The sequence below is a fragment of the Pinus tabuliformis genome, chromosome 4_1 (genome assembly GCF_031772625.1).
Source record: "Pinus tabuliformis cultivar Carrire ecotype Pingquan chromosome 4_1, CPIR1, whole genome shotgun sequence".
In the NCBI taxonomy this organism is placed as follows: domain Eukaryota; kingdom Viridiplantae; phylum Streptophyta; class Pinopsida; order Pinales; family Pinaceae; genus Pinus; species Pinus tabuliformis.
The window spans coordinates 252,829,880-252,901,968 of NC_142303.1; the positions used below are offsets into that span (position 1 = coordinate 252,829,880).

General features: G+C 37.5%; 1 protein-coding gene and 3 pseudogenes across 3 annotated transcripts; 3 read left to right on the forward strand and 1 right to left on the reverse strand.

Annotated features, from left to right (window-relative positions):
• Window positions 1-11,276: 11,276 nt before the first annotated feature.
• LOC149175221 (uncharacterized) lies at window positions 11,277-12,887 on the reverse strand. Of its 3 annotated transcripts, none has more exons than XR_016258535.1 (4): window positions 12,679-12,887; window positions 12,470-12,577; window positions 11,669-11,704; window positions 11,277-11,517 (listed from the first exon to the last, which is right to left on the reverse strand). XR_016258535.1 is itself a non-coding variant. In XM_089422793.1 (4 exons), exons 1-4 carry the CDS (start codon window positions 12,801-12,803, stop codon window positions 11,395-11,397), a joined length of 324 nt encoding a protein of 107 aa, XP_089278919.1. In that variant the 5' UTR covers window positions 12,804-12,887; the 3' UTR covers window positions 11,277-11,394. The 3 variants fall into 3 exon arrangements, 2 of the variants coding, with proteins under 2 accessions (XP_089278919.1, XP_089278920.1); XM_089422793.1 differs by having other exon boundaries at window positions 12,747-12,887; XM_089422794.1 differs by lacking the exons at window positions 11,277-11,517; window positions 11,669-11,704 and adding an exon at window positions 11,775-12,302 and having other exon boundaries at window positions 12,747-12,887.
• Window positions 12,888-35,376: 22,489 nt separating this feature from the next.
• Window positions 35,377-36,034, forward strand: LOC149175222 (uncharacterized; annotated as a pseudogene).
• A 57-nt stretch (window positions 36,035-36,091) lies between these two features.
• On the forward strand, window positions 36,092-37,054 carry LOC149175223 (uncharacterized; annotated as a pseudogene).
• A 4-nt stretch (window positions 37,055-37,058) lies between these two features.
• LOC149175224 (uncharacterized) lies at window positions 37,059-38,023 on the forward strand (annotated as a pseudogene).
• The last annotated feature ends 34,066 nt before the right edge of the window (window positions 38,024-72,089 follow it).

Consider the following 72,089-nt stretch of genomic DNA (forward strand, 5'->3'; position numbering starts at 1 on the left):
AAAAAGTCCAAAGCTTCAAAGAGACTAAAATTTGATGAACCTGGTGAGGAATTTATTTTCAAACCACGAAGGCCGGTTACAAGGAAACAAGTCAGGGAAGCTGAGAAGCTGCATAAAGGAGAGAAAGTTTTAAAGATGCCCAGAACAGAGGTAGTTGAAGAGCTGTCTAGAACAGAGGAGGCAAAACAAATCAAGCAAAAAGGCAAGAACAGAACAGTCATTATTTCCCAAGGGGGAAATATCATAGCCATAAAGAACCAGATGGAGGCAGCAAAAGATGAAATTGCCAAAGCAAAGAATGTCACTAGGGAGCGTGCAGTCAGGTATGCCAACTATCGAAGAGCTGTGTTAAAAGGTAGTAAACACCTAGTGGGTCAAGTAGATTCAGTGGCTGATGTATATACATGGACAGTTCCAGCTCTTAAACAAGCTAAACTCATCAGAAAAATGAACATGCGTTTAAGAGCTGAAAACAAAGCTTTAAGGAGAGAGGTTGCAGATTTAAAAGCACAGCTAGGTTAACTGGCTGCTCATTAATGATGAGAAAGGTCATATTCTAAATTTTGTCAAGTTTTGTTTAAGTTCCATTATTTTGAAGGCATGTAGACCCTGCTATACATATCCAAGGTAAAAAGGAGTTTTGCAATCAGGTGGCAGAGCAGTAAAAATCTTAAGGAAAATGGAAATTGTTTAATAGGTGTTGTTTTTAAAAACGCAGGCAAACAGTTTGAAAGAAGAATTGGAAATTTGCAAAAGGGAACACCTCAGTGACATGAAAGGGATCAAAGGAAGCTGCTACAGCCATTCAATATATGCCAGTTGTACCTTTAACAAAAGGTGAAATCTTTTAACCTAAGTTTAAGATTTTTGGTTATAAAGCCACTTTATCCTCGGTGATTAGGGTTTTGAGGGAGCTGCATACGAGAAGTTGTTTTGGCACACCTGTCCATCAGAGAAGCTTCCAGCACATTTGGGAATATGGTGATGCTCGTTATTTTTGGGGTATTAAAGAGCTGGGAACATGCTGCTTAATTTTTGAAGAATGGTGGGAGACAAGGACCGGAAAAACAGGGGTTTTATCCTTATGATTAATGAACCATCAGCGCATTCAGCATCCAAGGCTAGCTTGTTCATTGCATCCTTCTCTCAGCTATCTCGGCCAAACTTTAAGGAGACAGGTGTCAAGGATCAAGAAAGAATCATGCTACGAGGAGAATAAAATCAGAGTTTTAGTTTAGTTAGGACTCTTTGTAATTACAGCTCAGCACTTAATGTATTTAATGAGTTAGTTAAATGGTAGATAGGGGTAATTAGTAGCAGTCATCGAGCTCCCCTCATGCTGGAGGAGGAAGCTCAAATTAGTTAAGGGTGTACCTCTATATATAGATCAAACTTTGATGTAATGAGGGTTGGATGTTTTTGAGAAACAGAGTTTATTTTGGCTTATGTAAGAACTTGTTTTCAGTAATACAAATGACTGCTTCTTCTTCTCAGGATTCATACATTGTTTCAGATGCTCAAGATATATGTGTTTTGTTTTATCCTTTATGTTTTACAGCTTTATAGATACACAATCACTCAGAATTCACTCTGCTGCTCTGATTTCCTGTGTGTATTTGTAAGTTGAGGTTTATTTGAGAGGTGTCTTGAGTATTTAAACATTACATGCCCTGACTTCCATGAATGAGTGGTTTTATAGTTTGCTGAAATAATGATTAACTCCATGAGCCCAATGGAAATCTTTGTAAGGTCTGTCCAGCCAATTCATATGTTAAATTTACTTTGCAAGAGTTAGCCATCTCATCAATATTTAAAATCAGTAACCCCTTTGAGAGAGCCCTCTCAGGCTAAGGAGGCTAAGCCTTAGTCAAAAGTCTGGTTTGAAATAGTTACACAGAGTCTGACTGATTAGCAGCCTTCAGTGCTTGATTTTGTGATAACACGAACAATCCCTGACAACCCTGTCAAATAGTAACATAGATAAACACATATATATTTAATCATTAGCATAAAACAATCATCATCCTGTCAAACAATGACATACATACATACACACCTACATGTATAAACATCAACATAATCATGATCATGACATAATTACTAGATATCAAGGTCAAGGTTATAAGAACTTCCTTTATTCATACACAACATTGAGAATAAGCATTCCCAACATAACCAAGGTAACTAACACCTCATATCCATTTACTTTACCTTTTCTAGTTACCTTTCTCATGACTGTATTTCCGCCGTCCATTTACCGCAATGGACCCAACCAATCCAACTGATTGTCATAGGCTTACATTCTATTGTTCTTACTCATGCACTGATCTTCATTTGTGTCTTACATTAACTGTTGAGTACCACACAACTCTCCCTAAGATCCATTAACCTTTCTCTTTCCCAAATAATTCCCAAGACACTCAAAACATAAAAGGAAAGATAAGAAGCAACCAAGAAGGAAACCATGAAACCAATAATGACACCACAACCCAAGTGGCATGGTCATGCACTAAACATAACAAAACTACAAATCAAGTGCAAGTAAATCACAAAATACCAAAGGTACAAGACTAGCAACAAACACCATGACTCAATCCCCATGGTTCCCAAGGAAAGTTCAAACTCAGCCTTCTTTAAAATTTCATGGCAACCTCTCTTGCCATGCAACTTCCTACATCATGTTGTCATTAACACATAATTACTAGTGCATAAATAAACATAAAAATACACCAGTTACCTCATCTTGTCGTGCCAAGCACACTGCTTGAAACTGAATATATCCACGCCATCTCTCAAGGGGCTCCAATTCCCTTGACAGATCCACCTACAACTAGAGACTGGCCAATATACCTGTCAAGTACATGTTCATGACTATAGCACATATCCACATAATGTCAGACAAAGTCAAGGTTAAGAAGACTTCCTGTATGCAAAGCACTCATTTGTTTGGAATTAGGGTTTCCAAACATAGCCAAGGAATTCTTTCCCAATTCCTTTCTCTTACATTTTTACCTTGTTGCAATCGAGGCTTACTGTGTACTTTCACATCACCCAATTGTTATTTATATAAACACATCAGCTATTACCTTGTCATGCTAACACCAAGCATGTTTCTGCTAACTACTCACACATGTCAACCACATGTTCCAAATATCAAGAGAATCATATCTATCAATTTGAAATAAACCTTTACCAAGACTAACAATCATGCCATAATCCACAGTCAATTCATAGTCATTACACATAATACTACAACTATCACCTATTATACTCAAGTACATATCAATTGGCTCAACATATATGTGTTAGTACCATCCTCTTAAAACAATATCATTTGAACACATACTCATATTATGCAATCCATCAAACATTCCACCAACTTGCAAACGTACCATGTTAAATAAATCAACTAGACATCAAACACTCAAACACAAAATAGATGTCATAATCAAACAATCAAGCACAAAGTAGATGGCATAAAAAAGTTCATACCTTAATGTATCTCAGGGGAGGCAATCTTGTCTACACAATCAATCTAGTTAGCATGATATAACTTCATGAGATACTAACTCAAACATAAATAAAATCATGATATCCACAATAGTCACTAACTAACATGTCTGCATCATAAACTCATAAACAATTATCATTCATGCATAGCAATCACATATGCAAAATCATCACAAATATGTCGGCTCATACCTGAGTATCGTAACCATAACCATTTGCATATTATAATCCAATTTAGCATGATACATATAACATCAAGATATTAATGTTATAACCCTAATCGTCAAGTTAACTAACGTATAACAACAATGAGTTAACATATAACATGCTCATCAATAATATATGACCTAATCGTCAAACTAGCTATCAGATTTAACAATAACAAGTTAACCTATAGCATACTCATCAACAACATATAACATGATCATTAATTTATCTAACATAAAACAAAAATTCTTGACTATCTGACACATGGGCATATAACTACATTGATCAACTAACATCTATTATGAATGTAACCATAACATCAAAAGAAATCTACATAAACCTAATGTATATAAACCTAATGCATATAAATATCCTTAACTTACATACATGCATGCCAAACATACCATACTTGTATGGCGGTTTTTCCTTACCCCAAAGTCTAATTATGCAACCTCACTTTGATAGTTTGCATCTCCTTCTCTATCTTAGCCAACACATTAGCATCATAAAAACCAATAGCATCATGATGACCTAAATTGCATACAATGACTTCACAAGGCATATTTGACATACTATTCATGCATAACTATAACCAAGACCATACATGCATAACAACTTCATATATACATAGAACACACGAGTACAAAACCATATACACACCATTCTAGCTAGAGTCCATTCATCAATTTATGACCATACCAACTACACAAATCATGACCTCATGCACGACAATAACAACCTCCTCGCGTGCACTTGATAATATGTGATAACTGTCATGCATAGCAATGCATAATCAACCATACACATATGAAGACATACTCCAGGACCACACCTTCAACCTTCACATGGCGACATCACTACAACCATGATCAACACCATGCAAATGTAACAATCACATGGACTACATGCATAAGGGACACATATGTAACCAATATGAAAAAATGATCAAAACACATCCCAAGGAGAGTGAAACCACACTCTAATACCACTCTATAACACCCTCCTCCCTCATCTAAAAGCAACCGATCAGTCGGGGTAAACATGTGATGAGAGGCCACTATGATATGATTCGACCTCATAAGTCACAGTAAGGAAGTGGAACCCATGGGAACACACCTTACAAACATCCAACAAGTCAGCCACTCAGACAGCCTGTCCCTGGATCCCAATGTTGTTTTAGGTCTCTTGGGCCATAGTTTTTCTCATGCTATGGGCAAGGGATTAGCCAACAACCTAAAGTCACTCTCACAGGCTTGCCTGCCAGTGACCAGACACCGAAACTGTCAGTGTTATGCTAGCGACTCCTAGATTTGATCCAATTTTTCAGACCCAGAGCCCCGGTCACTACCCAAAATTGAAAAATCTCTCTAAATCAGTAAAATAACATGGAAATGGCAGTAGTAAAAAAATACTTGTTCAAGACCTTAATTGGACCCTCACTAGCCATGACAGACATTTTGTCAAACAGTTAGTAAATATGCAACCTATAGGTGTAAATAACAAATCTGAATATAGGCATTTCATACTTATCTGAGATTCATTATGAAGTATTGTCTCGTTATCACATTAGCTTCCATTTCATCCATTAGGTTATATATACATTGATCATTCAATAACAAGTAAGAACATTATGAGAGCCACTCATAACTGTTGTCATAAAACATGTAAATAACCAACATAATAGGGACAAAATTATCCATGAAATCACAACCATATAAATGGCATATAATCCATCATAATACTCATAGGAATACTAGGAGAAATAACCTTTCATTAATGATGTAAAATCCAAACCCGGGATGGGACTTCCATGTTCCAGTTGGCCGTAGAATGGCTTAGCCAAATCTCTCTTTATTCATTCACCCCCATGCCATATTCCAAGCATGAATGTGGGATCTCATAGAACACATCAATCAAAACTCATCCAGGGCTTTTACAGGCCATCCACCTCAACCCATCAAATAGTGATTCCACCTCGCGGTCAGACACCACAAAAACAACATCAAAGTAGTCTCTATCCCAGACTTCCAGGGCTCTAAAGTGTTTGTTCCAACCCGTATCCCAAGACTAGTAACTCAAACCATGGTTGTCACCGGCTCCAGAGTGTTTTTCCAACCAAGGCTTCCAGGACTAGTAACTCAACCCATAGCATTTCCAGGCTTCTAGAGTGTTTGTCCAATTAGGGATTCCAAGACTATTAACTCAACCCAACAAGGGCTTTCAGAGCGTTTGTCCAACCAAGGCTTCCATGACTAGTAACTCAACCCATGTTGTTATAGGGATTCCAGAGCTTTTATTCAACCAGGGCTTCTTGGACTAGTAACTCAACCCAAGCCATTATAGGGCTTCTAGAGTGTTTGTCTAACCAAGGCTTTCAGGAACTAATAACTCAACCCAAGATAAAGGAAATATGATAACCAGCCAAAACAAAACAAGGAAATAAACCCACAATCTCCATGGCTATACATAAAATGGAAAGGCTAGGCAATCCACTGTCAATCCAGGAAATCCTCCATGTCAGTGATAGATCATGACCAAGAAACCACATGCATGTGCCATGCATGCCAAAACTATTCAATAAATCCTACATGCAACTCAATACCGGCAAGAAGATATGATGTAGCTACTGATCCTTATGCCCTCTTGTGATTTCATGCTCTTCATTTTCCTTCTTGCTCCAAGAATCCAATATGCCACACCCTCCAGAAGTGCTCTAAGAAACTCTAAGTATCCCAGAGTATGAGGGAGAGAGCGAATAATGAGAGAGCTCCAAAACTGAATTGATCAAGTCTTTTCCACTGATCCTCAAAAGCTTTTTTATTAATGAGGCCTCTATTTTCTTCATTTTCCATTATTTTCCTTCAATTTCCTCCTCACATGCAACCTGTGACCTTTCACTTCTTTTTTTCCTAATTTCCATTATTTTCATAAATAAATGCCTTTTGCCTTTCCAAAACCTTATCCATTTCCTTTTTCAAGTTTCCTTAGCCATAAACAACCAAATTAACACCCACTATGATGTCCTACCCCCCATTGAGCTTGGAATACATGTTCAATCATCGTGGCCTCATATATATTTTTACATGGAATTTTCACCAGGGCTGTTACATTTTCAACAACTTATTTGAAACAAGTATTCCTATAGAGTCCAAACTGGGCTACATCAACTAATAAAATTGGAAGAACAAAGATAAGAAGCCTTTAAAAACATTCAAATAAGACAAGAAATTGTCACCCGGAATATTAATAAAGGAGCCACTAAAAAGAGTTTTTGAAAAGGACAAATCGTACAACTATGAAATAAGGTGAAAGAAAATCCATCCATGCATAAAATGTTTGATGCATTATGGATTAGACCTTATGTCAAAAACAAAATCAATGGATGCAATTCATATATGCTCACGGGAATGGATGATCAATTACTCAGCTTCCCTATGAATGGGTAGGATGTCAAACATTTCTTCACATAACATATTATTTTGTCTTCTTGTATTATAATGTACATATAACATATTCCCTGGAAATACAACCATGTAAATTTTAGACTCCATAGCCCAATGGACTAGGAAATTGGTCATGATTTGGGTTCTCAGTAACCAAAAATAAGGTTATTATCTTCAATTAGAGCCAAATTTTGACCACCAAAGTTGCATTCTCTCGAATATTTTTATACATAGTCAATTTTAATGTCTGTGGAAGAAATTTCACATCCCTGATCCACACACCCCCTCCTTTTGCACATCCATTTTTGTTGCGCAGCCCACTCTGGCGCATTCCCCCACTCTGCACAGTTAATTACATGCATTCCACCCATCATGATCATATCATAAAATATTGTGTAATATATGTAAAGATCATTCCCTTCACGGGTACGTTCTCCTACTCCTCCAAATACAGATACCCCTCCATGAGCTTTAGCAATGTTGTTGATCAACTCCATAATGAGTACTGTTTTACCCACTCCAGCTCCTCCAAATAAACCAATTTTTCCCCACCGCGGTAAGGAGCCAAAAGATACCCCTCCATGAGCTTTAGCAATGTTGTTGATCAACTCCATAATGAGTACTGTTTTACCCACTCCAGCTCCTCCAAATAAACCAATTTTTCCCCACCGTGGTAAGGAGCCAAAAGATCTACTACTTTAATGCTTGTTTCGAAGATGGATAATTTTGTATCCAACTCTGTAAAGGCGGAAGCAGGTCTATGAATAGGAAATGTTATGCAAGCATCTACAGGACCCAAATTATGGACAGGTTCTCCAAATAGTCATCTCAAATCATTAAATTCCTAGTTTCTAAAAGTGCTAATATCAAGAATATTATAAATGACATTAAAAGTGGATCAATCTCAGAGTGAAATGGATGTGATGGCTTTAACGCTTCGATATTTCTTTCCATCACCTCCCACAAATAGCAGCCTTATTATATTAAACTTATATTTATTAGCCTGCCCCCAATGAAATTCACGCGTGAAAGGATGAAAAATAGTAATTATATCATAGAACAAGGAATTCATAGTCAAGAGTTATTAATAAAATCGACAATTAATAACATTTTGCTTAGGTACAAAGGGAAATGGATACCAAAAGATTCATTGTCAAGAGTTATTAATAAAATCGACAATTAATAACATTATGCTTAGGTACAAAGGGAAATGGATACCAAAAGAAAGCCGGAAGTAATTTGTAGTGACACTTTTGAAGCAATTTGTAGTGACACTTTTAAATCGATTTCCTGTCGGGACAAAAATTTCACTAGTTAGTTGCATACCAATGGTATGTATATTTATATTTATCAGCCAAATAGAATGTGATATCCCTTGACTTGGAGTATATAATGTAAATTGATATGGCTAAGTATGGATGTTGTTTTCATAGAATGTGATATCCCTTGACTTGGAGTATATAATGTAAATTGATATGGCTAAGTATGGATGTTGTTTTCATTTTGAGAACTTATTTGGAAACCAATATATCCATATTTTATTATTGATAAGTATTAAATGTAAATATGCAAATATGTTGTTAACGAAATAAAAGAGTCTAGAATTTAATATTGAAACTACACCTCGATAAAAGAGATAAGGTTGCATAAAAGAGATAAGGTTGCAAGATGATATTGGATATTGATTAGATATTGATTACCTTATTTATTAATTCTTATGCATCTAATCTAAATTATTATAGTTTTTATGATTATGGAAATGATTAATCCATAACTTCCCTTAAAGACAGGATGTTGTCTTTGAGAGTGGGAAGTAAAGCTCATAAATGAGATAGTAACTAGCTACCAACTATTGGGTGAGGTCGAGGTACATACCAACTACCAACTGAGTGGGTATATGGTTAATCTATTTTGTCTTTTCTTTCTAGAAATAGAAGTAATAATAATTAATATAATTAATAATAATTAATATAATTAATAATAAATAATTAATATAATTAATTACTATATTAATATAATTAATTTTATATTAACCATTATACTAATAATTAATTATTATATTAATTATTATATTAATAAAAATTAATATAATTAATTATTATATTAAATAAATAATAATAATTTAAAATAAATTATTATAATCATTTCAATTAATTTGAATAATAATATACATTATTTGATATTACAAATATTATAATAATAATAGTTGAAGTAATAATAATCAATCATTTCAATTAATATTTCTATATTAATAATAATAATAATTAAAAATAATTATAATCAATTTAATTAATTTCAATAATAATATATATAATTAATAAGTACTTATTAATAATTATTATATTGATAATAATAATTAAAGTTATAATAATCAATTAAAAAAAATATTAAAATTAAAAATTAAAATTAATTAATCAATATAATAATAATTAAAGTTATAATAATCAATTAAAAAAAAATATTAAAATTAAAAATTAAAATTAATTAATCAATTTAATCATGAGGGAGCAGACTTCTCAAAAATTGAGAGCCGACCTTCCCTTCCCTTCTTTTCCCTCTTCTTTCTATTTAAACCCTAATAGTGTGGGCTTCTTCTATCAAAGCATTCAAGTTGTCCTGATGATGGTTGTCTATATGGTTAATCTATTTTGTCTTTTCTTTCTAGAAATAGGAGTAATGCAGTGTTGAACTGGAGAAAAGGAAAGGGGAAGGACAAAAACAAAGAACTTGCATAGAAAAGGAAGTACTTTTGATGAAAAGGTATCAAAGGTTCAGTGGAGCTGGTAAGCTCCTATATTAGTTTCCATAATTAAAATATGAATTTGGTACCCCAAACGTTTATTATGTGAATTTTTTTTTACGAAATGGAATAGTATGAAGGATACTTATAAATATGTATAGTTTGACATGCACATATGTATGCTTTATATATTTAGTGCAAAATGTTTGAGTAGTTAGTCTAAAGATAATTAATGTTGGAGCTTATCTACAATAAATACATGTATAGAATTCTTTGTGGATTTGTTACAATAAATACATGTATAGAATTCTTTGTGTACAGAAAGAACAAATGAGATGTTACTAAAAAATTTTGTTGTGATTAGTACTTTTTGTTTGTATTTATATTTACAATATATACATGTGGAATCAAGTTGGTCTAGTTAATCATAGAGAGTGAGTAAAATTTAAGGAAAAGTAAGTATTTATTATATCAGTGTAGTGTAAATAGCACTATAGAATTAGTGGTATTTTTTCTCTTATTTCCAAGGAAAGAAGAGAAACAAAAGAGAATAGCACTATAGAATTAGTGGTATTTTTTCTCTTATTTCCAAGGAAAGAAGAGAAACAAAAGAGAATATATATATAAATATAAAGGTCGTATAAAGAATGTATAAAGAATATATATATATATATATATATATATATATATATATATATATAAAGGTCGTATAAAGACCTAAACAAAAGAGAATATAAATATATATAAATATAAAGGTCGTATAAAAAAAAAAAAATATATATATATATATATATATATATATATATATATATATATAAAGGTCGTATAAAGACCTGTAGTAAAGAGACCTGTAGTAAAGAGAGATATATAGATAAAGAAACACAAACTCCTAGAAGAATATCCTTACGATATTTAGAAAACTTAAAAGTTTTTATTTATACACCTAACATCTATGTTTAGCAGGAATGAATGAAACACTTGTATAGTAAGCAAAAGGTCTAAAAGACCTTAACCATTAAGAATTCAAACATAGAAATAAGAGTGAATATAATCACTGTATAAAATATAAGAAAGTATAAATTCATGAAGAATACTAATATAATCATGAAACTGAAGTATATTAGCACTAGTATTTTATTAATAAAGAGAAATTTGCTTTAATAGCAGAATGGGTCGAAATTGACCTCAATTTTTGAGCTTAACCATTAAGAATTCAAACATAGAAATAAGAGTGAATATAAGAAAGTATAAATACTTGAAGAATACTAATATAATCATGAAACTGAAGTATATTAACACTAATATTTTATTAATAAAGAGAAATTTGCTTTAATAGCAGAATGGGTCGAAATTGACCTCAATAAATTACAGTTGACAATAGTCATAAGCTGAAAATACCCTTAATTACAATAATTATTCAGGCATAGAAGAATTTTGTTCATAACCTTCCATATATGAAACGAAAAACTAACTACTTCAACTTATAAATTGAAATTAGATAGCAAATATCTTGGTAATTGCCTCAAAATCAGGATTCATGTTCAAGCATAAAATAATCCGAACATCCAACCTGGTTAAGACATTCGAATGTCTTGTAAGTTGCAAAGAAACCCCAATCTGAAATATCAAAGGAAAAAGTTTCCGAATCAACCATGACAACATTATTACCTATAAATAATAGGAAAACATATATATTAATCATACCTCAAGGTATACGTAAGTTAAACTAGTTTACAAAAGTAAGAACAATATTCCAAGAACTATTTACCTGGAGAAATTTCCATAATGGTGCACATCTAAAATCCTTGTAAATATTGAGCAAAACCACATTAGGATTTAAAATAAATCACATAGTTGTAGTCAAACCCAAAACATAAAATGAAAAGAAAACCTGATGAAAATTAACTGAAAATGAGTAAGGGTTTATAACCCTATAAAAATTCCTACAACAAAACTAGAGGATAATTGAAAGCACAAAAACATATATGTGTGTGTATAAGGTATAGAAACCCTAACTGAAATTTAATAAGAACCTCATAATAAGCCATATTATGCAGAGAATTTACTAATTGTTTGCATAATAAGATGCAAGTATCCAAGGCCCTAGTCATGAATTCAAAGTAGTTTCAGATAAGAAGAAAAACAAAGAGATACACCGAAAGTTAGGTTTTATATCTTAAAAACCCTAGTCATAGTAATGATAGGGAAAGGATAAAAGAGCAAATTTAAGGAAATAATATAGAGAGTGAGCAATTGTATGGATAAGAATTGTCTGTAAAAAAAATTCAATTCGTAGTTCAAAAGAGCTGAGAAATCTGAGAACAAAATATTCTCTATAAGTTTTGCATGCTAAGTTCAACCATGGAAGTATCCACATAAAACTTATTTTCTTAAAAATATACCTGCAATGGAAATCAGAGGGATTAAACCCTATAAAATTATTTTCTCAAGAACAAAATTAATAAGAACAACCATAGAAAATACCAAAATATTATATTCTGAAGAACAAAATTAATAAGAACAACCATACAAAATACCAAAATAGAAATATATTGTGAGTTGTTCATACCTTGCAAAAGAGTGAAAAGAACTCTGAAACATCCTCGCGGAACAAATTATGGTGGATAGTTTTGTCTGGTAACAAACCCAAAACTAAACCAAGAAATCCTAGTGGTAACTGCAAGCACAAAAACAAAAATGGTAACTCTTGAAGGAATCAACTATAAAATATATAAATTAAAACATGTAAATTCTCTGTCGGAAATAAAACACAGTTACCTCAACAAAACTCCATACGAGAATGGATTCATGACTTCATTCTTGAATAATGATTAAAGTATACTTACAAGTCGAGACTCTTCATTATATACATTGTAACGTGAAAGAGCTAGCATAGGGTTCATTGTAGAGCCTCGAAGCTCTGTTCAAAAGTAATTGAATGAGAAAATGGACAAGTCGGCATTTAGAGTAGTGCTTTTAAATAGTCAGAAAACCTTAATCCCATGCACATTGTCGATCTTCTAGGGTTTAATCACAATTGTTGATGTTATCGAATGGATGAGTCAGTGTGTCAACATTGTGGGGTGACATGTGTTCATAGAATTGTGCTCCACATCCATGGAAAAATCCAAAATCATGACATTAACAATATACCACATGGAGGTCATAAACCAAAGATAACAAACATATAATAATTAATCCTTGAGATTCAAATGTAAATATGGTAAGCCTTCAGTAAGGGTTTCATAACATATAACATATTTTGTGGTGATTATTCGATACATGTTGTTAATTAATAGTAAATAGTACAATGATAAACCATCGTTTAACCAATTACAAGGAAAAATACTTATAAACAAAGGCATATATAAAGGTTTTTTTAAGAGAAAGAATGAGTCAAAGCACGATGGTATAAAGTGGTCATAAATATAATAATATAATAATAATACAATAGGTGAGCTAGTGAACTTAGGTTCGATCCTCATATACAAAATAAGGGAATATGGAAACAGATTACCCAAATAGATATGTACCATGATGTAAATTAAATATTAGTAAAGTATTACTAGCAATTCATATAGCTTAAAGAGTATCATTTAAAATATACATATGACGTAATCAAAAAACCAAGGGTTACGCCTCGAAACCTTCTATAGAAGGAAAAATAACACCTTGGTGAATCAAGTGAAATGCTTGTCGAAAATGCACCAGAATATCTTTGTGTATAAATGGTTATTAAAGAGGTGAAGATTTAGTTATATCCAAGATATATTATTAAAAAGGCAAGACCTTGTACTCATGAAACCTATATTATTAAAAAGGCAAGACCTTGTACTCATGAAACGTATATAGAGAAATATAAGCATTTTTATCATTGTGATAAATTGTAAAGTGGTGTTTTAGGTCAAATGATAGTTATAAAGATAGAAATGTAGGAAAAATAGTAAATATTCTTAATTTAAAAAAATAGCGTGTTTAATGGGAATTATTGCATAGAAGCAGAATAAAAATATATGGCCCAGTGGGTTAGCAAATGTTGCATGTGTTCCTAACTTTTTTAACTTTAAAGAAATCGTCTACCTTTCTACACAACATCTTGATTCAATGGCAAGGACAATGAGAGTAGGAGTGAAGAGGAATCCAATTCCTCTGACCCCTAAAGCATTCAGAAAGATGTTAAAATTTTCAAAGAAAAATAATCTATTAAAGTTACTTAAAGTCGACAATTTCCTAGACTCTCAAGATGGAAAAATGAACATTATTCGAGACTTCATCTCACGAGTCTCACACATTCCCTCTGAAATTTATTTCTTGGATATTTCCTTATTTGTAAAACCTTACAAATATGTTTTTTGGCCTTTCCCAAGTAATGGGACGAGAAACTACATCTAATTTTCCAAGGTCTATACTATATGGTTTGTACTGGGAAAACCTCATCTTAAATGAGCTAGCCTTCGAGATGGTGAATTTTTCAAAGACCCACATATTTTTCATGACAACATATTTAATAAAAAATATTGTAACTTGTCATGTTTTCAAAATCTTACCCCATAAACGAAATTTTAATCTTGATGAAGAACATGTTCAATTTTGGTATTTAGTGTTATGGAGACATAAATCCCCCTTTCATTATGTGAGAGAATTTAATTACATGATAACTGGACGTGAACCTACAAAAATATTGGGACAAGAAAAATATTTCCTATGGGGAAAGCGGATCCATGAATAAAGAGAATATAATACAAAAATTTGAATCTATAGATTTCAGGACAATCTATTATTATTACCCAAATTTGTGATGGATAGACATTTTGTTGATGAACTTTGCAGGTAGTATTACCCTTGGCTACTTCTATTCGAACAAAAAAAGAGCGTATTATTTCCTTTCCATTTACTATAGGGGAGATAACTATAATAAATGCAACTCATTTTGCATAATTTGCTCACGTGTTGAATCCTTTTAATTTAAATGAAGCAAAGGTTATTCAGGTTTTTGTCCCAAAGGGATTATTTTCTAAGAACTTAACTATAGTGAGATATGACAACTTGTTCACAAGAATTTCAAAAGAAAGCAAGGAAAGTCATATTGATTCGTCAAGTGAGAAATAATTCCTAGCCATTCTGAAGAAACTGTTATTGAAACTAGCACAAATACGAGAGGGAGAAACAACAAAAGAGGAACGAAGCCCACAAACCCTCCTCCAACCTCTACACCCCAAACTTTCGTGAGTTTATCTTCTACCAAATGTTGGCATTGCTATCATTGATGGCAAAAGCGCAACAGAGGCAAAGGAGTAGTATAACAAGAAATGAAGGAGTAGCAAGCAAAGGACCAACTTGCATAAGGAGCAGCACAAGAGCACCAAGAGGAGCAACGCAAAGAAGTTGTGATCTGCTTGGATAATGTTGCAGAATTTGTTGTAATGTGAAATTGTTGATTGAGCTAAATTGTTGTGATGCAAAGGAAAGACTCCAAGGCAAAGGAAAAGATGTTGCAATGACTATTGTGATGCATTAATGATAAATATTGATATTTTATGTTGGCATTATGTTGATGCGTTTAATGGTTACATGTGGTTGAAATTAATATTGAATGGATTATTTTTTTTTTGTTCTAATAAACAAGATATGAAGAGTTTGGAAATGAATGAGTGGAAGGCAAAGAGTCAAGCCTATTCGCTTCATATTCCTATGTGGGATACAAATAGCCAGCAAACTATCTTTATAAAATATGTGATTTTTGAATGAATTGAGAAGGTTAGAGAATGGAGAATGTGAGAGAGCTGACGAAACTATTATGAATTAGTTACCTGGCACATACGGAGTTGATGTGATGCAGATTTGAAGGGAAGAACAGGCAGAAATAAAGAGGGAGACATGCAGAATTTATGACCAGGTAAACCAGCACATTGTTGTTTCTTGTTTGCAACAAGGGATGATAGTTTCCTTTCAAGTTGTGACTTGATAAATATCTAGTTGGAGCTAGTTGAGGTAGGAGCCTCATGTGGGTTGTACCCTACAGAAAACATATGGGAGTTGGAGCTTCCTTGCATGTTGTAGCTTGCAGAAAATTGAGGTAGTAGACTCTTGTAGGTTGGAGCCTATAGAAAATCACATGTAATAAGGAGTAGGAGCTTCCCTTTGCATCACAACAATATAAAATCATGGTTTTCTCCCTTTAATGGTTTTCACATATATATGGTGTCAATATGTGCCATTATTATGTGTTGATATGATGTTTTAGTTTGCTTATTAATTGTTGTTCACATATAATATGTTGGTCATCATTTGTTAAGATTCTCATGTAACGGTTCAGTTAATGATATCAATGAATTTAATTTTAATGTCCATGAATATACTAAATTTATTCACCCCTCCCCCCTCTCAGTTTAGTCAAGTTTTCATCAATTGGTATCAGAGCAGGATCCTTCTGTATAAGCCTAACAGCTTGAAGGTAGATTGGGTTGAGTCGTGGATTATCAAAGTGTACGTGTGTTGAGTGCAGCAAACTTTCATGAATGGAAAGATAAGGTAAAATATGATCTGATTTCTTACGGACCTGGTGTATGGAAACTAGTATGTGATGGCTATTGCAAAGATTCTCCCTCTTTGCAAGAACAACAATGGAATGCTAAAGAAAAATGTGTCATGTATAAAAATATTCATAATAAGGATCTTAATACAATAATAGATCTAACCTCTACAAAAGAAATATGGGTATATTGCAGCTCATGCATGAAGAGGCTAGAAACAACAATTTAGAGAAACGAAAGGGAAAGAGGAAGGAGAAAAAACCTTGTCAAAAGGAAAGTGTTTAGTTAAATGAAACCTCTACCTATGTGAATGTACCTAGCCCTCATGAAGAAAACAATTGCTGAAGAACAAGCCAAGATTAACACAGCCTTGACTGAAATAGAAAAATTTAAGAATGAAAACAAAGATATAAAGAAATTGGTGCAAATATGTAACGAGAGAGAGCATAAGTACAAGGAGGAAATTTTCAAATTGGAAACACAGATTGAATAAGAAAGGAGAATATAAGGGATGATGAATAACCAACTAAAGGAGAAAGAGGTATAATGTGAAATATTAGAGTATGGGATTATTTCATCTAAATACAGTTAGATGAAAAGAACAGGTTGTGTAAGCAACTAGAAGAGGAGGTTGCCTCCTTGAAGAACTCAGAAAATGCAGACATTAAAGATGATAATTAAGCTTTCCTAAAAAGCCCCGTAGGAGAAGGGACAAGTATCATGATTAATAAATAAGAAAAGAAAAACAAAGAGAAATATCGAAATCCAATAAATGAGATGAAGAAAGGGTTCACTATAAGAAGATCAATCTCTCCTGAAAATGAGTTGAACAAATTCGAAAGGTCTCAAAGGAGGTTCTTTGCTCCTGGGAAAAACATCACATGTTTTTCTTGCCATGAACATGGACATGTGGTAGCGGATTGTAAGAAAAAACAAACCAAGAGTAATCAACAGAATATACAGCAAATGAGAAGGCTCCCTCAAGAAATCCAATAGAGAATACATTCATTCTCCAAGTACACAAATCATTTTCATGGTTATTGCTATATAGGCAATGAATATGGACATAAAGTTGTAGAATATAAATTGTTTGTAAAGAAGAGCACAAGAGTGACGAACCTCATCATTGGGTAACTATATCCACTTTAATGCACCTCCTAGCTTAGTCAAATCAACTCTTCTCACAATTTATTACATATTTCGATTATATTTTGTTTAATGAGATGAGTCAAAGTGAGATATTATGCCTATTGGACTAATGTGCATTGATTGGAGGTTTGTGAGAGGAAATCATGGAATTTTGGCTAATTAAGGGTTGAAACTCGAATGAGACAAGGAGGAGAGATTGTAGGAGGTATATCCTCCTCATTTAATCCTCCCTCACTCGAATATTCCTCCATCAATCACACTAGCTTGGAGTACAAGCAACCAAGTCATGGAGATCAAAAAGAAGTCAATAAAGTGACAGTTAAAGGGCTAGTTTATCTCAAGTTTGGGAGCCGAGCCTCCCTATATTTAAGGAAGTCATTGGGGACTTCAGTTGTATAAATGAAGAGGCCTAGAGTCTCATTAGGATTCGAAATTTTGTTGTAAAAACACTAGGCATTTTCGAGTTCAAGACTTGTGGAAGACATTGTTATGTAATTTTTTGTTTTGATAATGAGAATGAGAAATTCCTTGATCCAACACTATCTCAGAGGGTCGAAGATCTTGCGTTAGGGCCCAACCTTAGCAACAAAATCTCATCTTATTGTATTTGTATGTTTAGATTGAATTCATAGATTAATGGTTGAATTGTTCTTATAATTATTTCACTGTAAGTAGTGTAGATTTGATTAGTTTTTTATTAGTTTGCTTCCATTTGTGCTTTACTTCAGCAGTAGTTTAGAATAGATCAAGGAACATAAAAAAGTTGTCAATAGGTGTTTTTGGCCTCACTCCTTCCTTCAGGGATCATGGTTTGAGGAAAAAACTCCTAAGCAGCCCCAAAAAGACAGAATTCTAGTTTCTGAGGGAATTTAGGGTTTTCTGTACATAGGCCAACATTTGATCGGGTTGAAAAGTAGGATTTGGTTATCATTTCTTCTACCTTCAATCTTACATTAGATCTCATCAATGTTCTATCTTATTCTGCAAGTTCTCCTCGTGTATAAAGTAGGCAGCTAGCTCATGAAGTTCTATTTTCCTTAGATAATTGAAATTCTTCTTGTTTACATGATTTTTGGGTAAATGTCAATGTTTGATGCAGTGCAGGTATTTCAGAAGTACAGAGAGATTTCATGGTCAACAACCTCATTTCAACTTCATCCATCCATGATCATTCTTTTCTTTCACTAAAACCCTCACCAATTTCATCATTTCATGAGGAAACTTCTCCAATCTTGTTGAGAAAATCCAACCATCTCCCAACCTTCGTTTTGAGTTCTGAAGTGGTCCTAGGCACTCCCTTGCCTCATTCCATCCACCAACCACCTTCCCTAAGCCTTCCATCACCTTCAACACCCATCATTTTTCTCTCGGCTATATCTTGTAGAAATATAGAGGATCTTGAAGGGTTTTCAGGACATCATGTAGAATGCATTAGGACATCCTGTAGGTTTACCTGTAGTGGCCTGTTTTGAGGCTGAATTGAGGAAAAATTCTCTAGGAAGATAGAAGAGATCCCCTAATGGTCTCCTCAACCTTATAGCCATTCACTATCATCCCTAAGCCGCCTTCCACATCACCAAAAGAGGTTAGCTTTCACACTTTCACATGAAAAAGACAAAAAGAAAAATAGAATTATTTTATTCATTTACATGCACAGCAATAGAATGTTTGATGCTTTGAATTTGCATGCTTAGGACAGTATAATTGCATACATGTTAACTTAGCATTCTTTTGAAGCATAGCCTCTTAACAATAAAATCGTGTGTTTTAGCATTTGATTTCAGTCTTTTTCCTTACTGGTAATCAAGCTTCTTTTGAATCCATAGAAGTCTAGTTTGAAAAACCTTAGTGGTCTATCGCGTGACAATGAGCACACTAACCCCGAGTTGATAAAGTAAAGTTGGTAACCCCACGAGTTGCAGCATAATACTGGTGCTCATCAAAGAGGTCACACACCATTTCAACCATACCTTAGTCAAATATGGTGTTATTTATGTAGCAACATTTGACACAAAGCCAATGACTGCATGCTTCCATATACCCTAAAGAATCCTAAATAGATGATGGAAGCAAATCAAAGCAGAACAACTCTGAATCAAAAGGAAATGCAAACAGGAGAAGGCAACCCAATAAAGTGTATAAGAGGAAGAAAACAAAGCATCCCATTACTTCAATAATATAATGAATTCATCATGGTTTCAAAGGAAGCTACTCTAAGAAGAAAGGAAATCATTTAGTCAGTATTGAAAGAGAAGCATCATCCCATGGGGAGTGGTAACATAATAACGAAAAACTGGCTGCATTATGCATTTTATAGTAGCTTTGGTTGGGATGTTGGCATTAAAAATCAAATTTGGTTTGCAAATTATCTTCTAACTTCAAAGGCCATAAAGGAGAAACCCCAAACAATTGTTCCTTGAAAATAATAGAAAATGACTTTGCTCTCAATTTCAACAAATATGCACACAATAAGGAAAGTAGCTCAGAAGTGGGAAGATGAAGGAAACAAAAAAAAATATACAAATAGAGGCAACAATTAAATCAATATCAATAATAAATCCATAAGGAGAGTGGAAATATCATGAGGACAAACTTATTGTATTATACATTTTAGAGCTGCTTTGATTGGAAAAATGAAAATAAAAGAGCAAGTTTTGTTCTCTTGTAACTTCAAGGGCCACTCGAAAGATAAAAATATGGTTCAAGATTCTACTCTGTCTGCATCTTTTTCTTCTGTGATTGTGGTATTTGTGGAGAAGAATAGCCAGCATATAGTTCAATGGGCATTGGATAACTTAGTTTTTGAGGGAGATGAATTGATGTTGATCCATGTGAGGCATCCCATTGTTGCCATCCCAACTCCCGTGAGAGGAATTCCAATTACATAGTTCAACAACGATGTTGTGACTGCTTATATGGAAAACATTGCATTAGAAACTTGTAATATGCTATTGCCCTTTCAGCATATGTGTAACAATCACAAACCATTATGCTAGACGATCATGATGTATCAAAGTGTATTAAAGGCAGAGGTGGTGTGAAGTATCCAACATTTCATGAGAAAAGGGGCACTGAAATAATGCCATGGAATCAGTGAGAGAATGTCAGATGAAAAGAATGGATAGAATCCAAAGGGACGGAGTATATTCGAATGGCAAACAGAACGTTTCAATGCGTTAATTACAGTTACGGTAAACCTGCAATCCATATATTATTGGCAGGGTGCATTAATTGTGTATCGGCAAGCGTTTAGAAACCTGTAGCAAAAGTTAATAATTTGTTGGCGACATGCATTATTTTTTAGGAAAAACAATTACTCAACATACGTTATAGATGGACATAGATGATAATTCCAAATGAAAAAAAAACTTGAATACCTTGTCAAAATGAAACGTTACTTGAAAGATAAACGGAAATGATTTTCATTATAGAGATTAAGACACGTTGAATTGTGTTGTGGGAACAGTGTAGTTTACAAGGCAATGCGAAATGTTTATATGGTGATACATTACAAAGCTCAACATTTAAATCGTGAAGCACAAGGTGAGATGTGTGTTGGAAATTTCTGGTAATTTCAAACAAATATTGAACAGAGGAAATACTCTGCTTCTGCCAGAGGATCTTTTGCACAGGGAAGCTAAAAAAAATATTTCTGAGCAAAGCAAAGTTTCTCAACCAAAATAAACTTGTATTAATTTATAAACTGTCTGGTACAATTTTCTTCCTCTCACTCAGAGGGATTCACCAAGAACTTTCACCAAAACAAAATAATCTCTCTCTCTCTTTTACAAATGATTTTCACACTGCTGTGTAAAATCTTCATTCACATTTTACTGCTGTAAAAAAGGCTTTTACATTTACTGTTGTAGAATAAGAAATTCTTACATAAGTTTACTGCTGTAAAACAATTTCATTATACGCTCATGCGTATTACAAAACCCTCCAACAAAACAAAATTACATACCCACTTCTTGTTTCACACTGCTGTGCATTTTCAATTTGCTTTCCCTAAAAAATTCACACTGCTCTGTGTAAATTTCATATGCCGTGAACAACAAAAATGACTTACATTTGTTTTGTGCTGCTGCACATTACATTTTCTTTTCAAAATTTCCCCTATTCTTCATTCGCTGCCGCGAGCCCTTTTCATTTCATTCATTACATATTACATTACACATACGAATGAGCACACACAAAAAACATATATCAAAAACCATACCAAAAACCAAAAGGATTTAATAAGGCATTGACTTGCCCATACCTCCGTGGTTTTTAAAAACTATTAAAATTAAAAATTTTACCAAACATTCTACGGACTACGTTAAATTACATTAATTGATTTACTGACAACGTCGGCGGTCAAACCAAAAACGTTCATGCAAGTTGAAGAAGATCCTGGTCCGTTGACTTGATCAGACGCAATTCGCAAGCTCAAGTCACACAACTCAAACGAAGTTTAATGTCTGGGGAATTGGTGGTTTCAGAGTTGTACACTAGACGCGTGGCAGCAACAGATTGTGTCGGAGACCTCCTTACGGATACCGCTTTTGCGTGAGGGCGGTGCGAAATGAAACAATGGTTTTGCTGGAACTGTTTGCCGCGCAGGGGAAATTACAACTTCAACACTCCCCTTTAATTTCAGCTGCTCGGCATTCAGTCATACCCAAACACTTCCTCAAAAATTCAAAGCTTTTCTGGTCCAATGGCTTTGTCAAAATGTCTGCAACTTGTTCCTGAGTCCTGCAATGTTGTAGAACAATTTCTCCATTGCTCACCAATTCTCTGATGTAGTGAAACCTTGTGTCGATGTGTTTCGTTCTCTTATGAAACACCGAATTCTTGGATAATGCAATAGCTGAGCTATTGTCACAAAAAGTCACAGTTGCTTTTGCCTGCTCTTGGCCTAAGCTCCTCAACATCCTTCTCATCCAAACTATTTGACATGCTGCTGCTGTAGCTACCACATATTCAGCCTCTGCTGTAGATAATGCTACAATGGACTGCTTCTTAGAAGCCCATGAAATGGCTCCTGAACCCATGTGAAAAACATAACCGGAAGTGCTTTTCCGATCATCTACACTTCCAGCCCAATCACTATCAGTGTGTCCAACCAAATTTGAACATTCTGAGATTGTATATAAAATGCCAAACCTTTTAGTACCTTTAACATACCTCAGAATTCTTTTTGCTGTCTGCCAATGTGCTTCCTTTGGCCTCTCCATGAATCTGGAAATTAAACTAACAGCAAACATTATGTCAGGCCTAGTTGCAGTCAAATACATTAGGCTGCCAACTATACTCTTGTACAAACTAGGATCAAAGTCCTTTCTGCTGTCCTCTTTACTGAGTTTTAATCCCATTATTGTGGGAGTGATTGCTGCCTTGCACTCTTGCATATTAAATCTGCCTAACACTTCATTTACATATTTTCCCTATGAGATAAAAATCCCATTTTCATTTTGATCTACTTCTATTCCTAAGAAGTATCTCAGCAAACCCATGTCAGTCATTTCAAATTTCTCTTTCATGACTGATTTGAAGTTTTCAATGAGGTAGTCATCATTACCTGTAAAAATAACATCATCAACATATAACACAACAATTAACAATTTACCATCATTTTATTTGATGTAGACGGTGGGTTCTCCCTCACATTTTTCGAATCCATTTTCCAGTAGATAGGAATCTATCCTACTATACCATGCTCTTGGCGCTTGCTTCAGCCCATAAAGAACTTTCTTCAATTTGCACACTTTGTGTTCCTGGCCTTTCTTTTCATAACCTAGAGGTTGTTCAATATAAACATCTTCCATTAACACTCCATTTAGGAATGCTGACTTCACGTCCATTTGGTAAACTTTCCATTTGTTTTGAACTGCTATGGATAGCACTGCTCTCACGGTTTCCATTCTTGCAACCGGTGCGAAAATTTCCTCATAATCTCTTCCATACTGCTGCTTGTATCCTTTGACAACAAGTCTTGCCTTGTGCCTTTCTATCTTGCCTTCAACATTACTCTTGGTCTTATAAACCCATTTGACTCCAATGACTTCTTTACCTTTTGGTAGCTCAACCAAATCCCATGTCTTGTTTCTCTCTATGGCATTAATCTCCTCATCCATAGCTTCTATCCATTTCTTATCCTTAATTGCATCTTCGAAATGAATAGGATCATCAACATGACAATACAAAGCAAACAAGGAATTCATACCTTCATCATAAATGTCACTTAAATTTCTGAATTTCTTACCTCTTTCATTTGGTGTGCAAGTGCTTGAAGATGCACTTGAATTTCCTCCTTGTGGTGTGCTTGGAGAAGCACTTTCATTTATCCTCAAGGGTGTTCCTTGTTGTCCTTGTGTTGGCACTGCTGTTTGGGGATGTATTTCAGCCACCTCCTCATCATCTTCATCATGAGATAAACAGTTTTTAACATTCACTATTTTCTCTATGCTTCCATCCCAAGCTTCCTCCTCAATGAACTGAACGTCTCTACTCACAAAGAATTTCTTGGTTGATGGGATATACAACCTGTAAGCTTTGGATTCCTCACTGTATCCAATGAAAATACATTTCTCCCCTTTGATGTCCAACTTCCTCCTTAGCTGATCTGGAATGTGTGCATAAGCCACACATCCAAAAACTTTCAAGTGGGTGACTCCTTGCTTTTTCCCACTCCATGCTTCTTCCAGCACTTTGTTCATCACAGCTTTTGTAGGACACCTATTCAAAATGTAAACTGCACAATGTACAGCTTCAGCCCAATAATCATTTGGCAAGTGCTTTGCCTTCAACATGCTCCTCGCCATATCCATGATGGTCCTGTTCTTCCTTTCAGCAACTCCATTTTGCTGTGGGGTGTACCTAGCTGTAAATTGCTTATGAATTCCATTTTCTCTACAAAAGCGTAGGAATTCCTTGGAGATATACTCACCTCCTCTGTCAGTTCTTAGAACTTTGATATGCAGCCCGCTTTGGTTTTCCACAAGTGCTTTGAAATTTCGAAATTTTTCAAACACTTCGCTTTTGTTCTTAAGGAAATAAGCCCAAGTCTTTCTGGTGAAATCATCAATGAATGTTAGAAAATATTGGCTGCCTGCTAGTAATGGAGTTTGCATTGTTCCACATAAATCTGAGTGGACAATCTCTAAGGGTGCCTTTGCCCTTATGTTTTTCCCTAATGGAAAACTTTCTCTGTGTTGTTTTCCCAAAATAAAACCTTCACAAAGGCTGTCCGGTTTCTCTATCAATGGTAATCCTCTTACCATTCCTTTTCTGCTCAACAAGTTAAGACCTCCAAAGTTGAGATGTCCAAATCTCAAGTGCCACAACCAATTTTCATCCTTTGGTACACTTTGGAAAGCCTCTTAGGTAACTGCTGCAATTACTTCTTTGTTTTTAAAATCTGCCCTTATTCTGAGAGGGAACATCCTGTTCCTTGTCATCTTTAATTCAAAAATGCATCTTTTGCTGGGTGCTCTATCCATGATGGCGCATACATCATTCTCAAAGAAAACATTGTACCCCTTCTGAACAAGTTGTCCAATACTCAAGAGGTTACATCTCATTCCAGGGACATAGTAGACATCTGCTATGGTTTTCTTCTCACCTTTCTTTGTAAATATTTTTACTTCTCCTTTTCCCATAACATAAATTTTGCTATCAGTCCCAAGTGTGACTTCTGATTTCACATTTTTATCTAAGGCAGAAAACAGGGCTAAGTTTCCTATCATATGGTTGCTGCAACCTGAGTCTAAAAACCATATGTCTTCACTGTTTGTTTCAGCCATGTTACAAGCTAACAACACATTATCTTGACTGATGTTTTCTCTAGTGACATTTGCATTTGGTCTATTACTCATATCATGCTACTTCTTCCTACATTCATTTGCCTAATGCCCATATTTTTTACAATAATAACATTGGACATTGGATTTTTCATACCTTTGTCCTTGAGCATGATGTTGTCCTCTTTGTTGGTTGTTGCCTTGGCCTTGGTTCCGATTTGGATCGCTGCCTCTTCCTTGAGCATTTGCTAGGTTGTTCCTTCCACCTCTGTTTTGGTTTATGCCTCTTCCTCTCTTGTTTCATCTGCCTTGACCTCTTCCCCTTCCAAAGGACATCTGGGTCTTGAAGGCTTGCTCTAGAGATGAGTTTTCATTTCTGCTCAACCTCTGCTTATGTGTTATCAGTGATGCATGAAGTTCATCAACTGAAAATTTTGAGAGATCCTTTGTCTCTTCTATGGTGGTGACAATCACATCAAACTTTGAGGGTAGGACCCTCAATATTTTCTCCACAATCCTCCTTTCTTCAAGAGTTTCTCATGAGTCCTTATCTGTGTGACCAGACCAATCACATGTGTGAAGAATGAGTCAATATTGTCTGACTCTTTCATGTTCAGATTCTCAAAATCTTTCCTCAGCAACTGTAGTTTTGCTGTCTTCACTTTCTCCATGCCTTGATAGGCTGTCTTGAGGGTTTGCCATGCTTCTTTGGATGTCTTAGCTGCTGCTATCCTTGGAAACACAACAAAAAAACACGGGCTTTTGAATCCTTCTTCCTATTACTCTTCAATAGATCCTTCTCTGCCTGAGTTAATCTATTAAACCGATTTTCATCTGCTGGTTCTTCAAAACCATCCTCAACAAGTTCCCATAGATCTTGTGAGACAAACAGGGCTCTCATGGTTATTGCCCAATAATCATAGTTTTTCCCATTAAACTGTGGGAGCTGAGTATTAAACATGCCCATGCTAATGCTTGTGCTAGCCATTCCTTGCATTCTCAGCTATGCTTCTAAATCCTTGACTGTATATTAAAAAAAACTGACTGTTTCTTCAGCAGTAACACAAAAACTGGTCTGAGAAATACCTGGATCCTTTTGCCTGAGACTTCACTTTGCTGGAGAGGATTTACTGCTGCAACAAAAGGAACCTTCCTTCAGCTTCTTTACACCTTCAAAGAGCCTGGATCTGCTCTGATACCATGTTGGAAATTTCTGGTAATTTCAAACAAATATTGAACAGAGGAAATACTCTGTTTCTGCCACAGGATCTTTTGCACAGGGAAGCTAAAAAAAATATTTCTGAGCAAAGCAAAGTTTCTCAACCAAAATAAACTTGTATTAATTTATAAACTGTCTGGTACAATTTTCTTCCTCTCACTCAGAGGGATTCACCAAGAACTTTCACCAAAACAAAATAGTTTGTGTCTCTTTTACAAATGATTTTCACACTGCTGTGTAAAATCTTCATTCACATTTTACTGCTGTAAAAAATGCTTTTACATTTACTGCTGTAGAATAAGAAATTCTTACATAAGTTTACTGCTGTAAAACAATTTCATTATACGCATGATTACAAAACCCTCCAACAAAACAAAATTACATACCCACTTCTTGTTTCGCACTAGTGTGCATTTTCAATTTGCTTTTCCTCAAAAATTCACTCTGTGTAAATTTCATATGCCGTGAACAACAAAAATGACTTAGATTTGTTTTGTGCTGGTGAACATTACATTTTCTTTTCAAAATTTCCCTTATTCTTCATTCGCTACCGCAAGCCCATTTCATTTCATTCATTACATATTACATTACTCATACGAATGAGCACACAAAAAAACATATATCAAAAACCATACCAAAAAGAAAAAGGATTTAATAAGGCATTGACTTGCCCATACCTCCGTGGTTTTTAAAAACTATTAAAATTAAAATTTTTATTAACATTCTACGGACTACGTTAAATTACATTAATTGATTTACTGACAACATCGGCGGTCAAACCAAAAATGTACCTTCATGCAAGTTGAAGAAGATCCTGGTTCGGTGAATTGATCGGACCCAATTTGCAAGCTCAAGTCGCATGACTCAAACGAAGTTTAATGTCTGGGGAATTGGTGGTTTCGGAGTTGTACACTGACGCGTGGCAACTCCTTACGGATATAGCTTTTGAGTGAGGGCGGTGCGAAATGAAACAATGGTTTTGCTGGAACTATTTGCCCTGCCGGGGAAATTACAACTTCAACAATGTGGAAAATGTAACAACAGCCTCAAATGCTCTGAGGAGAGCTATCAACCTTCTCGCTCCATCAAATACCGCTCTTCGTCATCTAGTTTCCTAATCGGTACATTCAACAAGATGCAAGAAAATGGAAGAACACGGTGAGCATTCAGAGCATATTATATTCATGCATAGCACATGTATAACCTAGACAGGATGAAGCATCAAAAGTAGAAGATGGGTGTAGTTTTGTGGACTTGTTTTAATATTGGTGTTGGTGTTCCAATATTTATAGTGGTATTCCAGCAAAAGAAAATAACTTCTGGTTGATTATGGTCATTCTGCCTACCCGCCCGTCATAGAGATCGATCTAGAACATGTAGTGACTCTATCTCTTCTCATCCTCCAAATCCATCATACAGTTGTCAAGAAGAAGACGAAGATTCCTGCCTGCCGCTAAGATGGATTAGAACCGAGCCAAAAAAGAACAATAGTTATTGTGAATGTTAGTTCAACAATAGGACAATAAATGGATAGATAAGCTCACATACCCCAGGGAGAAAGAAGTGGAAAACACGTCATGCAGGTTCGAATCGTTCGATTTGTTAGTGGCGGTAAAGCTGGTACACTGAAAGAGGAAGGAATGGCACCTATCTTGCTGTGTTCTTTCCCAATCTTGCTCTTAGTGCTCCTTGCTCGGATGCGGAGTCTGCTGGGTGGTAAACTTCACAGGAGTCATCCAAGATTTTTTATGCCAATAATGCAGCAAGGAACAAATGAATGCATGTTACATGCTCAGCATATTACATGGTTCATCATTTCTGCTCCAACTTATATCTCACGTATTTTGTCCAACTTTTATGTCACATATATCATGCCCAGCATATTACATGCTTCAGCAGTATTTCTCCAACGTATATTACTCCAGTGTTGTGCTTCAACCTATACAACTCCAGCCATTATCATTTCAACGTTGAGTTATTACTGCCCATATATCAATGTATATCGTTATTGCTGCCCATATATCATGTCATCAACATTTATTGCTACTCAAATTATATGCTCCAAATAGTGGTGTCACCCGGACCATATTTCGCCCAGACAGTATTCAACGCATTCAAATATAAGAAGAAAAAAATAGCGCTAAATATAAGTAGGCAGTGTTGAATATTTGAAGTATGCAACATTATTATGGTGGAGCATTAATTTGAAGCATTTAAAGCAGATTCTTCAAGCTAAGAACTATCATTTATATCTTGTGGATGAACGAATTATGTCATAATCTCAACCATCCATGTATCCTACCAAAGAAGTATTGTAATATTATAAGGTTTGTGTCATATTATGGCTTACGTTAATACGTGTCGAAATGCAGCGAATATGTCATCGATTTCGCAAATGCCTGTGTCGAAGACATGATATTTTATGTGCCATCAGTATGCATTGATATACTACTTAGAGGCATATTGATATGTATATATTTTGACATTATCATTATAAAGTGCATATGGTTAATGTTTTAAAACTATGATTATATTTACTATGCTCATATCAATGTATACAAAAATATATATTTAGAAGTACAATGCATTGAGAAGCAATGGCCAACCAGTGATAGGAGGCGCTGGCGTGTGGCTTACCATGGACACCTCTTCGTTGTAGGCACTAAGGGCATCCTGAAGAGGCTGTGAGGTCTATTCCAAGGAAAACTATTTTTTTTCTGTATTTTCTCATCGTTGATAAAAAAAGCAATGATAAAATTGTTGATTGGTCTTGCGGTGTGCGTTAAGCTGAGTGTCATGGCTACACATCCACCACTGAATTTCATTGTATACAGAGATATACGCACAGTCAAGTTTCCACCATATATGCCAATCTATGTAAATGGAGGAGCGTTGAGTCGGTATTAGGGTTTTGTGCCCCAGGTTCATTATAGTTTCTCAGTTCATGCGTCTCACTCGACCAGCACGCATATGTTGTTGCACCCGTCCATTACCCTCCTGTCATGAATAAAATGTGAACAGAATTTAAAATGAAGGAGATGTAGGTCACAGGTGAGCCTTGCATCTGGAGACTACACTCAGACATCACTCTCGTACACTCTATTATTCATGATTACATCATTTAATTACAACACTAGGAATTGGGAAGTTGCAACCAAACCTCTAAACTCTAATAACTAATCTTAAACTAGGGAGATAAGTTACAACTATGTAACCATTTTCTCCATTAATACAAAATAATATAATTATTTTCAACTCCCCCCTTAATGGAGAAAGGGTTGTACTCGACTCCTAGTATCCTTCTAAACAATTCAAACTTCACACGTGCAAGAAGCTTTGTAAAAATATCAGCCATATTGTCACAAGTTTTACAATATTCAACAGTAATTTCTTTTGACTGTATCTTCTCTCTGACAAAATGGAACTTAGTGTCTATATGTTTGGTGTTTTTGTAAAACATTGGATTGTATGCCAATTTAATGGTGCTCTGGTTGTCGCTTTTGATGGAAGTGGAATTCTTCTGTTCTTTTCTTGCATCATTGAGAAGCCTTCTCAACCTTCACACGTTGCTGCACACAATGCTTGATACTCAGCTTCACACGAAGACAAAGCTATAGTACTCTGCTTCTTGCTGCTCCATGCTATGACCTCGGATCCTATGCTAATGCGTAACCTGTGATGGACCTTCGATCATCCAAGTTACCTTCCCAGTCTGAACCTGAAAAACCTGCTAGAATAACATCAGATATGTGAGTGTATAAAATGCCATAGTTAACAGTACCACAAAGATACCTCAACACACTTTTCGCTGCTACCGAAAGACTTTCAAGTGGTTTTGACATGAATTGGCTCAACACACTAACAGAGTATGCTAAGTCATGTCTCGTTGTTGTAAGATATATCAAGCTACCAACCAGTTGTCTGTACATTGTAGCATCAACCTCTTTAGTGCCATCGTCAATGCTCAACTTCAGATTCTGCTGCAAAGGTGTCGCTTCTGCACTGATCCATACCAAACTTTTCTATCAGATTTCTAGCATACTTCCCTTGGGTAAGAAAAGTTTGCCCAGTATCTCTGCATACTTCTAATCTCAGACAGTAATGAAGTCTTCCAAGATCTTTCATCTCAAAAACTTGTGCCATAAGCCTTTTGATTCCTCTGATTAAATCATCTGCATCTCCTGTTATAATCATGTCATCTACATACAAAAAAATAAGAATAATCTGCCCCTGCTTATTGTACTTGGTATACAAATTTGGGTCATTCAAACTTCTATGAAAGCCATACTCTAAAAAGAAAGAATCAACCTTTTCGTACCAAGACCTGGGTGCTTGCTTTAAGCCATATAAAGCCTTTTTCAATCTGCAAACAAGATGTTCCTGCCCCTGCTTTACAAACCCTTCTGGCTGTACTAAGTAAATTTCCTCTTTTAACTCACCATTTAAAAATGCAGATTTGACATCAAGCTGGTGTAGCTCCCAATTATATTTAGTAGCTAAAGTAATAAGCATTCTGATTGTATTTAACTTTGCTACAGGTGCAAAAGTGTCATCAAAATCTATACCTTCCTGCTGTGAATATCCTTTTGCAACCAGCCTAGCTTTTAATTTCTCTATACTTCCATCTGCATTCATGTTTGGTTTAAACAGCCATTTACATCCTATGGGTGTTTTATTCTTAGGCAGTTCAACTAAATCCCAAGTGTCATTTCTAAGAATTGATTCCATATCTTCATTCATTGCAGCTCTCCACTCCTTAAATTAACTAGCTTCTTTATAATTAGTGGGCTCTACAATGTTCAAAACATTTGACATCAAAGCATAGTCTCTCAATTTTAATGGTTTTTGAGTCTTCCTACCAGATCTCCTTGGTAGGGGACTTACCTCGAATGTGTTTTCTTCATCTCTAAATGGGCTTGCTTTATCACCTTCTTCCTGTTCTTCTTTTTTCTCTTCTTTCTGCTCCTGCTCTCTTTCATCCTCGCTATTTTCATCCATCAACAATGGAATGTGCCAATAATCACCAATGTCATCTTTCCCTTCCTGTACCTGTTCATGAAACACTACATCCCTGCTTGCAAATATCTTATGAGTCTCAGGATTGAACAATTTATATGCTTTAAATTCTGTGCCATAACCAACAAAGATGCATTTCACAGCTTTAGGATCTAATTTCTTCCTATCAGCTTTGGGTATATGGGAAAATTCTTTTGATCCAAATACTCTTAGATGATTTACTACTGGTTTGAATCCATATAGAGCTTCAAAAGGAGTTTTGAAGCTAAGATAACTGGTAGGACTTCTATTCTTCGAATATACAACAGTATTAATAGATTTTGCCCAAAAACTATTAGATAGATCCTTACCTTGTAACATGCTCCTTGCGCACTCCACTAAGGTTCTATTTTTGCATTCTGCAACTCCATTCTGTTGTGGTGTGTGTGGCACTGTAAACTGCTGAACAATCCCATGAGATTTGCAGAATTTCATGAATTCCCCTAGCTTGTATTCTCCCCCTTGATCGGATCGGAGAATTTTTATACTCTTACCAAATTGTTTTTCCACCAAGGTTTTAAATTCTCTGAAGCACTGGAAAGTTTGACTTTTCTTACTGAGAAAATAAACCCATGAGTATCTAGTGCAATCATTAGTAAATAGCAAAAAAATAATACGCTCCACCTAGCGACCTTGTCTGCATAGGTCCGCATATATCCGTGTGCACTAGTTCTAAAATATATGTTTCCTTCCTCCTATCATGCACAGGAAACTGTTCTCTATGCATTTTACCTAAGGCACATCCATCACAATTTAATTGAATATTACGAAAGATAGGGAGCCTCTCAACCATACCTTTTCTTTGCAATAACATGAGGTCCTGCAAATTCAAGTGACCGAATCTCTGATGCCAGAGTTGTTCGGCTGTCGATCCTCCTGCAACCATGGCTTGCTTTGATATACTCTTCACATCTAGTCTATATAGGCTTCCAACACGCACGCCTATTGCAACTATTTCTTCCCTGCAATCCTTTATCACACAACGAGTCTTGAAGAACTCGACTTGCATATCTTGATCAGTTATCATGGATACAGATATCAGATTTTTCTTAATTCCAGGTACATATAAAACATTTTGAAGATGACTAATTTTTCCATTTGGTAACTTGATTGGAATAACCCCATAACCTTTAATCTCATATCCACTATTATCTCCTAAATAGATTCTTGATCCGTATGTACTTTCTTCAAGACTATCAAAAAAATTCATTTTTACCTGTCATGTGAGAGGATGCTCCGGAATCAACATACCATATATCGTCCTCATCAGATGCTGAAAGGGCATGATCAACTATGAACAGTCGAAATTCATGACTGAAATCTTTATCTTCTCCAACATCTTCTTCAATAAAGTATCCTCTGTGCTTTGCCCGCTTCCTCTTTGCATCATCAACCTGTTTCTTAAAGCATACATTCTGCACATGGCCCTTCTTTCCACAATAATAACATTTCTTTACAGAATTATTTGCAATCATACCTTTATGTGGACTCTTCTGCGATGTTCCTTCTTTCTGTTGTGATTGCTGTTGTGGCTGCTTCCCTCTGAATGATCGTTGTTTCGCCATCAGTGCAAGATCATCACTCTAGGGGTTCAAGTTCTGCCGCCGCTCTTCCTCTTGCAGCAAGATCCCTGTCAGATCATCAAATGTGGGTACTTTCTCCCTTGCTGCCAATCCAGTGATGAACATTTGAAATTCATCTCGCATCTCGTTCAGTGTGATTGAGACAAGATCAGAGTCAGAAACTGCCTCTCTGATGTTCCCCAATGCATCTTTCACATCTTTGGTTCGCGCAACAAATGTAGCAGTAGTCTCATTTTCATTCATCCTCATCGAAAATAGCTTGCTTTTAAGTGCCATAACTTGGCTTGTGTTCTGGGTCTGATAAAAAATTTTAATGGCCGTCAAAATCTCCGCAGACGTTTTACAATCTCTGATGTGCGGAATAACGTTGTCCTTCACAGACGTTTTCAGCAAAACTTTCACCTTGTTCTCTCACTTATCCCAGTCTTGCTCCTGCGTCCCCGCATTCACCCTCTGCTCATCACCTGTAACTATGGACCAAGCGTTCGCACCTTCAAGCAAGGTCTGGATCTTAAACTTCCAGTTCGTGAAGTTAGATCCATCGAGTTTTCCAGACTCGTGGAGGTAAGATTCCATCATATTACTCATTCTGATCAGGTCTACAAAAAATGAATCTACCCAACAACAAGAAAAAATCGATACCTTTTAAATCGATCTGTCACCGATCTGCTGATCTCGTGATCTACTCATTGATTCAGATCCGACAATATCTGACAACTCAGTAAGATTAATTCCACTCCGATGAGAAAATTCGTCGTTTTTCAATACAGCCAAAAAATCGATCTGATCAAAACTGATCCGATCTGCCTCTCCCGGATAGATCTGCAACTTCTCCGATTTGCACCTTCACAAATCGCCAAACGAAGATGAGGCTTCCCATAGATCTCCTTGAAGGTGGATTGGCGTGTTCTTGAGCGAGAAAACCGCGCCCGAATAAAAGCGGTTAGAGTAAAATTTCCTAGCGCGAGAGATCCAGGATATTCCGCACCAATCGGGTAATTTGTTGCTCTGGCGCGATTAATATACGAACAGACGTGCCAAAAGCCCTTCCTGGCACCGCTGTCAGCTCGAAAAGCGCGCCAATTCCCTTCTACTCAAAGAAAAAAAAACATCTGAGTCCGAGCCAGGTGTTCTGCAGTCCACCTGCTCAATTGAGCACAAAGCTCTTGTGTACACGTGGCCACAGAGGCATCTCAAACCACACAGGCAATTTTGCCACAAGGCAAGCTAGCCACAAAGGCACTTCAGTCACAAGAGGTGATACAAGATCAGGCTCATGCAATCTGAGCTCTGATACCAAGATAAAATGTGAACAGAATTGAAAATGAAGGAGATGTAGCTCACAGGTGAGGCCTGCACCTGGAGACTACACTCAGAACAGAGAGATCACTCTCGTACACTCTATTATTCATGAATGAAAGATTACATCATTTAAGTACAACACTAGGAATTAGGAAGTCGCAACCAAACCCCTAAACTCTAGGAACTAATCCTAAACTAGGGAGATACGTTACAACTATGTAACCATTTTCTCTATTAATACAAAATAATATAATTATTTTCAACTTCATGATTGTTGTGCCAGAGGCTAAAGTCATTGTCATGGGGATGTTATAAACTAAGACTCAGATAGTTGGTTTAGCCACAATGTCTTCTTCCCTTACAATGCAAATGAATATATTTCTAATGAATTTAACTTAGCCAATGTATATATTTTTGTTGATCTGCTTATTTACGTCTGATCAAGTCAATTATGGGGATGTTTGTGCTCGTTCTTCAGCAAGCTAGTTGTTCATCCTACAATTGTATCGACTTCCACACAAATTGTCGTGAAATATGTGGACACTGAATGAGTATTTGAATTAGTTGGAAAGAGTATTAAACAGTTTTAGGAGGGAGCTAATGACTACACTGTAGTCAACTCCCAGTCGAGTACCCTACGGCATGTTATTATTCAAATTGGCTAGTATTGTATGTGAACATATCACTCGAGAGTGAAACGAAATTGTACAGGATACACATATATTGATGATACATATGGAAATGAATTGATATATATCATTGATTGATTGAGGAAATATGGAGGTCATATAATATCAATGTATGTTAGGTTACAATGGGCTTTGGAGGAAGACTTGGAAGTTAGAAGGATGTTGGCCCTGATTGTAAGCCCAGATGATCTGAGATCTACTCAGGACTCCATAGCCATTAAGTTCAAATATGATTTTTTGAGAATAGATGATACAATGGAACAATGGAACAATTACAGAAGGGACTCCTTGCAGCCACTGAGTTTACCCCCATGACCATTGTGAGACACAATGGTACCCTCTGGAGCTTAGACAACAGACGTCTATGGGTATTCAGGAGAACTCGAGTCTAACAAGTTACCGTGAACATTGTAAGTTCTAGTTACTCAGAGAGGTCTCGAATGTTTTTCATGAATTTAGATGTGCAATTGGAGCGAGACTATTGCAGCCCTCGCGATTACCCTTGCATGAGAGGAAGAGTGAGAAGTAGCATATTAAATATTGTTAGGCCCCCACTACTATTTCACCACCTTCCCCTTATAAATATTTCTTGGGTCATGAATCTACGAGTAGCTCTTCCTCCTAGAACACTTGTCATCCTATTCATGTTCATTCTTCTCCTTCAGTGGTTTCATGGCCATCTCAGGGCATATCTCGGCCTGGTTCGTCTAATACAGGCAGTCATGCTCGGGATTCAAATTATGCAACCAATGACAATTCTCAAGTGTCGATTCTTGATATCTTCAAGAAGGTCATGGACTATTTCAAGCGAATTTAGATATAAATTGTGCTGCAAGTATGCGCACCATCACATTTCCTTTTGCAATTATTCAAAATGTATGCAGGGTATTGCAGAAAAACTTTCTAGGGGTGTTTTTGACTCATGTGACTATCTATGTAATATATTTATCTATAGACTGGGTTTGAAGTATTGTAATTATAAAAAAATTATGAAGGGTTCAAAAAAAAAATTACAATGGGCTTTGCAAAGAGTGGTCTGGCATTCCTTCAGACTCTGCATTCTCCCTAACATTCCAACGTCCATCGGGTCGACCCCCCCGGGGATTTCTTTCTCAAACTGTTGATAGTGAGAACTTATTTCTGCAAGTGATGTGGATTTGATAGCTTGTGAAGCATGTGGTGGTCACCTCAGCTTGTTTACTCCTCCTACATGGACACAATGACAAGTTGAGAGTGCAGTTGCTATATTTAGCATGAATCTAGATGGTGGGAACAAGGCTCTTTGTCCATGGAAGGGTAATGAATGTGAGGAATATTTAGCACATTTTCCGCCAACACCTTCCCTTGCTCTGGTTGAAAGTTACAGGGATTGTTAGATGTACTCCTTCAGTTGCCAACTCTACCACTTGTCTGTAGTTATGCCATTGAGTAAATGAAGAGATCCCGAACTCCTCAGATAGACCGACTTCTTGCTCAACCTCCTCCATTACCAAGTGCATCGCTATCTCGAAATAGTGGAAAGATTTATGGAATTGATATTATTGATGATGACTTTGCAACCACTGGTAATAATTTATATTATTAGGGTTAAAGGCTTATTAGCTTGTGTGGATGGGAACTAAGGTTTCTTCCCTATGTTGTTGATTTTGAGGATTGTTGTACTCAGACTGTTGAAGATGCATGTCCTAGATAATCATCTCCATGTCTGGTCGATGTTCACAGTCCCAGTGTTCATATGTCATCAAAACATGGAGTGAATGAAGCCATAGAACCATCACAGAACAAATCGATTGGTGTTCAGTGAAAGCCTAAGCCAGCCTCAGTGGTTCTTGACTAGAAGTTTCCAGAAGGATGTCGCAGACGAAAGGGTATTGGATTTGAGTCTCACAATAGCAGGGGGACTTCCACCAACAAAGCAAAGTATTAAAACACAGAACAATCCAGAAAACACATAGAGCACAGATGTTGACAAAGAAGGAATTTACACTGCAAGGTCATCAAAACGTACAAGAATGGAAGCCAACTCTGAAGTTTCCAAGGGAATTTCTCATGTTGGTCAAGGAAAGACATCTAAAAGATTCAGTGATGGAGAATACAATACTAGAAACAAGCGTAGGTGGAATGGGCTTGCTTTTGGTGAAAGACGTGTTCAGGAACTTTCCAGTAGTGAATTTCATGGGTTTTCTTCTGTGAATGCAGTTGATACATGCTACCATGATAGGATGGAAAATTCTACCGAGAGTGTGGATAATGTACATCAAGTTTCATGCAAGAGTGATGAAGGCATTGAAGAGGGTACTGGAACAAACATTGCAACTATCAGCACGGGTAGAATACGTGTTATTACTGTTAGTGTGTGGATGAATGGTTGTCCAGAAGTAAGTGGGACTCAAACTGATGGTCATGGTGACATTGGTGGGAATGATGTTTCTGTAAATAGAGTAGAAAGTAGAGCAGGTGAATCTGAAGTTTTGGTAGAAACTGGAAGAAGTGGATGAGGTGAGGTGAGTTCCATGGGAGAAAAGACAGGTTGTGTTAGTATTTGTGAGGAGAGTCAGCATGCTTTACTGGTTAATAATTCCGTTGTGGATTTTACCTCAAGAAAAGACTCTATAGTAGAGTTCAGAGTTGGTGGTGAGAGATCTGAAGTGTATCAACCTAGTGAAGTACATGAAAAACAAGAGAAATTTGATGCCATGATCACTGATCTCCATACCACTGCATTAGAGAGAGATGTGATTATCATGCCAGCACTAGTAAGGCTAATAAGAATTATAATGCCATTACCTTAGGATCGGGGCTTTAATTGATGGTTTGAAGGCAAAACAATGCCTTAAACTTGGCTCAAATGAACCTCCTCCTCTTGACTTATCAAGCCTATTCCAAAGATATATCACTACAAATTTGAATTTGAATCTCGATGGCAATCATTCACTAGTATTCACAAGGACTGCTGGAAGTTATTTTGGCATTCATTAAGGTGAGTTTTGGCATATTCCTTGTCCTAAAACCAGCGGGGTAATTTCTTTGAGGTTCATTTACAGTATTTTAAGGCTTAATGCAATGATGACAGTTACAATGAGGACTCTTTTATACACCACAAGACATTTGTAAGCCCCTTGCCATTGATGTCAAAGGGGAGGCAATCCAAGAAATGAAGACACTTCTTAGGACAAAAGGGGGAGGATCAGTGTTTATCCATCAATGACAAAGGGGGAGATTATTAGCATTATTTTCATTGATGGAAAAAGTGCAATAGAGGTAAAGGAGTAGCATCAAGGAGCAATAAAGGAGAAGAAAGGACCAGCTTGCACAAGGAGCAGCACAAGAGCACCAAGCAAGGGAGTAGCACAAATGAGTTGTGATATGCTTGGATAATGTTGAAGAATTTGTTGTATGTGAAATTGTTGATTGAGTTGAATTGTTGTGATGCGAAGACAAGACTCCAAGGCAAAGGTTAAGATGTTGCAAATATTTTTGTGATGCATTAATGATAAATATTGATATTTTATGTTGGCATTAGGTTTCATTTAATGATTACATGTGGTTGAAATTAATATTGGATGGATTATTTATTTTTGTGTTCTAATAAACAAGGTATGAAGAGCTTGGAAAGGAAATGAGTGGAAGGCAAAGAGTCAAACCTATTCACTTCATATTCCTATGTGTCATACAAGCAGCGACAAACTATCTTTATAAAATATGTGATTTTGGAATGCATTGAGAAGGTTAGAGAATGGGATAATGTGAGAGAGATGATAGAACTATTATGCATTTGTTACCCGACACGTATGGAGCTGATGTGATGCAGATTTGAAGGCAGAAATGAAGAGGGAGACATGTAGAATTTATGACTAGGTAAACCAACACATTGTTGTTTCTTGTTTGCATCAGGGGATGGTAGTTTCCTTTCAAGTTGTGGCTTCATAAATATACAGTTGGATTTGGTTGAGGTAGGAGCCTCATGTGGGTTGTAGCCTACAGAAAACATATGGGAGTTGGAGCTTCCTTGCATGTTTCAGCTTGTAGAAAAATGAGGTAGCAGCCTCCTGTAGGTTGGAGCCTACAAAAAATTAGATGTAATATGGAATAGGAGCTTTTCTTTACATCACAACAATAATAAAAATAGTGGTTTTCTCCCTTTATGGGTTTCCACATATATCTGGTGTCAATATGTGTCATTATTATGTGTTGATATGATGTTTTGGTTTGCTTATTAATTGTTGTTCACATATTTAATCTGTCGGTCATCATTTGTTAAGTTTCTCATGTAATGGTTTAGTTAATGAGATTAATGAATTTAATTTTAATTTCCACAAATATACTAAATTGATTCACCCCAGTCTCAGTTTAGTCAAGTTTTCATCACCAAACTAAAAATTAATACTACTTTGACTAGAAGATGGAGTAATGGTAGGATCTTAGGTGGAGGAGATGAAGAAGAACCCCCTCCCACATTCACCCTAGAAAGGTCACATATTGTTCAATCATCTAAGTTTAAAGGTTCAAAATAAGCACTGAACATGGAGGAAATCATTGATATTGAAGTTGATAGTACCATTACAACCTTATTGGGCTACAGCATGCACAGACAAATCCCAAAGAATAATATAAGAAATTGCTAAAGACACAACCAGATCTAAAGATCACCCTATCACTTTGCAAAATGAAAATTATGAAATAAGTAACAAAAAAATAAGAATTAAAAAGGTGAGGATTTAGAATAGAAAGGTTATCGGCTAGACTAAGATGGATTTTACTAGATTCTTAAAATTACATCAAACCACGAGATAGCCATTATCACATTTAGTCATTGAGTGAGAGGAAAAAGAAAAATTCAAAAACAAGAATAAAATAGATAGAAAAAGATCTTAATATGGTCCCTTTATTTATTACCCTTCTTGTCATACAAGCACGAGTAGCAACAATATCCACCTCCAGGACACCTCACAAGATCAAAAAAGCGGCCCACGTCGTCAATGGAGTCAAATCTTAGATTGTTAATAATATTAGTAAAAGACTGTGAATTGTCAAAAATATATGGGAAATAGCCTTCCATATTAAGGAATCTAGCACAAAGAATGTCTTCCTCTATTAACTATCTCAAAGGAGACCTTGAGCACAATCATCATTTTGTTGATAATGAATTATCTACTTTTATTCAAAAGTTCATTTCACTTGGAGAGATATGTAGATCACAACCGAATATCCAAAGAGTTAAAAGACTAAAGCATATCAAATTTGGATGGTCTATGAGAATTAATATATTAGAGGAGATTATTTTTTACTACAATAAAATTAATGATAGAAGAAGTGTTCTCTTTCTCAAGGCAATAAACGTTGTGGGTGATCTACATGGTCCTCATATGATAATAGATTCTACATTAATTCCAAAGGATATATTAAAAGATGATTTGAATAATATTAAGGAGTCAATGGGGTCGGAATTTGAAAATATAATTTATTTTTCTAAATAATAAATTAAAAATTGGTTAGTTACTTTTGTGAATATGAATGAAGATCAATCTTCCATAGTTGCATAGTTGCAAGAATATGCCCATGAAATAGACTCGGAGGAAAAACTTAATCAATGTGTCAAAATGGAAATCAAAATTCCTGCGATCAAAGACTACATTGAGGAATTGTTAAGGCAGTCACTTCAGAATTGTTAAGGTAGTCACTTCAAGAAGTTTTTAATCCCAAATATCTTATCAGAAACTTTAGTATCATCATTGAATTCCATCCTTCCATATTTTGTAAGAGCTTTAAAATCTTGAAGCATTTCCCCCTCTTTTTCATAGTCTTTGATCATTTAGCTTTCTTGACTATATTTTTCATTATTTAAGTTGATCCCTGACTATAGCTCTTCTTTTCTTCTAGGTATCTTATTTACATTTCAGTTTAGAGGAGACAAATCACATTCCTCCTTGGGATGAATGCATTTAAATTATGTTTGAGTATATGGATTTCGTTGAGTACCTTATGAACCAAACATTTTTCAAAAACATAAATCTATAATTGTTTTTTTACTCTCGTATAGAGCTCCTTTTAGGAGAGTAGTTCATTTGTGGTTCAAAAACTTGAGTTAAAGTTATATGAATCTCATGAATGTTTTTCCAATGTTCTCATGATTTTATATGAATGAAATTATTATATAGCTCTATGATATTTGAAATGTGTTGACTTGTGTCTACCCTTTTCATATGCATCAATGGTATTTTCTTGATGTGATGGAATGGATGTATATCATGTTTAAATTTAAACTTTCATATCTTTGTTTATTCCTTTTATTCTTGAAAAACACATGGTCCACTCACATGTACATATATTAATGTTTTAACCTTACCTCAAGTTATTTGAGTGTGTTCATAAAGAGGAGTACCACCTATCTAATAATATTGAGGGACATGCACTCAAGCCCTAGAAGGTTGACCTTTTCCCCTAGCAGGAAAAGAGATCAATAGGGAGATGGGCACCATCCTATTCCCTCACTACCTCTATATAATATCATAACTCATGTAAGGAAATGGTAGCCTGATTAGGTCAGAACTGACTCCAGTCATATCTTCCAAGGAAATTTCTTGGCTTCTCAAAACAAGTGATATCACTCTTCTCAACTGTCATCCTCTCCTCAAGTACTCATATAAGTTTACATTTAATTCTCAAGTTTATAGTATAGCTGCTTTAGACAACCATAGATGTTATAGACCCTTCCCCCTTAAGGGAACACCATCCTTAGTGTTATAGACATTTTTGGGCACTGCAACCCCAATCATAAATGTCCATAAACCAAGGGCTCCTAAGTCCCTAAAAGTGTTGTTCCAACCCCTAAAAAAACAAGGTCAATTGATTACAGCATTTCCTAGAAGTTCTCCGTGAAAAACTACTCAGAACTGGTCAAAACTGGACCATTTCACCTACTCCATGGTCAAAGTGCGTTGCATCCCACCTGAATACACACAGTAGGTGTGATGCATGTTGAAAATCCCTTCTATGGGGTGTGATGGGCAAAAGTGGACAAATGTCAGGGTCAATCCGCAAGGTGGAGGATCATGGAATCTTCTAGAAACTTCTCCTGTGACACTTGCATCTCTGCATTCGCCCAGGGATGAGTAAGAGATCATCAATCTCCAAGTGGAATCAAGAACTATCAGAGATAGGACACTAATCAAATCTCAGAAGTTGACTCACCTCCCTTGCAAACATCTATATATGGATCCCTCATCCCAGAGATCTAGAGGCTGGAATTTTTTGTATTGTAAGGAAGTGCTGCTGGTTTCTTGGTGCAATATCATAGTGTTGGGTGATCTAAGCTTTTCATGAGGTGAATAAGGGCTTTCTTGCTGAGAGGATGATGCTGGGTCAGAACAATTGGTTGTAATCCTCTTTGCTCTTTCTTGATTATCAATAAAGCTATTCAAGTTTTCCTCCACATTCTTGTATGATTGATGTTATATGCATTTGGGTGGTCAATATATATCTGGTCCTATATTGTTTATGATAATAGATCTATGTTCTTGGATAGTGTTATGCTGCTTTGATTCTACAGGTGCTCTGTAAAGCTGGGTAGACAAGGAAGTGAGTAATAAAAATTTATCAAAAGGGAGAGGAATCGAGCAAGGAACCAAGCGCAAGACAGAGGTTGGTCTCCTTATTCCCCTCTCATCTATTTCTCATAAAGGCAAACGAAAGTAGTTTTAGTTTGTTTGTTTCTAAGGTAGCTACCAGCCTTAGTGGGACTAGCAGCTCTGCATAGACACTAGTTTTCCCGATAACAAAATGGTGACTCCGTTGGGGAGTGAATATATTGTTTGTTTATCTACATTTGTTTACTTTTTAAACTTATAGACGGAGCCTGAAGTCAAGCGAGCTAGCCTTCGAACTGCATTTGCTATGCAAGTGCAAAGTAGATCCATGCTGCTTCAGTCTATCTCCGGGTTTTGTTTATGAATTAAACAGTTGATTTACAAGCTCTCTAATTGCCCTTGTGGTGGCTCTAGTAACCTCCTTAGATCTACCCCTGTGATTGATTTACTGATTACCACTTGCTCGGCTTAATCCTTGAACTGAGCTACAAACTGTGACCCGAAACCCAGCTAAAGTCTCATCCCTGGTCCATCGCACTATGTCTTTTTTCAAAACCTGAATGCATCGCACTTCCCGAGTGTAGTAGGTGCGTTGCATTTCAGTTTCCCTGTGCTACAGGTGCGCTGATCAAACCTCTTCTGCTCTTAGATTTTGACTTCTGTGATTACTCTTTTCAGCTCTATTCAGGAGTTTTGCTGCCTGTAGTCAGTACACCTCTGTTGGGAACCCCCTTCCTTGCCATTATTCCACCTCCATTGTGCAAAGAACTGTAAATGTTTTTATGTATTTTGAGTCATTTTCAGTTCTCCTTTACGAAGAAGTAGCGTAATTGTACTGTCGTTTCTTGATTTGAAAGTGTCGCAAGTGTCGTTTTCAGTCATAGAAGAGAATTTGATTGTTATTGATAGTCGATTACACTGTTACTCTTGTATTTGATTTTATTTAGTAGTTTTTCGAGTGTCGAAAGCAAGTTTTCAATTCCGAATAGCAAAGTGTCATCATTGTCCTCATTTTGTCTTGAAAAGAAACTTGTTAGTAAGATCACTTTGAAAAATAATTCAGATTTGCGCTTAGCTTTATTTTTATCATTCACACATTAAGAAGGCTGAATAAAAATACATGCATGTGCATTTTCATTTGGACTGTTTGTTGGTTTGATTTAGGACAAGCGCATATAGTGTGTGCTCTCTGCTCTTTGTTGAAAGAACGCCATCTCTCTTTCCTTAGTAGTTAGGATTTTCATTGCAAAAAGAAGATTAAACGATTGTTTATCATCTTAGATTGCATTTTAGGAATTGTACATCTACATCATGCGGTGAACCTGAAAGGAAAATTTCTTAAGCAAGATCAACTATAAAATAAATTTAATGAATCTAAAAACGCTTTGGAACCTAACGCACAACATCTAGAAGTCTAGGCTAGAGACATATTCCAGCGTCGTAAAGCCTGGTAACTATTGTTTTCATTGTTGGTTGGGTGATTCCTCCACTTTGAGACGATAAGTGCCGGTACGAACTTGTGCTTCCACATACCGTCGAGTATATATTGGGAGACCACAATAGGTTTTATCCTTTATCCATAAGAAGTCGTGTCTGCCACCCTATCGATCACAATGCATTGAACACAGCATTCGGGAAGATTGACTACCATACTGTAAAAAGTATTCTACAGTTTTGCGATTGGTTTGGTAATCCCTCTCTCTATATTTCCAGAGCAGTCCCTTTCATTCCTTTTCAGACTCCTTAACGGAAAAGGTCCATCTGATCACTTGTCACTTCAGGCTCATTAAAAATCGAAGGCAACTAGAGTCATCTTTTGTTTTTTCTCAACTCTTAAAAATTGAAAAAACAAGTTGTGTCAAAGCGTCTAAATTTTATTTTAATCGGAATAAACATCACCTTTCCTACGTTGGTCTTAGGTTGAGAAAAATGGAGTCCACCAACCAAGGAGTTCCCCTTGGAGGAAATCCTAGTCCCTTCTCCTCTTGGGGAGATGTTGGTGCACCCCATATGGCCACATTGTCTCTTCCAGGATTGACAATCAGCTTGCTCGTATGGCTCTTCTCAACTTTTGTCGTTCAAAACATCGTGATTCCTGAACAATCAAGTCAGCAACTAAACGATACCAGAGTCACCCCCCAACCCTCTACTTCGTCCAATTCTTCCTCTCCTCCTTCCTCTTCGCTTGATGAAGCTGGTAAAGCCAAAAATCAAGTAACCGAGAAGAAGAAGGAGAAGAAGAAGAAGGAGCCAAAGGCAAAAAGGGGTGACCAGGCATCGTCTAGCGAAAATCCACACATTGCACCATCCAGGCCTAAATTTCCATGTGTCATTTGCAAAGGAGACCACTATCATCGAGATTGTCCTTGCATCCCTCGGATCTTAAGGGACTGGTCTCCTCGTTTGCACAATCCGGTGTCATCAACCTTTGATGATCATGTTGGAAGTACACCGTCAACTAGTGAAAGTGAAGCCCCTGGACAAAGAAGAAAATATAAATTTCCTTGTAAACTATGTGAAGGCGATCACGCCGTCCACCATTGTCCCTTCTTAGATGAAGCTAAAAGAGTTTTAGAAGACCGTCCGGTTTCACCGTTACGACTTCCTCCTAGATATAAGAAACTATTGCCGAGTTCGTCACTAGTTGAAAATCTCGCTGACACGCCCTTGTGGTCGGCCGAAGCATCTATCATTGAAGATAAACCATCTGAATCCACACCAGATGAAAGTCAAAAGGTCAAGGCGGCAGTTGACCCAATATTGCCTTCAGAGGATCAATCTTCAGATGATACAGTCACCGAAGAGAACAAGAACGACACCGTCCAAATTCTCTTCGTAAGCACAGACTCCGATGAACATGGGGGAAGTCTACCCATTCCTTTACTGCAGGAAGGAATTTTGTCAGAGTCATATCTGGCCATCTATTCGGTCCCACCTCCAAGCAACCTGGTTGTTTCCTTTGACTAGAATCTACTACGCAGACCCCGTTTACCGGCTAGTGTACCATTTCGAATCATTGCTCAAATATATAGAATGGTCATGGCCAGTACCATCATAGATGAAGGGGCTTTTGTGAGTATCCTTTCCTCAACTGCTTGGAAAGTGCTTGGTTCACCATCACTTTTTCCTGAGATGAGAAATCTAACAGGCTTTGACAAAGGAACCAGTCGACCGTTAGGGATCCTTCCCAATGTGCCGATAACATTGAGAAGGAAAACCGTTCACATGAACGTAATGGTAGTCCAAGGAACCCTGGATTATAATCTACTCCTTGGACGAGACTATATTTATTGCATGGGAGCCGTTGTCTCCTCACTCTTTAGAGTAATGTGTTTTCCGCATGAAGGGAGAGTGGTTAAGCTCGTAGACCAGCTTTAATTCCCCGGTTCACACATAGCAAATAGTCATATACCATCTCTGAATGGTCTTTTCACGCAAGGAATGTCTCATCAATCCCCAGCCCGTCCACCTGATGAGCGTGAGTGATTTGGAGGACATGACTGAAACCCAGGGGGCATGCACCCTGGTCTGTTTCGGCAGGAAAACCTTGGGTATAGGATAGGTTTCCGCGGAGGATATATGACTAGTTTGACACACCCGTCCATTTGGGAAAATGGGATTAGGCTAGAATACGAGTCCCTCGTCAAAGTTATGTGAGTGGAGGCGTCTGCACCACTCACCTTTGTCTATTTCAGTAGACATCGCCGAGGAAGTGTTTTGTCTGTAGCACAGATAGAACAATCTTTGGTAACCTGGAAATTTTTTGTTATACCTGGGGGCATGCAAACCTTTTGGAATGCAAGCGAAGAGTGACCATTTACTTTTTTTTAATTTGTAGGTCCTCTAACCTTTTAAACTTGTAGGATTGATCGTTTCCTAACTTGCATAAAGAAAGGATGCGTAGCAAAGCTTTGTAGGGTGCAAGCTCCATAAAAATGGCATCTTAGATGAGACATCCTTATTATACGACTGGATCGAGCAGTTTTAATGCGGAATTCAAGCTCGTTAAAAAATAAACATAAGCAATGAGCAAATGTTCCTCCATAGTTTAAGCTCATTAAAAAATGAACCAATTTCCAGTAAATAACCATCGTGAATGTATTATCATCAACCTTTGAAGCCTTGGTTGTGTTCTCATCATCACCTCCACTCTGTATTGGCTGATCATTCACCCATATTTGATTGTTTACCCTTTTGAGGAACAGTTGCGAAGAGTGATCCTGTTAGCCATCCTTGTGACACTGCCATGATTGGAAAATTCCAAACCTTACCTGGAATCAGCTGCTACCCGAATCTATCACTCGTTCCTCAAAAAATGAGTCTCCTTTAAGCTCTTTTCAACTGACTCATAAAATGTGAAAAGATTGTCGAGCCATTGGCCTCTCTAGCTCGTTAAAGTGACCGGAAGTGCTATCCCTCATTTAGATTTTAATATTTTTGGACCTGAGGGATTATTACACAAAAAGATCAAGCGCTCGTTTTGTTCGGCTCGTTAAAAGTACCAAAAATTCATCCCTTTTGTATTGTTTTATAATTTTTCGGACTCAAGGGATTATGTGACGAAAAAGGATTTTTAGAGTTTCCTTTACGTCCCTTTTCAGACTCTCTAAAATTGAAAAGGATCGAGTTATCTTTGCCGTTAAACTCATTAAAACCGAATAGCGACAAACTTGTCCATACAGACAAGAACGAGTTTCACTATTGCTAGGCTCGTTAAAACATATCGATGGGTTTGCCCGAAGGGAAAATTATAGAACAAGCATATGTTATCCTCCTCAAGCTTGACAAAAATAAAGAGGTACTGGTCAACAATGATTGGGGAAAAATTGGGAAGAAAACTTGAAGAAACTTTATTGGTAGCAAGTCGCTCTTGAACATGACACTTTCACTCCGCATCCAAGTCGGGTTGGGTTGTTCCATTCACTGGTCACATCACCATGGTTCTGTCACACCATCCATATTTTGGGTTAATGCTATCAATCCATCATGTCAGTGTCACCAATATGTTCAAGAGAAGTCGCTCAGAGAATTCACCTGTGTCTCATCCGCTGCAATACATTCACGCTCCATTCTTTCATGACCGCCACCCTGAACCTTATATCACCAGATCGTTTTCACCTCCATTAAAATCATTTTCTCCATTCTATGTCATTGATGTGGGATTCACTAAGGCCCTCCTATGACGGATCACTTCTTGTCGACATCAGCTCATTATCCAAGAAGTCGATCTAGGAACAACCCCTTCAGTACTTTGAAGCTTGCATGCCTCAATGGCAAGTTTCTCACTTCCGGCGACAGGTTTACATCAATGGCCTTCGACCAAAATATTTTGTGTGGTGTTCGACGCCAAGTCCCTTATTCACACCACGTAAATTGTACTGTAATACCTTGAGGGTCATCATCATTATCGATGATTCCTCTCGCACCTGTTAACACCTTACATCATTGGCTGGTAATCAGGCAATGACTTTCCATGTTCGACTCCAGAACATCTCTCACATGGATCGACTTGTACTTTGAGTGAAGATCGAACGAGATTGAAGACCCCGGATCTGGTTTCATCCATCTGGGCTGGGATATATATTCATGAAAATAAAAACATCAAATGTAGATCTTTGCTGCATAGATAATCATCCAATCTAATGGATGATGGCTCTACTAGAATCATCAGTCTACACTCAGACGATTATCTGTCTCATGTACATGAGAATGAATTTATAAAGTTGAGCATGGCAATGCCCGCCTCAGCTAGATCATGAAAATATTATGAAGATAATGTATTGTATTGTATCTTATTACAAGTCGCCTTCCAGCTTGAAAAAACTTCAGATCCTCATGATAAAGCATTTCACCTTACATCAAAAGATTAACGACCTCATGCTTTAGGGGGCAACTGTTATAGAAATTTTTGGGCACTGCAACCCCAATCATAAATGTCCATAAACCAAGGGCTCCTAAGTCCCTAAAAGTGTTGTTCCAACCCCTAAAAGAACAAGGTCAACTGATTACAGCATCTCCCAGAAGTTCTCCATGAAAAACTACTCAGAACTGGTCAAAACTGGACCATTTCACCTACTCCATCGTCAATGTGCATTGCATCCCACCTGAATACACATAGTAGGTACGATGCATGTTGAAAAGCCCTTCTATGGGGTGCGATGGCCGAAAGTGGACAAATGGCAAGGTTAATCTGCAAGGTGGAGGATCATGGAATCTTCCAGAAACTTCTCCTGTGACACTTGCCTCTCTGCATTCGCCCAGGGATGAGTAAGAGATCATCAATCTCCAAGTGGAATCAAGAACTATTAGAGAGAGGACACTAATCAAATCTCAGAAGCTGACTCACCTCCCTTGCAAACATCTATATATGGATCCCTCATCCCAGAGATCCAGAGGCTGGAATTTTGTATCTTGTAAGGAAGTGCTGCTGGTTTCTTGGTGCAATATCATAGTGTTGGGTGATCTAAGCTTTTCATGAGGTGAAGAAGGGCTTTCTTGCTGAGAGGATGATGCTGGGTTAGAACAATTGGTTGTAATCCTCTTTGCTCTTTCTTGATTATCAATAAAGCTATTCAAGTTTTCCTCCACATTCTTGTATGATTGATGTTATATGCATTTGTGTGGTCAATATATATATATGGTCCTATATTGTTTATGATAATAGATCTATGTTCTTGGATAGTGTTATGTTTCTTTGATTCTACAGGTGCTCTGTGAAGTTGTGTAGACAAGGAAGCGAGTAGCAAAAATCTATCAAAAGGGAGAGGAATCAAGCAAGGAACCAAGCGCAAGACAGAGGTTGGTCTCCTTATTCCCCTCTCATCTATTTCTCATAAAGGAAAACGAAAGTAGTTTTAGTTTGTTTGTTTCTAAGGTAGCTACCAGCCTTAGTGGGACTAGCAGCTTTGCATAGACACTAGTTTTCCCAATAACACTTAGTGTTCTATAAATAGGAAAAAAAAGTTAATTACTTACCTTTATATGTGTAACTCTTACATTCATTTCTACATTAACAAAAATAGGTACATTACCCTCATTTGATATTCATCTCCCAAGTTATCTCATTTAGTCCAAAGTATTTTAGTTGCACCTTAACCTACTCTATTATTGGATTCCAAAGTGTGATCTACCTTCGATCTAGGATGCATAGTGGTTCTAGTTGGAACTCTCCCTCAAATTCCACATGTATCACAAACCATTCAACAACATGATTAGTGTCACGTAAACACTTCTTAAGAAAAAAGACGTGAAATACATCATGTGCTTTCACGGTGAGTGGTAAGGAAAATCAATAAGCCACCAGTCCCACTATTTCGAAAATATAAAATGGTCCAAAAAATATAGGTGCCAACTTTGTACAAGACCCCACTTTTGTTAGTTTTTGGTAGCATCAGATGTTCTCTAGCCATGAAAATTGGTGGAAATGCCAAGGCACATGAGTTCGAAACAACCCAGAAACTATTTGGTGAAATTTCACATGGATTGTATTTTATTAAAATACTTAATATTTTTAACGGGGTTCGTAAGTCTAAACTTAGGAAAATTAAAGTATTAATGGGTATTAATCAAAATATGGTTGAGAATGTTCTAGAAAGTGGATCAAGTCAAGTTTTTAATCTTAGCCATTGATTAGAGACTTAATCTCGGTTGTTGAAGTCTCGAAGAGAAAAGTATAAGAAGGAGGTTTGGGGTTCATTTAGGAAAACGCCGAGAGAACAAAATTTCTAGGTCTTGGAAGATGAGAAATTAGAACTAAGTGATCATTCTGCAGCAGAGGGTTAGGGATAGTTTGGGAATACTGGGCAAAGAGGCGAAGAGCCACTAGTGGAGGTAGTGCATCACCTAGAGGGACTGACGTTGGGCCAGTCTAGGCCCACACAGGCTTGTTGCAGAGCCAGAAGGGCCAGCGCAAAAGGGAAGTTGCCTTCACGCAGAAATTTGGAACTGTCAGGGAGCTGCTAGAATATCTGGGAGAGGTTAACGTAGAAGATCCAAGAGGAAAAAGAGACGGCGTTGGGCTGACACAGAGCCTCTGAGGTTGATGTAGGGCCAACGCAGAGATAGTCAGGAGTTTTCTAGTTCTGTTGTCAGATCAACCAGAAACTGTCGGTGAAGTGAGGTAATCTCACTCAGTATTCTTCCATTATATTTTTCTCTATAATTGGATTTTCGAGAGGGAATCTAGCATTGTATTTAGAACTACTACTTAATAATGTAAAACCTTAGAGTTGTTGCACCGGTTTTCCCACATTGGGTTTTTCTAGGGACTATTTTGTCCAAAAATAACGATGTCCTATGTATCTTGTTCTTTGCTCAGTTTATTGTTTCATGTAATCAAATTAAATTGCTGTAGGATGCAGAAGTAATTTACTTAAGTATTTTTCATATAATAACTTGATAATTTATATTAAAATCAAGTAGGAGAAGTAAATTCTTTTTTGCTGCAGTAGGGGTTCCTTGAGTATAGGAATTTTCACATGGTATTAGAGCATTGATTTTGAAACAGGAAGAGCAAATCCAGCGCTGAGAAGAGAGGCCAATAGCTCATTTGGCAGAAATTCGAATCCCCTTGAAGGGATTGTGCATTCCTTGCTGGGAAAGCAGATATTCTGAGGAAATATATCTCTGAGAGAGTCGACAGAGAGGTACGATTTCTGATTCGTGAGCTTGTAGAGGTAGAGGGAGTGATGGAGAGCCTCAACACAATGCTTGAAAGGTGAATTTTTTGTCAAGGCAGAAATCCATAAAAAAAAAAGCAAAGAAACATAGAAGGGCAATTTTCTCCTCAAAGGACTTTTCTCGCCAAAATTTCAAATTTTTCACTTGCCGGGAAGCAGACCAGTGTTGCGCGGTGACTAGAGGAGTCAATTCAACAGTTTGGGTGAGATGGCATCACATGGGCTCAGAGATCAAGACAGATTGGAAGGAGCTTCCAATTATGTCATATGGAAGACCATAATCTTAGTTGTTCTGGAGGAGTATGATCTCAAAGCTTACGTCAAGAGTGTTGTGGTTGTTCCCGCGAATAATGATCAGAAGAAGAAGTACAAGGTCTAGTCAGCAAAGGCGAAGAGATACGTACTCGATGGAGTTCATGTTAGTTCCCTATACTACTAGTGTAACCACTTATTGTTATTATTACAACCCCCTTATTATATTATTGTGCCCATGTAGTCCCCATATTGTTATTATTGGCCCCATAGAAACCCACTATTGTTATTATTGTGCCCTTACATTATTATTGCTATGTCAGATCTGATTATATGATGACCCCTTAGACTCCTATATATAGAAAGAAGGTCTTGTCATTTGTATCGTCCAAGAATTGTTCATTTTTGTAATGTAAAGGAGGTTTCCCCCTCGAAGAGGCTGAATTCTAAGGTGTTGACCTATCTTTTCTATCTTTTTGTGAGTTGGTTTCATAACATTTGGTATCAAAGCTTTGGATTCTAGGGTTTTGCTACGAAGTTTTAGAAGCTAACAAAAAAAAAATATTTGAGATGAAATCGGTCTGAACATCGGGTCCGAAGTTCAGATATTGTCTCGCTATATTTTCGGAGATATGATCTGAGGAAGTTAGGGTTTTTGAAAACTCAAGAATTCCATCTCAAACAGGTCATCATGGAATTTTCGCTATAATTGTTTTTTTGGTGAAGGCTCACACTTTGAAATTAAAACCCATTTGAGCCACAATTGTGATGAAGCTTGGGCCCAAATTTCAGATCTTGTTTCTCTATATTTTCGTAGATACAGTCCACGACATTTAGGGTTTCTGCAAACTCCCGAATTACATCCTAAACAGGTGACCTTGGGAAAATTGTCATAACTTTCTCTCTGAGCATCAGATTGAATTTTCGTAAGAATTTGCAGAAAGAGGATAGACTGTAATTTTTTTGTATCGGTTGCGGGTCCTAAGGCTGAAATAGTGACACGTGGCACTTCGTACACATTAGCTCTACTGAACTAGTCTATAATCAGGTCATCGTGGGAGATTTGACACAACTCTTCCTTGCAGAATCCAATCTTGATCAAACTTGCGGGGTTAGAAAGAGAACTCAGAGGGCTGCCATAGGAAGAAACTTTAGAACTTAGAAATCTAAAATTTTATAGGTATAGTTGTTTCAAGATTGAGCTCCTAAAATCAAGAAAAGGTGATATGAGGAAGTTTGAAGGCAAGGATCCGGTAAATTGGATACTACAGATGGAGAAATATTTTGATCTACATGAGGGGAAACTGTTACAAAAGGTACGTATTGCATCTTCATATTTAGAATTAGATCAAATTTTATGGTATAAAGGGCTTTGTTCTCATAAACCACTTGTTACATGGTCAATTTTCACGGAGGAAATGATAACACATTATGAAGATACAAGGAGCAACACCTTCTGTAGCCAATTGATAAATCTCAGACAAAAGTGTTCAATGGCAGAGCACATTGAGGACTTTAAAAAATTGAATATAAGGGAAAATGATATTCCAGAGAAGCAGAGGATTGATGTCTCCATAGGGACTTTAAAGGATAACATTCAACATGAGGTTCATCTTTAGGAACCTGATTCATTGGAGAAGGCTTTCAGGTTGGCAAGAAAAGTGGAAAGAAAAATTATGGCAACAAGGAAGTCTACCCCTCACAACTATAAAGATGGAAGTGTTGTTTCTCCTAGCCTTCCACAACCTACAAGGTTTACACCACAACAACTGGAAGAAAAAAGAGAAAAATGGCTTTGTTACAGTTGTGATAACAAACACATTAAAGGTCATAAGTGTGATGAGAAGAAATTATTTTACATGATTGTGAAGAGGGGGAAGAAAAGGATCAAGAAACATCAAAAGAAGAGGATATACACCAGGAACCAACCCCAGAGAAAGAATAAATCAATCTGACCATATCTTGTAAAGCATTGGAAAGAATTACCACTCCTCAAACTCTTAAGATAGAAGGACATTTCAAGAAGAAAAAGGTTCAAGAAGTGAAAGATCACATCAAGAAAGAAGAAATGAATCCTACCATATCTTGTAATGCATTGGCCGGAATTACCACTCCTCAAACTATCAAGATAGAAGGACATATCAAGAAGAAAAAGGCAATAATGTTGATTGATTCAGGCAGTACCCATAATTTTATTCAGTGTAAGATAGCCAAGGAATTGAATTGCTTCCTGTATCCAGCACCAAAGTGTCACGTGATGGTTGGAAGTGGAGAAACCATAAATTTCTCTAGAAAGTGCCATAATATCAAGCTACCCATGGGATAATATGTATCGAATAGCCTAATGCTTTCCATTCCAATGTGTGGTGCTGATGTTGTACTAGGTGTCCAATGGCTACAATCCTTGGGTACAATAGATTTTAATTTTCAAGAAATTCTCATGAAATTTTCTTCGGAAGGAAAGGAAGTTGAACTAAGGGGTATCACATGGAAACTAATAAAGATAATCAGCTCTAATAGGCTGACAAAGCTTCTAAAGAAAGAAAAACTAGGCGTAATTACACAATTATGTTTACTAGAGGTTCCCACATCGAAATCATCTATTTCTCCATATCTCCAAAAAGTCTTGGACAATCATTCCAAGGTATTGGAGACTCCCAAAGGCCTCTCACCTATTTGTGATCATGATCATTCTATTCATTTGATTCCAGGAAGTGTCCCTCCAAACATCAGGCCTTATAGATATCCCTATGCCCAAAAGAGTGAAACTGAACGTATGGTTGCAAAAATGCTAGAGGCTGGTATAATTCAACCTAGTCAAAGTTCTTTCTCTACTCCAGTAGTATTGATGTAGAAGAAGGATGGGTCATGGTGCATGTGTCTGAATTATAGATAGCTCAACAAACTCACTATTAAAGACAAATTTCCCATTCCTGTCATTGATGAAGTATTGGATGAATTGCATGGATTAATTTACTTCACCAAGTTGGATCTTCGTTCAAGATATCATCAAATAAGATTGAATACTGAAGACATTCTAAAAACAACATTATTTAAGAAAGATGCATTTTCATGGACTCCATAAGAAACAAAGGCCTTTGAACATCTTAAAGAGGCAATGTGCCAAGCACCGGTCTTAGCTACAACAAACTTCACAAAAACCTTTATTATGGAATATGATGCATTAGGAAATGGAATTTGTGATGTTTTAATGCAACAAGAAAGACCCATTGCTTTCGAAAGTCGTCCAATCAAAGGAAAGTATTTGCACAAAGTTATTTATGAGAAGGAAATGTTGGCAAGACTACATGCACTTAAGAAATGGTGACCTTACATAATGAGAAGATCCCAGTTCAATCAATATTGCTAGAACTTGATGAGGAAGGAAAAATCATATTGGAACCTAGCACAGTCACAGAAACGAGAACCCGATAGCTACGAAATCGATCAATTTCAGAGTATCTCATCAAGTGGAAGAACTTATCCGCTGAAGATTCCACATGGGAGGACAAGAATTTTATACAGTAACATCCATAACTACTCAAGCTTTGATGACAACACTTTTTGAAGGAGAGGGGCATGTTAGGTCCCTATACTACTAGTGTAACCCATTATTGTTATTAGTACAACCCCCTTATTATATTATTGTGCCCATGTCATCCCAATATTGTTATTATTGGCCCCATAGAAGCCCACTATTGTTATTATTGTGCCCTTACATTATTATCGATATGTGGGCTCTGATTATATTATGACCCCTTAGACTCCTATATATAGAAAGGAGGTCTTTTCATTGTATCATCCAAGAATTGTTCATTTGTGTAATGTAAAGGAGGTTTCCCGCTCGAAGAGGCTGAATTCTACGGTGTTGATCTATCTTTTCTATCTTTTTGTGAGTTGATTTCATAACAGTTTGAGATCATGTGGTCTCACACTTGCAGGGCAAAGATACAGCCCGAGAAATGTGGGAAGCTTTGTCTTCATTATATGAAGGTTCTTCCGAACAACGGAATATGTACTTAAAACAAAAGTTGTAGCTACATTGATGCAGAAGGGAGAAGGGGTTAACTCCTATCTTCAGCATCTTTAGGACACCAGAGACCAGCTTGTTGTAGTGGGCTTTACTCCTCAGTCTATCGTGATGGTCAAGATGGCCTTGAATGGAGTCTCGAGTGAATGGAAAGTCTTCGTCCAATGTATATTAGGCAGGGAAAGACTACCTTCATGGGAGGAGATGTGGGCAGCCCTTCAACAAGAATAATTAAGGAGGGATTTGTTTAAGGTTAACCTCAATGGCAGCAGTGGGAGTGGCATGAAGACCAAGGAGGAGGAGGAGAACACAGCTCTAGCATCAAAGGGACAACAAAAGCGGAAGGACATTTTGAAGGTGAAATGTTTCAGATCTGGCGAGATGGGCCACTTTTCATCCCAATGTCCTTTGAAGTAAAAGGATAAGGATGAGAAACATGATCCTAAGGTTTCTCCAGCAAAAATTGATGAAGATGATTTTTCCATGAGTGTCCACGCATCTCCGGGAAGGAAATGGGGCAATATATAACTGTAGTCAAGAGGACTACATGTGGGAAGGATCCTTGAGGAACCCACCTCTTAGATCAATTCCTTGCTACAGGAGTACGAGCTTCAGTAGTAGTGAGATGGACTTAGTGTCAAATGATGCAGTGGGTTGGTTGGAGAGACAAATATAGTAGCCTTAGACCAAATACTGATCAACGCAGAGCAAGGTTGGTAGCATGCAGAAGTCAGCAGCAGCGCAGAAAATTTAGAGGGTCTGAGACTAGTAGTAGTCATATTCCAACGTTCACATGGTATTATTGTTGAACACAGTTAGTTTAATAATTTTGGGTGTTTTTTAGTTGCTTCTCTCAGCAACTGAGTTGCTGTACAAATGCAGTGTTAGCAGTGGTAGTTCTAGCAACATAGCATATGCAGCATTTGATAGGGACATGTAGTGAAGATGTAGCAATGGCAGTGGCAATGTCATGGGAAGCAGGACAGTAGCATCAGTAGCATAGTTTTGATGGCAGCAACAATGCAGAAAGGAGATGCTTCAGAGACAGAGCACATGCAGTTGGACATTGTTGCTAGAGCGCATTCCTCGCTAAGAGGGAGTGTTAGTTTTTGGTAGTATCAGATGTGATCTAGCCATGAAAAATGGTGGAGAAGTTAAGGCACATGAGTTTTAAAGAACCCAGAAACCATTTGGTGAAATTCTACCCGGATTATATTTTATTAAAATAATTAATATTTTTAATGGGGTTCCTAAGTCTAAACTTAGGAAAATTAAAGTATTAATAGGTATTAATCTAAATATGGGTGAGAATGTTCTAGAAAGCGGATCAAGTCAAGTTTTTAATATTATCCATTGAATAGAGACTTAATCTCAGCCGTTGAAGTCTCAACAAGAAAATTTTAAGAAGGAGGTTTGGGGTTCATTCAGGAAAACATCGAGAGAACGAATTGATCTAGAGTTTGAAATTTCATGGGCTTGGAAGCTAAGAAATTCGAACTAAGTGGGCATTCTGTAGCAAAGGGGCAGGGATAGTTTGGGAATACTGGGCAGAGAGGCAGAGAGCCACTAGTGGAGGCAGTGCAGCACCTAGAGGGACTAACGTTGGGCTAGTCTGGGCCCATGCAAGCTTGATGCAGAGCCAAAAGGGCCAGTGCAGAAGGGAAGTTTCCTTCATGCAGAAATCCATAACTATTGGGGAGCTTCCAGAACAGTCGGGAGAAGTTAACCCAGAAGCTCTAAGAGGTAGAAGAGATAGTGCAGGGCTGACACAGAGCCTTTGAGGCGGACGCAGGGCCAATGCAGAGATAGCCGGGGGTCTTCTAGTTCTGCTGTCGGATCAGCTAGAAACTGTCGGCTGAAGTGAGGTAATCTCACTCAGTTTTCTACCATTATATTTTTCTCTGTAACTGGATTGTCAGGAGGGCATCCAACATCTTATTCAGAACTACTACTTAATAATATAAAACCCTCAGAGTTGTTGCACCAGTTTTCCTGCATTGGGTTTTTACGGGGACTATTTTGTCCAAAAATAACGGTGTCCTGTGTATATTTTTCTTTGCTCAGTTTCTTGTTTCATGTAATCAAATTAAATTGGTGTAGGATGCAGAAGTAATTTAATTCAATATTTTTCATAAAATAACTTGATAATGTATATTAAAATCAAGTAGGAGAAGTAAATTCAATTTTGTTGCAGTAGGGGTTCCTTGAGGATAGTAATTTTCACAAATTTTAGTGAACTCTTCCTTTGTCTGATGCGGAAATATTCATGATCTTCCACTTGGAATTATTTTTTCATTGTTTGGTAATCTACATAAATCTTTTATATGTCCTAGGCATCCTTTAAATTCTTCCTTATATTGAGAACTACTTGCTCCATTTTCCTTCAACACGTCTGGTTCAAGAACTGCTCTATTAACTAGATCATTCCACTTAATAGGAGTATTGCATTTTCTTCCATACAACATGATCCAAGGGATAAAAAAATGCTTAAAATTGAAAGTGTGTGACAAAGCTTGAAACTTGTATGATTGGATATACCTCGACAACTTGAATCCAACGCAACTCATTTCACTCAAATTTGACATCGGATGCTCCAGAAATCGTGTTCTATTTGTTTTGGAAAACAACTAAAAAAATTGAAATTTGGGTTGCAGGAATGTCTAGTTAGCAGTCTTTACGTTGACTGGGCCATGACTTGGCAAGTGACTGGGCTCTTCATTGGCCAATGGTTGGTCGACACTTGGCATTGCATGGTTGATTTGGATTTGGTTTGTTTTCATTGGTTGATGTTTTGTTGTGGTGGTCCAATGAGGGAGTGCCATGTAGGCCAACGAGTGGCTGCCATGTAGCCTCCTCATGGTCGACCAAATTTTTTTTAGAGGCCAAACAACACCCCCATGAGTCAAACTCTAGACCAAGTACCAATAAGCTAAGGCCAACACCACCGTGCCACCGTGTTACTTATTTACATAATGATGAATGGTCCTATTTAAAGTTTGTTAGATGCGCCTTTGCAAGAGGGGTCGGGCTAAGCCCTAGCCCCTGGCACCTCTACGCCATAGGACCTGTTAACACCCAGGTTGTTCCCTATGACTCCCAAGGGAATACGGCCAGGGTAACCACTAACCAATCTTTGGATTACAGGCCCTAGCCTGCCTGAAATCAGAGAGGGCTCTCTCTTTAAATTTTAGCTTTGTTTTGTAAAGATTTTAGGCTAGTTATGAGTTTAGTTTTTTGTTTAAAGTTTTGGTTGTGAAATGTTGTTGTGAGAAGGGCATGAAATGTTTGGGAGATGTTAGTCCATTGGGCATATGGAGTCAGAGATTTGGGTCAGTCCTAGTGCCTGTAATGGGAAAGTTTTACTGCAAGGCTAGATGACTATTCTTGATATAAATTCTGATTAGTGAGTGAAACAGTGGGAGATGGAATTACAGACAGTATGATAACAAATTGAACATCAATTTCTAATTAGTAGCATACAAGAATTACTAAATAGAAACTGTGAAAGATTCAGGGTTTATTGGAGCAGTTAAGAATTCCAATTAAACAGCTGAGCTTATAGAAAACATTCATAGCAAAGACAGATTGAAATCAGGGTGTCTCCATGGACAAATCCTGAGTTATTCTTTTTCTTTCTTCCTAAGTTTATATTAACATGTGAAAGATATGAGTTGAACTGATAATAAACTTGAAAAGAGATAGAGAAAACTTATTATATCAAGACACAGCACTAGAATCCTGCAGCATTCAGTAGTTCCAAGACAGCAAGCATCAGTAAGACCAATTTCTGCAAACCCCAAAGCCTTTTTCTATTATTTCTCCAGAGATTACAGCCGAGTTCTCCTTTGTAACAAGAAAACAACAACCCCGAAATGAACTGCGTGGGGGAGATTTTATACAAAAATATCAAGTAAAATATCTAGAATGATAGTTATTGAGCAATAACTATCTATACCAACTTTGTACAGTGAAGTTATTTACAAAATTTAAAGCCTGTAGTAAAGGTACATAACAGTTGTTTGCTGTTTGTCAGTTGATGATGACTTTTGGGCCCAAGGGCCGGCTGCGTTAATTCTTGGACGGCTCCTGCTGACGACGGCGGCTGTAGATGACATGTTGCGGCTCTGATGCTTTTGGGGTGCTGACCTGTGATCTTTGACCTGTGGTTGCTGATCTGTGACTTCTTTATTGATTCTCTGCTTGCTGTAAAATGCATTTGATTAGATTATTTTATCAAATCACAGCAAAGTCCTTATCATATCTGTCCACCATTGATCAGTGGGCATCTGATGCCTTTGCATCTTGTGTAATGTTTCATCAGCATCTGTATATTTGTAATAATTAGGGGGGACTTCAAACAGATGATTGATTTCATGTTCTATATAAAACAGATTTTCTAGTTTATCATACAGCTCTTGTCCTGTGGGCGGCCCAGTTTCTTCCGAAGTGCTAGATGAGGTAGTCAACTGATCAGTGATGTAGTTGTTGACTCTTTTTTCATATTGCTCATGAGAAGATAGCCTTCCTGCGCTGTTTAGTAACATGGGGAGTCCCCTGTCATATAATGTTGTGATCTTGGCACCAAAAGTATTTACCTCTGCTTGAATGTCCTGACATTTTCTTTCTAGTGCCTGTACATAGTTTCTGAGGGTGAGTACCCTTTTGATCAGCAAAATTGTATCAGTTCTATCTCTGATACCCATGTTTGCTAACTGTATGCCAGTTCTGTTGTTCAACACATTGATCATTCTAGTAGCTACCTCTGGCATACTTCCTAGAGAAGCTCTGGCTTTTTGACTTTCTGCATAAGCCTTGCCCAACAAATCCATTTGCTCATGGATGGTCTCTATATATTGCCATTGGTCTGTGATTGATTGACCAATCTTTAACCATATGATTTTCTTGAGCTCTGTTATTGCTTTGCCCATGGCCATCTCTTTCTCTAGTTCTTTGATCTTTCTCTCCAAGGTCCTTACTTCCCTTGTCTTTTCTGCCACCTGTTGCTTAGATTTATCATGTTTCTCATTGAGTGTGGCCAATTTCTCCTTGGCTTCATTCAGCTCTGCCATCTGGGTTTCTAGGACTTGAATCTCCTTCATCATCTTTTGCATGTCTAGGCTTGGAGCCTGTTCTGGTGCCGTTGCTGGTGCTGATGTTGATGGAGCTGTTGGGGCTGTCTGCCCTATGGGAGGAGTAGTAGTTTGAGGGGACTCCTCAAGGTTTATGACTTGCTGAGGGGGTTGAGATGGCTGGCCTCCCTCTTTCTGCTTTAGTGCCTCCTGCAGTGCAGCCTCTGTTTCTACCAATTTACCTTCTGTTTGGACCAGTTGCTGATGTAGTGTTATCAGCATGGCTGCTGTATCTTGGTCTTTCCTCTACTGAGCAACCTCTTCTGTTTGGGGGTGAAGGGTTGCTGGGATCTTCACCATCTTTCTCAAAGCTGCAATATCTGCATCTCTTTGTTTTAGCAGTGCCTGCACAGCTTTGGGATCCTTTGGGTCATGCCCGAGATCTATAATTATTTCCTCCAGAGACCTGATCCTGTTGTCTTTAGCCTGGGAGGATGCCTTTTCTAACTCCAACTGTGCAGTGGTATTATTCAAAGAATTCTGCAATCTGTAATTTATCAATGTTTTATCTGCAAGAGTGGCATACACCATCTCACCCATCTGCTTGTGCAATTCAATTTGATCCATTGGGTGGATGTCCTTGGACAAGATTTCCAGGTTTGTTCTTATATAATCAGCTGCAGACTGTGGCTACAACGCTGTGGGCATGAAATGGCTCATTATAATTTTTCCCTCTTGCACATCATATGCAGACATCAATCTTTGCTGGTTTGTAGGAGCCATTTTCAACAAGCGATTGTACAGCTGTAACCTCACTGGCTCATTTCTGGCCTTGATGTCTATGAATTGTTTCTTTATGCTAGACTCACCCTTTCTTTGTTGCCCTCAGGAGCTGACCTCTCCTTCAAGTATTCTTTGCTGCTCTTGCTGTAATGAGCTAGCTGATACCTCTGTGCTGGGGGGACCCATCTGTGTTTGACCAAAAGGCATCTCCTCCTCTGAAAAAGGATTGAGCCTTTGTCTCTTTTCCCCTTGCTGTGATGTTGTGGTACTAAGGGGAGTCTGTTCCTCTCTATCTCTCTTCTTACCCCTCTCTTCATTGATAGGGGTTTGGAGCACCGAAGTCTCCACTGTAACATTATGTGCTGGGGCCTCCTTTTCTTACATTTGCTCATCATTAGGACTAGGAGCCTGTGCCATTTCTTCCTGTTGTTCAAGATGATTTTCAGGATGTTCTTCTTGGGCTGATTGCTGCTCTTCAGGGGCCTCTTGCTGTTCTGTTTCCTTGCCTTTATCCTTGGCTGAAGTCTCTGCTGTAATTGGGGCTTGGGCTGCCTTTTGTGGAGCTATGGATGATGAGGCAGCTGCTCCCACTTGAGTGCCTGGAAGAGGAAATACCTGTGAACAAAGCTCTAAGTCAGCCAACTTTTGGAGATTTCTTATTCCTCTTTGAGCTAATTCTTCTTGTGTAGTAGCCTCTTCTAAGGTGCCTTCCCTCCATTCTAGTTGATTTGCATATTTTTCTATGTGAGGCAACCTTACATGATCATAACTGGCCAGCCTATATCTGACCCTTCTTAAGCTTATGAAATGAGTGGGGTCATATGGTATCCAAAGGAAGCTGGTCTGTAAGCCAAGGCCACTTAGCATTCTATCTGCCTCTTGCCAAGCTTCCTCCCTTTTATTGTAGATGAAGGGGCCTAATTGGTTTCTGACTTTAAGCTGTGCTTTCTTTCCCTTGCTTGAAAAATGAGGTACATCAGCATTCCCAAATTGCCTGAAATACTCAAGGGCAAATAATCTCATAGGCACATACCTGGGCAATCTGTATGGGGACAATTCACACCCATATATTCTGATAACTGTGTGGTTTTGGTAAAATTACCAATCCCCAATGCTGTATACCTTGGACAACTGAAGAATTCTCTGCATATCATTAGTTAGTCTTGGAGGAGGTGAGCTCAGAGGCAGAGACATAGCTGGGTGGATGAAGAGGTCTATAAACTCACAATAAGTGTAAGGGGAACAAGACCTATCGTGGAAAACAGAGGACCAATAGACCACTGACCTTGGGTTGCCTTGTGCATCCATTCTTTTCACAGAAAAAGGAAATTTCTCATGTTGATAGTATAGGATTAAATGATAGATATAGGAGATGTATCTGAACACCCTTTCTCTTTCCAAGTCTATCAATTGCTCATGTATTTTGTTGGAGATGTAGGTGGCATAGTCATAACAGATTGGGGGCTTACCAGGGGAAAACATGGCCATTATCGCCAGCACAGTTTCATCAATAATTTCTATTGAATTATAGCCCAATATGGGACTAATCATGTCTACAAGGTCTATGCCCAATTGATTTATCTTGGTGATTTGAGCATCTGTCAGTTTAACTCCCTATTTTATCAGATCCATTAGTGATAAAGGAACTAATTTCTTATCAGTCTTGAAGTTTAGCATCTCTCTAATGGCTGCAGGGGTGACATAAAAAACAACTGAGCTTGAAGGGTCAAGCACAGCCCTCTGAGTGGGGTCATAGTAGGCAACACACTGGTGGATTAGGTCAGGAAACATATTGACCTGAGGGAGCTTGAAGATGGGGAGGAAAGAGTCCCAAATGCCCAATATATCAGTTCCACTATTGTGCTTAATTTTCAATTCATTTAGCAAGTGAATGTGATACTTTCTATTCATCAGCATTTCCTCTGATATTTGGTAATCTCTATCTGCTAATGGTTGCCACTCCAACTCTCTCTGAGGGGCATTCAATGGAGAAATATTCAGGGCAACAGGTGGTACTGGTGTATCCATGTTTTACAAGCGAATTTGGGTAAAATTTCGACTATTTTGAGAGAAATACCGTCCTGCGCGGTAGGTTGAGTAATTTGCTGAATTACAACCTGTTTCAGAGCAACAGGGGTGTAATTGGGCACAATTGGCCGGTTAAAAACTGAAGGGAGTGGTTTTAAGGCGTAGCAGGCCTATTTCTCCAGGGAAAATGTTCAATTTTAATGGTTTTTTTAACAATGCAGGACGAAACAGAGCGCGGAGTTGGGGAATTGACAAATACCTGGTTTAATGGCGGTATTTGAGCTTGGTTGCAGTCGAATTCTGGGTGGCAGCAGCTCTGAATGGTCTTGGCAAGGTGCGGCAGCAAAGGACGTGAAAATGCATGCAGGAGGCAGAGCAGAAAAACACAGAAAAATGCGCAAAAATGGCAAAATTCGGCCAAATATGGACTTTTTGGCGTTGGCGCGAAAATTTGGATGACGTCAGCATGACGTCATCAGGTGGGGTCAGGGTTGGGTGACGTCAGCATGACGTCATCGGGTGACGTGGCGGCCTGTGAGTGGTCCACGGCGACTGCATAGGTGGTGTGACAGCTCGGAGTGATGGCGGGCGGGGGCGCTGATGCGGCGGTGAGGTGCCGTGACGTTGGCATGACGGGATAGCGGAAAATCGGAAGCGGTAAGCGGTATGATATCGGACCGCCCTTCATACGGAAGTGGGAATGTCAGAGGGCCACCCGATCCAGTGAGATAGCGGTGCGTGTCCCTGCCCATACGTCAGCGGACGTCAAATTTCGGGCGCTAATGGCAGTACATCGGGGCCGTTCCGAAATTAATGAGGGTCGTCGGATGGGAAAGCCCAGATTCGACGGCTGGCGGGAGGGCAAGTTGTCAGGGCGATACGGTCAGGCGGGGCAAAATAAAATATTATTATTTGTTGAAATATGCGCCCGGCGGAACTTTAGAAAAAGTGGGTTTTGCGGGTTTTAACAGTGTTACGGGTTAAAAGGGGCTGTCTGGGATTTTCAAAGGTTTATTTACAAAGAGGGTTTAGGTTATTAATCCAAGCAGATCTCGGATTAATCCCAAGATTAATTTTTCAGCGCTTTTTGGGTTGCGCTCAATGTTTTAGCGCTTGAAAACATTCGAAACGATACATAGAGCTATAATGCTCGGGGAGGGGATATATAGATTTTTTGGGTTTTTTGCATAATTTACATAGTAATAGGGGGAATAGGGGGTATAGGGAGTTAAATAGTGATAGATTAGCAGTTAGTATGAGTGGAAAAGGTGGATGAGGGGGGAAAAACACTAAGTTTTATCTGAAATCAACTTAGTTTAGGAAGTAGATCAAAATGAAAAGAATTTTTACACAAGAAATGTGGAAATGGCATATATACAAGTAAACATAGGATGTTAGCAAGATTTTCAGATAGGGAAACTTGGGAAGTTAGACATGCTCCATGGTGATGCTGCAAAAATGATAGAGAAGAGGAGCTTCTCTATCCAATGAAGTTTTCTTGCTTTAGACCAACAAAATTGAAAAGAGTTGACTTCTGCAACCCCATCTACCTACCCATCTACTTGCCTAGCATTTTTTGTTTCTTCATAGGGGGTGCACTTGGACTAGCAAACCCTCACTTGTTATTTTCTTTTCTTTTTTGCTTTTTTCTTTGCTTTTCTATCTATAACTAACCTTATTACCTCCAAGGCCCCAGATTAAGCAGTTGGGAACCTTAATTCTCTACCTAACTACTGGCCTGCCAAGATTAAACAGTTTGGATAGGCTTCTTTCTCTATTCTAATGACAAGAAATTGAAACATGGCATGATCCAGATTAGGCTGTTGGACCATCCATCCAAAATTTAGTTAACATCAAGCTATGTACACATATTGCATTCTCTTGAAAATATGGGATCTTTGCATCACCAAAGCAGAGCATATTTGGAACTGTCTTTGCCAATCATGAAATATGAAACTTATTGGTATAGGTATCTAACAGTGGCTCCACATGGGGATGGTTTTTCCATTTGAAAAACCAAGAACAGCAGGTCAGAATGCCTTGGCCCTTGACTTCTTTTACCAAAACTTGGAGTTTTCCTCCTTGAAATCTCAAAATTGTGCCCTTTCCATCTTGGTAGACCTCTGAACTTATTTGCCTTTTGCTGATAACTTACAAAACTTGGGAAGTTGCATTTTATACATGTTAACAGAAAGTAATATATACGCCCTATAATGTACAAGGGAGAGTCAAACTATATGCACGGGAAGTAGTCAAAATAGTGCTTCAACATCCTGCCATTCACAGGACCTTCATCCAAGTCAGTTTCATCCAGATTTTTTAGGAAGTAAGTGTTGTTTCCTTGCACTGCTTGGATAACAAATGGTCCTCTCCAAAGAGAATCAAATTTTCCATGTTTTCCTTTATCTTCCCGTCTTGAATCCCACTTGAGGAATTTGTCACAAATGTTGAAATCTTCAGCCTTAGTCCTTCTATCAAAAGCTTTCTTTAACTTTTCTTGTAAAACTTGAACTCTGCTATAAACTTGGTCTCTAGTTTGCTGCAAACATATTATTTGATTGATCCTTCTTTGCATGTCATTGGGCTCAGCTTGACTTTCTTGAAGCAGTTTCATAACAGGAACCCCTAGTGATGAAGGAAATTTGGCTTCTAATCCATAGACTAACTCATATGGGCTGACCCCAATGGATCTCTTGGTTGTTAGTCTATCTGCCCATAAGGCATTCACAAGCTTCTTATGCCAATTCTTCTTATTTTCTTCCAACACCTTCTTTATGATGTTTACAAGGCTTTTGTTTGATGATTCAGCTAGGCCATTTCCTTGGGCGTAGTATGCAGTGGAATGGCCCAAAGTAATATGAAATTTGTGGCAGAATTTCACCATCTTCTTGGATCTAAAAGCAGCAGCATTGTCTGTTATTATCTTGCTGGGGCAACAAAATCTAGACAATATGTTATTCTCCAAAAACTGAATGATAGTTGAATCATTTGCCTGTCTACATGGGATGGCCTCAATCCATTTGGTGAAGTAGTCTGTGGCTATGAGGATCCATCTATGTTGGCCTGAAGATGAGGGATGAATTTCCCCAATGAAATCCAAGCCCCATTGTTGAAAAGGTCTCTCCGTTGCAATTGGCCTCAAAGGAAGTGGCAACAACTTTCTCTTTCCCTCGAACATTTGACACTTATGGCATGAGGTAGTGAAATTTTTAACATCAGAGAACAAAGTGGGCCAATAGTAACCTGCCCTCAGTATCTTATCCACAGTGGACTTCCAATACAAATGTCCACCACAATCACCTGCATGAAATTCTTTCATGACATTGTTAGTCTCATTCTCAATTAAGCAGTTTAACAATATACCCTCATGGTTTTTCCAAAGCAAATTGCCATCCATGACACAAAATCTTACAGCTTTCATTTTTAGGAACCTACATTTAGTTCTGGACAATCCTGGGGGAGCATACAGGTTTTGCAACACATAACATATATCAGAATACCAAGAGGATTGTTCAAAGGCTACATTGATCTTTGGAGTCACCAGCTCCGGTTCATTGTCCATTTGATTTATGTCTAGGGCTTGGAAATTTGTTTCAGACATTAGTTTGGCCAAACCTTGGCCCTTTATCAGTTTTGTAGGTCTTATCTCAATGTCAAATTCTAAGATGCTTGCAATCCATTTTCCTCTTCTACCCTCTAAATTTTCTTGAGTCAAAATATCCTTGACAATAGCATTTGGTACATAGGCAATGATATGAGAGTATAGGATGTAAATTCTGAAATCTTTGATGGCTTTGACTAAAGCATAAGCTTGCTTTTCCATGATCTGGTATTTGAGAGGTGCATCTCTTAGTGCTCTGCTAAAGAAAGCAATAGGTTTTTCATTCCCTTGATCATCTTTTTGTAACAAGACAGCAGCAATTGTGTGTTGGGAAGCAAAGGAAAATATAATGAAGTCTCTATCAAATTGAGGGTTTGTTAGGACTGGGGTTTGGGTGAGGGCTAGTTTGATTCCTTCAAACGCTTGATTTGCTTCCACAGTCCACTTTACCTTAGAATCCTTTTTAAGAATGTTATTAAGTAATCTGATCAATTCTGCCAAGTTTGGGATAAATCTCCTTAGGAAGTTGATCTTACCCAAAAAGGCTTGCAATTCTTTTACATTTCTTGGATGAGGCATTTGTAGGATGGCCTGTATTCTGTCTGGATCAATTCTAATACCATGCTTTGAAATAATATGACCCAATAACTTGCCTTCTTCCAAACCGAACAGGGATTTCTTGGGATTTAAGGAAATTCCATATTTCCTACAAGTTAAGAATATTTGCCTTAGATGTTTCAAATGTTCAGAGTCAGATTTTGAAAATGGTGTAAGGTCATCTAGGTAAACCACAAGGAAATGATGAATCTCTTTGGCAAAAGCAATATCCATTGCTCTTTGAAAGGTAGCTCCTGCATTTTTCAACCCAAAAGGCATTTTGACATATTTGAAGGTTCCCCATGGGGTTGTGAATGCTGTTTTATCCTGATCATCAGGGTGAACTAGGATCTGGTTGAAGCCTGAGAATCCATCAAGTAAAGAAATTCTTGAGGCCCCCACTACTCTTTGCAAGATGTGATCCATCTTGGGTAAGGGGTAATTATCCTTTAGGGACACTTGATTCAAGTTCCTTAGATCAACACAAAGCCTTATTTCACCAGTTTTCTTTCTTGTAGGGACCAAATTTGAAATCCAATCAGAAAACCTGATTGGTGCTATGATGCCAGCTTTAAACATTTTCTGTACCTCTTGCTCCATTAATGGGAGAAGCATAGGATTGATTCTCCTCAATTTTTGTTTAAAAGGTTTTTGATTTGGCTTGAGGGGGATAGTATGTTGGATGACAGAGGTGTCATATGATTTCAAATCCTCATAGCTCCATGCAAAGACATCTTGGAATTCTTTGAAAAGGTCGACATATTTGGGCTTTTGATCAGGAGGTAAGGAAGCAGACAATTTTATTATTTTGGGCTGTTCAGCAGTTCCAATGTTACATTCTTCTATGGCAGCATTGAGGGGCTGTATTTTTGGCTTCCTAAGAATATCATTTGAGTCAAAAATGTCTTCCAAAGGAGTGAGGCCTGTTGGAAGAAAATTGTCTTTCAATTGTATAACTTCAGCTTCAACATCAGCTATTTCCTCACAACTAATTTGTTTAATTTCTTGTATGTTTTCTTCGTTAAAAATTGTTGGATGTAGCATTTGGTTTGCTGTTTTGGGTGAAATATTTGTTTGGCGTTGTTCACCTAGTGTTTGTGAATCACTTGCAGCCTCTGTATCAATGTTTAGTCCTGAAAACTCTTGCTGCAAAGTCAAGAAATTATTTATTTGTGTATCATCCTCAAACACTTGCCAATCCTTGACATTGTTTGGGACAGAAGGTCTGTGTTTTATCTCAGCTGCAAAGCAATGCTTGGGTTCAAAAGGTAGTTTACAAGTGCTTGCAAATGTGGCAAAACTATGAGCATGAAGATTATGGGTTCTAGAAATTTTGGTAATTTGAAATTCAGTGAAGGAATTTAGTATTTCCGCAGCAGCAGACCTATAAGATCTCAGTCTTTTGTCATTGGTGACAAAATTTCCCTTTACTTGTTGGATAATTAGGTCTGAGTCTCCTAGGATTGAAACCTTTGTGGCTTGTAAGGATTTTACTAGTTTGAGGCCTAGTAAAAGAGCTTCATATTCTGCCATATTGTTGGTGCACCTGAAGTTTAGCCTATAGGCTCGGCCCTCTGCATGACTGTTTTGTTTGTTATGAATCCAAACCCCTGCTCCTGCCCCTAATTTGTTGACTGACCCATCAAATTCAAGGAACCAGAGGACTTCTTGGTTAAGGGAAGAATTGTCAACTATTATGGGACTTGGCAGCAACAACTTGAGATCTTGGCTTACACTTGGTTTTTCTTCTTGAACAGTTTTGCTCATTGATTGCTCAACCATTATTTCTAGAGCAGCAGTTTGTTCATTTATATATTGATCTTGTTTGAGTGTCTTGGTCTCATCATCATTTGTAGGACCTGTATTATCATTGAAGAGAATATAGGAGTCTATGTCAGAATGGACAACATATATGGGAAAGTTTTGAGGTTTTTCTTCACTGCTGATCATGTATTTCATGAGTGTTTCTCTGTATAGTCTCTTTGGTTGCCCAAAGACAGAGGTTGTGGCATAGGACATGTCTAATTGAAGGGAGCCTTGAAGTTTAGCACCCCATGATCTTGATAATAACATTCCATATTTTGGTGGGATATCAGCAACCACCACATCCATTAAAATTGTTTTATTTGGATATAGAACCAAGGAAACACATAAATCCTTTATCAAACCTAAACACTTAACTTGGCTGGAGTCAAATGAAAATAGGTCCTTGTACGGCCTTGTTATGTCTAAATTCAGTCTCTCCATCACAGATTTGGGCATAAGGTTATGGGATGCCCCAGAATCAACCATGGCATTGTGTAGTATCTTGTCATGGATATGCAGGCTGACATAAAAAGGTAAAATTCCATTACCTGCTGTTTTTCCATCAACCTCAGGGTCAAAAAGTAATTCTGGGGTATCATCCAACACATTAACATCATCTTTATTGTTTTTCAATTGAAGGGACTTTTTAATTTCTTGTTTGTAAATGTCATGTTTGGCTAATTCAGCAAGGGGTATGGCTATTTTTAATTTACCAATTTCAGACTCAAAGTCAAAAGGTTTTTCAGTTTGAATTTTAGCATTCTGGTTGACCATTTTTTCTTTGTCATTTGACCTTTTAGAGGGTTCCTCTTGGTTCTATGTCTGATTTTGGGGTTTGTCCTTTTTACCCATCTTCTGAGGAGGGTTGTTTGAATTGGTATGTAAAGGAAGTACAACTGATGGCCCTTGATTTGAGGCATATGTTTCAGTGATATCCTCCACTGTGACTTCATTAGTGATAGGGTCAGATTTGTCTTTGGATTCTAAAATGGTAGCTTTCTTAGATTGCTGGTCATCTTTTACTTTTTCGGGCTGTGACACATTTATGGTCCTACTTCTTAGTTTGTACTGTTTATGAACTTCAAAAACAACTGTATCATATCCTTGCTTAAAGTCAAAAGACTCACCTGATTTTGTTTGAAATTGCTTTACTTCATCTTCTTCCTGATCTTCTTGAGTTAGGAAAACTTGCTGTTCATCGTTCAAACCCATCAAATTGATGTGGGTGTCATCTATTTGTTCATTAGAAGTAGATGTCTCAGCATAATTTTATTGGAAAGGGGGTCTGACCTCATTTTCAGGGCTTGCCTTTCCAGCATGTTGATTTTGGTTTCTCCTAAAATTTGGATTTCTGACAGGATTGTTTTGTGGGCTTTCCCATGATGATTTTCTCTCAACTGACTCCACTCTCTCGCCTAATCTTTGCATACCATTGATTATTGCATCCAATTTCTGATCCCAGCCTGAAGGCTCTTCTTTAAAGGTAGTCTTTCTCTCCGTTCTTGTCCTATTTCTCTTTGCTATCAGGTTGGCTTCTACACTAACTGCTATGTCCTGCATTTCAGCTAAAGTTCGGGGAGCCCTTTCTCTTAATTGGTATGCCATATCTGAATCAAATCCATCAGGGAAGGTATATAGGGCCAGATCTGGTGGGGGTCTAAGATTTTGGGGAATAGCATTGTAGACATTGTTAAACCGAGCACAGTAGTCCAAAAAAGTTTCTTGTGGACCTCTTTTGATTGTATTGTATTCAACTAAAATATGAAGTGGGTCCTTTTTCTTCTCCCATCTGTTGATAAATGTTTGATACAGGGCTTCAGGATCAGCTATTGAGTTTGTTGTAAGTGACCTAAACCATGTTCTTACATCTCCTGTTAGGCTTTGTACAAAAATTTTCATTCTAACCCCATCATCATCTATTTCATAGTTTTCAAAGTAGTCCTGCATTTTCTTAGTATGTTGAAGGGCTGGATAGGAGCCAGTACCATCAAAGTATGAGATCTTGCTTTGGTAGTCTTGAGGCATAGGAGCTGGATTGGCCGGTAACTGCAGTGGAGCATATCTATTAGCCATGTTTGGAGGGACAATATGAATAACAGGGATGAATGGGACAAGTGGAGGAAAGGGGATAATCGGGATATGTGTAACTAATGGAGGAGTTGAGGAGGCACTATGTGGGGTGGAAGAAGAACTAGGGGATTGTTGAACTGTGGTATGAGGATGGCGAGAAACCTTAGCAGGGGTTGGAATCTCAGTATGAACACCTATTTCAGAACCAGAATCTGAAAATGTTTCTTGTATCCTTTGTTTTTTATGTATTCTTGAAATCAGATTTGGGTTTTGGAACTCAGGTGATGGATTTGGATCAGGATTAGATCTTGTATGCCGGGTTTTCTTTTTAGGAGCCAACCTTCTAAGATCTTCTTATGGAAAGGTCTCTAA

Excerpts from the sequence above, each read along its gene's own strand:
- LOC149175221 (XM_089422793.1), bottom strand. The coding sequence starts at position 12,803 with ATGAACCCTATGCTAGCTCTTTCACGTTACAATGTATATAATGAAGAG. Across the intron at positions 12,578-12,746 it reads ATAATGAAGAGTCTCGACTT|TTACCACTAGGATTTCTTGG; the intron begins GTAAGTATACTT and ends TTGTGCTTGCAG. Across the intron at positions 11,518-11,668 it reads CATTATGGAAATTTCTCCAG|ATTGGGGTTTCTTTGCAACT; the intron begins GTAAATAGTTCT and ends TTGATATTTCAG.